A 72,089-nucleotide genomic window follows, 5' to 3' on the forward strand; every position below is an offset into this window, starting at 1 on the left:
AAATACCTTGTGGACTGATGAGACAAAAGTTGAACTTTTGGAAGGCAAATGTCCCGTTACATCTGGCGTAAAAGGAACACAGCATTTCAGAAAAGAACATCATACCAACAGTAAAATATGGTGGTGGTAGTGTGATGGTCTGGGGTTGTTTTGCTACTTCAGGACCTGGAAGGCTTGCTGTGATAGATGCAACCATGAATTCTACTGTCTACCAAAAAATCCTGAAGGAGAATGTCCGGCCATCTGTTCGTCAACTCAAGCTGAAGCGATCTTGGGTGCTGCAACAGGACAATGACCCAAAACACACCAGCAAATCCACCTCTGAATGGCTGAAGAAAAACAAAATGAAGACTTTGGAGTGGCCTAGTCAAAGTCCTGACCTGAATCCAATTGAGATGCTATGGCATGACCTTAAAAAGGCGGTTCATGTTAGAAAACCCTCAAATAAAGCTGAATTACAACAATTCTGCAAAGATGAGTGGGCCAAAATTCCTCCAGAGCTGTAAAAGACTCATTGCAAGTTATCGCAAACGCTTGATTGCAGTTATTGCTGCTAAGGGTGGCCCAACCAGTTATTAGGTTCAGGGGGCAATTACTTTTCACACAGGGCCATGTAGGTTTAGATTTTTTTTTCTCCCTAAATAATAAAAACCATCATTTAAAAACTGCATTTTGTGTTTACCTGTGTTATATTTCACTAATGGTTAAATGTGTTTGATGATCAGAAACATTTTGTGTGACAAACATGCAAAAGAATAAGAAATCAGGAAGGGGCAAATAGTTTTTCACACCACTGTATATATATATATATATATATATATATAAAATCAAAGTAAACATCTGTTAACTGACAGAATACATTTTTTAACCAGCTCTGTAGGCTGCCAGAGAATATAAATTATTCAGTTCCTGTGCATTCATAATGGCTACATAACGGTAGGGGCTTTCAGTGATCTCAAATGCTCAGAAATGTTCAGTAAGGAAAGTGTTTCCCCAATATTAGTGAGACCACATTGCCAATAAGCTAAATACTTTAAACTTCGATATAACTTTGTTAATGCCTCTTTAGTCGCCAACAGTCAACGTCATTCTTCTGCTGTATAGGGTTCAATGCAGTGTTACATTTGTGACCACAGAAAAAGTGCTTTGGTTTGCATATTTGTTCTTAACAGCTGTCCTCAGCTATTTCACTTTCAGTTTTTCAACACGTAGGGGTGCCTTAAAAAGAATTTGTAAGTCCAAAGCGTACGCTAACATGAGCCGGTGTTTATTTCATAATGTTTTTGGTGATTTATTTAAGTTATGTGTGTCATGCACAGCCTTCCTGAAAAGTTGTGCTTGAAAATCAAGTACTGGACCAAAACAGTGAATCAGGCTTGGACAGTGCGAAAATTAATGGTGTTTGAGCTGTAAGCTTTAATTGCGAAAGACTGCAGTGACTAACTCGAAAGCTGCCTCCCCATTGACTTAATATCATTTTGCAGCACCGTACTGCTGTGGTGCTCTTTACATGGCTCACTATAACCAGAATGACCACTCACTGTTGGGGACTAATTAGGACTGATTTACAAATTTGCAGACTTGCCATTTTTATAGGCTGCCTTTCCACAGGCTCTAAAGCTGCCCACTTTCATGATAGAATGCAAGTGCACTCTGTTGGTGATTCATCCCCAGGCGTATGCAGCTTGTCGTTGCTGTTGCATAGCCCTCCCCTTGAAGTCAATGTCTCTAGTGACCAATTCCAACTCTTTGAAACAGCATTCAGACTCTTAGAAATGGCGGGGTGGTCTTCATTTCCTTTTCGGTCATGCAGCCGGTGACAAAAGCCCTTCAGCAGGGGTCTTAAGCACTGCATTGTCAAGAGGGTTGATGAGTGCTGTGCAGTCATGTGGTGCACAAGATGCTTTTAACACTGCACTTCTAAGCTGTAATCTGTTGATTGAAAAGTGAGCAGGGGAATCTCCTTGCGTGGAGCTACAGATGTACCTCTTGGCTATACTCCTTCACTGAAATTACACTACAAATGGAATTCTAGGTCCAGAACTCAACTTTGAGACTCTTTTCTCCATTGCTACTTCAAAAACCTCTATGATATGCCTCATCCTCTGCCTATACAGTATTACCATCTGTCCTGAAGTGACAGATTTTCAATTTTTTAATAATTTATTTTATATTTTTATTATGTTTTCCTCAGACAAACATCCATCCATCCATCCATTATCCAACCTGCTGTATCCTAACTACAGGGACACGGGGGGTCTGCTGGAGCCAATCCCAGCCAACACAGGGTGCAAGGCAGGAAACAAACCCCAAGCAGATTGCCAGCCCAACACAGTCAGACAAACAAGATTAATTAAATTTACACCGACATCAAAGCATCTTCTCTTCTTGAATTGTCCCAGTAATCTACCACCTTAAAATATCCCTTTTGACAGTTTGCCTCAGGCCAAGTTGAGAATTTTATAATTTCAGAACAGAGATTTGTTAAAAGATCAGTAACTCTAAACAAGTGTCATCCATCAGATGGACAGCCAGCTTATTACTTGGACATAGAACTTTGACATCCAGCCAGTCAAAGGTGTTAGAAAGGAATTTTAAAATAAATATGGCTTGTCTGATGGACCAAAAACAGTGTTGATAAAAAGGCAGGAGAGGGTGAAGCTGATGTCAGAAGAGGAGACTAAGACACGTATGACGTTTCATCTGAACATCAGTGAAATTATTTTATGAATAACACCGACCGCTGGGTCAAAAGCTGCCCCAGGACAACATCCCATCCTTGAAATTTTCTGTAAGCTTTTTATAAAGACTTTATCAAGAATCTTATTATCAATTTTATTTTCAATCATGTCTTGTTCTCTATGGTATTATTATTCATTAATAAATACCACTTTGCTTGCACATTTTTCGTACTTTGTCCTTGTATCTTGAGTGACTGAAATAACAAATTGAAAATTGAAACAACTGTTATGAGAAGTTTGCAGCATTACTTATTTAAAGTTATCAAGGCTAGAGGTCACTCTTCTAAAGAAGCTCAACTGCAGTAAAAACAGGGCATATTGTTTAGTTGGTGAGTGGCATAAGAAAAAGAGTTGTGCTTTTAATTGTGTCGCAATGACAAATGTATGTTTGTCAGCATTGTTCATACTAATTTCTTAAGTAGAGACTCCTATAGAATATTGTGTGATGCATTTAGGTGTCTAAATTAGGATATCTCTATATGAATATAAAGGGGTCCTAAGTAGAATATTGCCGGGTGACTGACAATTAAGCGTTCACCTGCGACTTTGTCTATAGGATCCCTATGTGTGTGTGTGTATGTAAGTTAATCTTAAGGTGTGAGAGTTGACCAACTAGTAACAGACTTGGCAAGTCCTACAGAACCTATGATATTACACTGTCTGCCCTGCTTTACACTGCTCACCTGGGGCCTCGTATAAATGATGCGTACACGCAAAAATGTTGCATAAGTCTGTTTCCACGTTCGAATCGTGATGTATAAAACCTAAACTTGGCGTAAAGCCACGCTTATTTTCACAGTAGCTCATACCCTGGCATACGCAAGTTCTGCACTCAGTTTTGCAGACTGGCGACACCCAGCGTCAAAGCAGTGCTGCTGTTCCAGTGTTTTTTCCCTTTCTTTTTTAGATCCACATCCCTGATGTGGCTTTATAAATACACTGAAATTAACCGCATTTTGTTTATTAATTTAATGCATCTGATTGTAATTAACCTGTAACAATATAATGGTCCACAGAATGGTCAAACTATTCCAAATACCATAGCTGCTTTAGCATTGTTCCTCTCACTGCAACTTCTTTTTCTTCTTTCAGCTGCTACCGTTAGGGTTTGCCACAGCGGATCATCTTTTTTCATATTACTCTCACTGCACCACTCAGAGCAGCTGATCACAGAGAGAATTATCGGTATACAGCATCAAGCACACGCTGCCTCAGCCATGCTGCCTATTGAACTGCTCTCACACGACAAATGCTTCAAAACCTTTCCTGTATGGACCTTGCGGTTCAGAAACAGTTTCATCCCAAGAACTGCCTGAAGAAGGGGCCTGAGCTGCCTCAAAAGCTTGCATATTGTAATCTTTTTAGTTAGCCAATAAAAGGTGCCATTTTGCTTGACTTTTCTCTACATTCATAATGGCTAACACGGTACAACATCCTAGCATCCCAAGAACTATAAATGCACTCTATCAGTCCATCATGTGCTCCTTGAATTACCTCACTGTAAACTTGCACTACAGTTATAATATTGCACAACCTCAGCCACTTTATAAAACGCGTATTTACATATGATGACGATATCATTTTTAAGATGAAATGCAGCAAAATATGTTTATTATATTATACAGATAAAACTTTAACTTCATTTAAACAATCTATATTGTTAATAATTAAAGGACATAGTGTTGCTGCGCTAGCAAGGATCTGGCGCTCCGTTCATGGATTGTTCCTGCTTCACACTGTATGCTTGCCGGGACTGGTGTGACACTGGAAGGATAGAATAATTAAACATGTACTAGGAAGATATTTCAAATGTTCCTTAAACATTTTGAAGAATCGGCGTTTTAAGCTTACAGATGGCTTAACGTCTATTACAGAGTTGATTGTACGGCGATTGGTATTTGGAGAAAGAAAGTAAGGACAGGAATTGGGGGTTAATATGTTTTCAAGAGACAGTACTGCTGCAATAAATTATTTCATCGAAAGCCGCGCTCAATCACTGCGCCACTGAGTTCCCATGTTTAATAACATGCTTTAACTCCTATCATCATGAAAATAATATCAAGTATACATCTCAGTATTTTAATTATTCAGAGAGCTGTAACATTATGAATGTAATGGATTCTGTGTCCTGTCGGAGGAAGAGAAAGCCTGGAAGCACGTAGTGATTCACACACAAATTACGCACATAGAAGATCAAATACTAATAAAGCTTTTAACGTGCTACTTTAGTTACGATAGGATTTGAGAAACTAGTAAATGAAACGATTTTAAGATGAAGTTTATGATGTTCTACTTTACTGACAAAATAAACTACGTGATTAAAGTGGAAATTTCGAGATTAAAGTTGACATTTCGTGCTTTTTCCCCACTGTGTGCCTGTTTTCTTTTTTTTCTCTGTACCCTAATAAGCTTTCATATGACACTCTGACGGTGGGCTACGATTCACCTTTTCACAGCGATTTTGATATCTGACAACTTCTTTTTTGGTTCGGGCGCTGTGCGACTTTGTCAATTTGAGCTTTTGAGTTTCTCCGACACTCTATGTTACTCGATCAACTTCATTTTGTTGTTTATACCACTGTTTAAACCAACAAATAGTACGTTTTTCCTTGCCTCCACTTGGTATTCACTGAAATTCTTCTATTCCCTCCGTACTTTTGCCATTGCCTTTTCACAGAATGCTAAGCTTAAGGGCTATTTATATTGATTTGCATATTCAAAGAGGCGTAATTCTGGGAGGAGACGGGGCAGGACAGCAGGCACGTGCACATGCGTTACTTTTCACGCTGACTGGGATCTATGGAGTGGAAAAACGTAGAAGTTGGTATTCGCATAGATTTATGCAACTGGATTTTTTTGTGCATAAGCACATTTCCGCATTTGTGCTTACATCATGTTTTAGTGTGAATTCTATGCACGGCGTTATACATGAGGCCCCTGGAGTTCATAGTAGCCCAATCTATCACACCTTTTCCATGCTCTATGAGCCCAAAACTCACTTGGCAGCTGCCTGCCTGGCCAATGGACCTTAGCAGTTGCAGCGGTAGCAGTCTCTTGTTTGTCTTCTTCTCTATCCTGATGCTTCAAAAGTCTTTCTAGACAAGTACTTTCAGTACAGGCTTACAGGAGGCTGGCATGTCCTTCTTAGGTCTCTATGGCACTAAGGGCTTTGCAGTGTGGCATAGTTACATTCTGGTAGTTTAAGAAAGTTTATGATACATTTCTGTATCTTTTAAATACACTGCTCAAAAAAATAAGGGAAAACTTAATCATCACAGTCTAACACCAAGTCAATCAATTTTAAGGGACATCAGTCTGTCCAGTTAGAGACTGTGAATCAACTTCACCTGCTTTGGCGTAAATGAAAGTGACAACGGGTGCACTGGAGAGGCCACAGTAAGACAAACCCCAGAAAGGAAATGGTTTTGCAGGTGGTGGCCACAGACAGTTGCTCTCTCCTTATCCTTCCTGACTGATTCTTCTCTAGTTGTGCATTTGGCTAGTGTCCTTTTCACTACTGGTAACATGAGGTGGTACCTTCAGCTGATTCAGGTTGCAAAGGAAGCCCAGCTCTTAAATGATGGCACATCCTTGCAGAAAGTGCCATCACAAGAAGGTTTGCTGTGTCTCCAAGCACAGTCTCAAAAGCATGGAGGAGATACCAGGATACGGGGTGTTACACAAGAAGAGCTGGACAGGGCCATAGAAGGGCATCAACACAGCAGCAGGACGGGTATCTATTGTGTGAGGATGAACAGGATGAGTACTGCCAGAGTTCTACAAAATGACCTCCAGCTGGCTATTGGTGTGGCTCCATGAGGATGGCATGACGACCCGACATCCTCTAGTAGGACCTGTGCTCACAGTCCAATAATGTGCAGCTCGATTGGCATTCTCCAGAGAATACCACAATTGGCAGCTTTGCCATTGGCACGCCCTTCTCTTCACAGATGAGAGCAGGCTCACACTGAGACATGAAAAAGTCTGGAGATGGTAAGGTGAACGTTATACAACCTGCAACATCATCCAGCAGGGCCAGTGAGTCAGTGATGGTCTGGCAAGATATATCCTTAGAGGGTTGCATAGACCTCCACGTGCTGGGTATAAGTACCTTGACTGCTGTTAGGTACCGGAATGAAATCCTCAAAGCCATTGTCAGACCGTAGTGAGCCCTGGGTCCCTTCTGCTGCAGGACAATGCCCAGCCGCATGTGGCCAGAGTGTGTAGGTAGTTCCTGGATAATGAAGGAATTGATGCTATTGACTGGCCACACATTCCCCAAATCTGAATCCGATTGAGAACTTCTGGGATGTTATGTATCAGTGCAACCGATACCACCCCAGACTGTCCAGGAGCTCACTGATGGCCTGATCCAGGTCTGGGAGGATATCCCCTAGGACACCATCTGCGGTCTCATCAGAAGCATGCCCAGATGTTGTCAGGTGTGCATACAGATACATGGTTGCCATACACATTACTGAGTCACATTATGAGTTGCCTGTGATTTCAATTTTTGATTTTGATTTTCATTGTGATGTTGAATCCAGCTGTGAATGGGTTGGTGATTTTGGTTTACATTGACCGTTGCTACATCATTTTGTTCTCAACAAATTTCACAGTATTACTCAGTAAAGGTTTTCACCTTGAATATTTCATTCAAGATCCAATGTGTGATTTAAGTGTTTCCTTAATTTTTTTCAGCAGTGTTTTTAGTAGACTTTCTAAAGACTCCATTATGTTTGTTGTACTGAAACATACAGCAACATTGCAATTTAAGGGCTGAACAAGACTGATTATATTTCCATCCATCCTCCATTATCCAACCCGCTATATCCTAACACAGGGCGCAAGGCAGGAACAAACCCCAGGCAGGGTGCCAGCCCACCGCAGGGCACACACACCCACACACCAAGCACACACTGGGGACAATTTAGGATCACCAATGCAGCAAACCTGCATGTCTGTGGACTGTGGGGGGAAACCGGAGCACCTGAAGGAAACCCACATAGACACGGGGAGAACATGTAAACTCCACGCAGGGTGGACCAAGGAAGCGGACCCGGAAAGCAAACCTAGGCCTCCTTATTGCGCCACTGCGCCAGTGTGCCACCCTCCAATTATATTTCATTTTTCATATTTTTATGTGTGACACGATATGTCTCCCAAACTCAGAAGAAGTGGGAACAAGAACTTGAACACCTTTACTGTCATGGTATCAGACTTTGCTGAAAAAAAGGCTTTGTCGCTCTTGGTCAGATTTAACGGATTCACTCCCATCAATGCTGTGGAATATGGCCCGTCAAACATATATCCCTGCCCATTCGGCTGTCACTCAAAACCTAGCCACGCCCAATCCAGACTGACGCACTAGCAAAGTAAACTGGTAAAGTGCTTTCTGCGCTCTATTAGAATATTTATAACATCACACGTCGCAACTCACCTGTTTCTTACCTAGAAATGAACAAAATATGCATATATGTTTTCAGAAATGATTTATATGTACAGTATATGTAAAATTTATGGCTTTGTGGAGGTTACGAGTGCGTCCCCTAGCAGATGTATTTGTATTCTTCTACTCTTTCTGTTCAAAATTTGTTAACACATACTGTAGTTCCCTTTTTTATGTATTCATTTCCCAGCGCTGGACCTAATTGTTCTCTGTCTGTAGACGCTGGCGGCATGGACTTCCTTTGGACGACCCACTTCCTCTTGTTTCTATTCTCTGACCCACTTGGTGTAGTAGGCTGCGGGCATCAACATCGGGGGCAAAGCGCAGGAACCAACACTGGACGGGACACGAGAACAAGGCGGCGGGTGTGCGGAGGGGTGTGGCTGCTTGGGCATACTCCAAAAGGAACAGCAATTAAACCCACCTATATTATTATCTTTATTATTACTTGGCTGAAGCTTTTATTGTATAGCAATTGTGGCAGGCAGACCTCAAAAGCGCCCTCCAACCCCCGTAAACGCGGTCGAGCCCACCTGCCACCCCCAAATGCCGCTCATATTGGCAAGTACTATTAAAGTGGAGAACTTAAATTGGGTTACTTGTCAGCAAGAGTGGGCGAGAACGCCTGTGTACCCTGTGATGTATTTGGATGGGTGGTGAAACGTTTCAACCATTAATCTGGGGTGATTTGAACCGGTGAAAGCAATCCCAGCTATGTCAGTGATCTTTTAAAATACATATATTTATAAATTAATGCCATTAAAAGGAAACACCCCTTCTTCGTTATAGCCTACATCGCAAGAACCTTACACAATGGGGTTTTCTTTGGCCTCTGGAGTGGCGAGATAGTTCCCAGAATTAGACCAAATTGAAAATCGGTAATATTTTTTTTTAAGTTACTTAACTTCCAATGACCGTTTACAAATATATGATGATGTCAGATGATCGTGACGGTCCTCTTGTACAATATATTAACAACAGCAAAGAGGAACAAGCACTTCGAGAATCAGCATCCGCCGAAGCTCTCCAAACGTGAAGGTAACGCTGCTTGAATTCTTCAATGCGATCTTCAGAGAACTTCAAATGTTACAGTGAAGACTGAGGTATTTGTGTAAAAGGTGCTATATAAAGGTGGTGCACTAAGTACAATGGCAGCCTCCCAGTTCATAACACCTGGGTTTATTTCCAGTTTGATCGCAGTGTTTGTCTTTGCTTGTATTTCCTGTCGGTTCTGCGGTTTACGCGTATAGTGCAGCCATCCAGGTGTGAGCAAACTGTGGGATGTCCGCACCCAGAATAATGCAAGTCTGGGAGAGTGAACCAGTACATAAAGACAGATTGATTCTTTGATTGATAATGTAAAAAAAAATGATAATCTAAAAAGAAATAACGTCCAACCATACCGAAATATTTTAATTTTAATATTCCAACAGAAGCTGTTTTTAATACTTTTGAAATACTATATAATTTAATCAATAGACGTTAATTTCCCTGTATATGAAGGCATGCTATACAATTGTAAGATGAAAGGCTGTGTAATTGCGTTTAGAAGAAAAAAGGATTATTATTATTATTATTATTATTATTATTATTATTATTATTATTATTATTGCGTAATTTGAATGTTGCATTACTTCGAATACAGAAAACAATAGGTCACATGTACATAGTAAATCAACTAAAAAGTCATGACTAACCCGAATTAAACGGATAAAGCGACGTATTCATCGTGCTATCGTGTGTTATTTCTTTATTTTGATTCACAGTCCATTCTGTAGCCCGCATGTCCAGCTCAGTGCTGCCTCTTTCATTTGTATCAGGTGCACTGCATTTCATCACACAGTTGGGGTGCCAATTAACATGAAGTTAACGTCCTTGGAATATAGGATTAAAATCGGAGATTTGGTCATTCATTTGGTCATCGACTTTTCACAGTCATTGTACTCTTAGCTTACATAATAGCCATCCATTTACGAACGGGCGTAATCCAGTAATCCATTCGCGGGTGCGGAGCAGCAGCATCGGGCGCAAGATGAGAACAAATCCTGGACGGGATGCAGGTCCGCTCCGGCCTCCCTCTGTTTGGTCCAGTTTAAAATCGCCACTTCAACGTGCCGTACCCTGCATTTAGTGAGGTAAATTAACTTTAGTGTGTCAATTGAGTAGGACAATATCAAAGAATTGATTACGTTTAATATATTGTCTTAGCCGTCAAGCACTGAACGAGTTTCCTGAAAACACAAGTTGAGTTTTTCAAATTTGAAATGACGAAATAACAGGGGTGTGACGTTGATGAGTTTCGTAATTCCCAGTATTAATGTATTGACTTCTAATTTTGTTTATTGTGGTATTTAAGCTAAATAGATAAATTGTCCCCGTGACCCTGTGTTCGGATTCAGCGGGTTAGAAACTGGATGGATGGATGGATAGATAAATTGTATAACTATCAGATACAAGTCACGGATGGCATACAGTGAATCTCAGTATCCGGTTACTGACCGCTGTAACTTCAACAATTTTATTCTTGTATTGAAATAACAAAGCTTAGAATGTCGTTAGCTTCACAAAGTTCATTGTGTAATCAACTTCCTCCATTTATCCCATTTTTTTTTTTTACTGTGTTTCACTCTTGAGTGGAAGCAGAACAACTGGTCTTTACTTTTGATATGTCACTCTGTAGGCTGTAATCTTTCTGATAACAATATTTACATTGAATGTACAATGCAGCTCATAAATCGAAATAATGTCTCAGTGGCTCATTTACTGTTTGGTTTTAAACTGTTTCCTAGTCACCAGTAACGTGTAGATGGCCGTTTATAGCACTACTGACCAAAGGGAATTGATTTTGTAGTGCTATGATATATACATTAGACTGTATGTGTGCATACTGCATATACACTAGCATTCAAAAGACTGGAATCACCAGACTAGAAATCTTTTATGTTTTTGATACTGCTCTTCTTTTTATTACAATGCCATTAAATTGATTTAAAAATACAGGCAAGACATTCCTAATGTTGCAAATGAGTATTACTGTTTGAAATGACTGATGGTTAGAACTGCTATTTCTTTCACTTATATAGCACTTTACCCTTGCCTATATTAAATTCTATATTGTTTTCTCCACTTTTCACAAACGTAATCAACTTCATTAACATGCCTTATGGAACTACCAGTCCAAACAGAGTCACTGGATCAGGGTAAGTGCATTCAAAGTCAGGAAGCAGTTCTCTACATAAAGAGTTATGGTAATCGGGAACAAACTACTGAGACATACTTGACAGCACTTCAGATGTGTTGGGATGAGACTGGGACAGTTCAGCAATTAGCTAAATAAACAGGCTTGATGGACTGAATGGTTCCATCTCATTAGACACATTTCTTATGCTCTTATAAATCACAATCAGTAAAACCTTTGCCCCCTAGTCTGGCCCTACATGTCCTTTACAGGGTCACAAGGAGCAAGAGACCATCCTAGCAGGAACCACCCAAGAAAACAAGGCATACCCACTTTTGATAAAATCATCTAAATGTAATGGTTAAACTAACCTGCATGTGCTTGACACAAGAAAGGAAGCTGAAGTACCCACATGAACGCAGAATGACCATGCAGACAGTGACCATGGTGGGAGATGACCCCAGGCCTGACTGCACAGTGCTTCTTAACTAACACCAAAGTAATGAAAAGAAGCCCTTCAGCCTCTCCATGCTTGCGTATTCCCACAGGTATCCAGATTTTGTCTCTGCCTTCCAGAACCGTCTGTTTTAGGCACCCATCCTCCTCCTCCTCCTCTCTCCTATCATCTTCACTCTTCCTCTTCTAGTTGCTGGGTTATACTCCATATTATTTAGGACATGTTGTCTCTATAGGACGGCACGGTGGTGCAGTGGTTCCTGAGTTCGCTTCCCGGGTCCTCACTGCGTGGAGTTTGCAAGTTCTCCCTGTGTCTGCGTGGCTTTCCTCCCACAGTCCAAAGACATGCAGGTTAGGTGCATTGGCAATCCTAAATTGTCCCTAGTGTGTGTGTGTGTGTGTGTGGGTGGGTGTGTGTGTCTGTGTATTGAGGTGGGCTGTCACCCTTCCCAGGATTTGTTCCTGCCTTGCGCCCTGTGTTGGCTGGGATTGGCTCCAGCAGACCCCCGTGACCCTCTGTTAGGATATAGCGGGTTGCATAATGACTGACTGACTGACTGTTGTCTCTATAGTAGCATGCAAACGTATTCAATCCTCTTGAAAGTCATCATCATTTTCTGCATGACAAAAGATGTGTACACATTTATTCATTCAGTATTTTTAATGTGAACTCAAAATAAACCATTCTCTATAGATATTTAACTATCTATTTAAGGTAAAGGTACTTCAGCTTCCTTCCTTGTGTTAAACACATGCAGGTTAGTTTAACTGTTACACGCAGATGATTTTATCAAAAGTGAGTACGCCTTCTGAATGGGTAAATGTAGCAACCAATTATGATGACTGCCAAGAGGATGGCATACTTTTATATGCCACTGTAAATGTCAACAAATTTCCCACTGGGATAATACTGTCTACCTAATCCTAAAACACTCGACTTTCTGAAGACTTTAGCTCAGTGGTGTAGCCAGGGGAGGGCGGAGGGAGTGGTCTGCCCCGGGCAGTACATTTTTGGGGGCGGCATTATTGGATAAAGGGGTCAGAACAATTCACGTGTAAGCAGCAGGGTTTGGAAAAATATCAGTCATGAATGAAAAAAGTAAAAATCTCTGATTTTTATCAACAAATCTTTCACAAATAATTTTCAGACTGTCCTTCTATGGTGGCATCAGACACAGCAGTTGAAATTTATGAGGCAATAACAAAATTAAACATAAACATAAACATTACACTGATAATAATTTCTAAAAAGATAAACAACTCATTTAAAATTTATAACTTGTGTTTCATTATCAATCTGAATGCTTTCTTGCTCTGCGCAGAAAACATCCCCACCTATCACTTGTACACTACGCTGGTTCTGGTTTTCGCAGTGTAATTATATTAAACTAATAATTAGAACACGCCTTATCAGTGCATCTATACTATATTCTTATCTAGTTGATGCTTATAAATTATATATGAAAAATGATTGCTGTTTCTCTATATATGAATAAATCTATGCAAAATTGATCTTAATTTTTCTCTACGAAACTCTCCTAGCAGAAGCCTGGTGTGTTCATTTTAATTTTCTATTTAAATAGGTTCACATATTCAGATATGTTGGAGGGCGGCAAATTAAGCCCCACCCCGAGTGGCACAAACTCCAGCTATGGCACTGCTTTAGTTCTCATTCATTCTTATCTTTCCCACAAAAGCATCACATGGTACCCACAAGCCACATCATAAGGAACTGATGACACTGAATAGTGCGCCTTCATTTAGTGCAGCCCAAGTTAAAGTATGTACTGTACATCCTCTTTTAATTATTTTACATATCCGGATATAGCTAACAATCTTGTAGCTCTTACCAAGTGCTCAAGCTATATTAACTTCTCATCAGGTGACAAGCGACACCAAAAAGGTTTTACTTTCTCATTACTTATTCAACAAAAAGTAAACTAGCAACTAATCGGATAAGTGAAAGAGATTAAATCAAAATAATCAGGGCAACAGGTCAAGACCTGAGTCCCTGCTACACCCAGAAGGTTGGGAATAAACACTAAGGGTAGGGCATCACAGGGACATTTGTATCCATACAGTATATCTCCATTATGGGGCTGCTGTAACTGTCTGATTAGTAAGACTGTGTTTGGATCTTGTAGAGGGCCATGATTTGAACACACCAGGCCTCTGCTTGAGAGTTTCTTCGAGAAATTGTTTATGGATAAGCCCAAAGTGGGGGCACCATTACCTAAAGGGGTTTAATGGGTTGGATTTATGTCTGTTTCCCAGATGTCCATAGGTGACATTCTTTTTTGTAAATATGTTTCTTTCAGACGTTCAAATGCCACCTATTAATGAAATCCCAGCTGGGGACCCATGTGAGCCAAGCTCCCAGAGTCAGGTAAAGTTCGACCTTTCCCTGCTTTGATAAGTTACAAAAAAAGAATGAAGTTTTTCAAAAAATAACTTCCCTTCGCTTGGTCTTCATGATCTGACTCAGTATTAAGTGACACCCTTCCAGGCAATGCTGAGTCCTAGTATAGGAGGAGTTATGCTGGCTGAGGATGACACTTTGACCTGAACTTTGTTTTACATGACTCATTTCATGAATCTCTTCTCTTTTTCATCTAGTAGTTATGTCCCATACCTCAGCTCCTCAGTTACAATTATTTTTACATTATATTCTTTTAAGGACTCCATTAAAATTAATACATTGCAACTTAATGAGTCCTAAATACTATTATGGATGTTTGCACTTTGTTAAATGTTTCTTGGGTTTAATACTTTTTTCTTTGTGGACTTTCATTTATATTTTTGAGACATTTATACCATTTAAAATTTAGTTTTACTTTTGTTTTGTTTTGAGACTTATTTTATCACTATATTTTGAATTTACTTTGACACCATTTTTTTTTTTTAGTGTGTGCTGCTATTTTAAGCATCTGTTACAAAGATGCGATGGTTTTTGTCAGGAGGTATGGCCCTGTAAGTGTGACATCATAGGTGCAATGATATGCCAATATTGTGGATATTCTAAAAACAAATTGTTAGTAAGTGACTCTTTGGTTTTATGATTTCCACCTGCTCATTAAATTCATAAAAAAGAAAGGTCTCAAAAATATAAGTTAGACATGCATTTCCACACAGTTCTGAGGCAAAAGTGTAGGCCTCACCAATCCACAGTAGCCTTACCCTAACAAAAGCTGAAGACTTATGGCCTGTACAGACCCAATGATGGGGACAAGGTTTTCAAATAAAGAAAAATTCAAAAAGGGAGGAACTGTGGAAACCTCTGACCTTCAACCCCCAAACAAAAGAAGATTTATTTAATTTTAAAAGATTTATTAAGAATTTGTTAAAAATTACAAAAGAAAGGCAGTAATAAAGAACAAACAGGATGTCAGTCCATTCAACATATTGTAAGTTCTTCGTTTCATTGATAATGAAATGCTGAGGCAGTGTCGTGTCACTGTGTGTCTTCTTCTTTTTCTTCTTTCGGCTGCTCCCGTTAGGGGTCGCCACAGCAGATCATCTTCTTCCATATCTTTCTGTCCTCTGCATCTTGTTCTGTTGCACTCATCACCTGCATGTCCTCTCTCACCACATCCATAAACCTTCTCTTAGGCCTTCCTCTTTTCCTCTTCCCTGGCAGCTCTATCCTTAGCATTCTTCTCCCAATATACTCAGCATCTCTCCTCTGAACATGTCCAAACCAATGCAATCTCGCCTCTCTGACTTTGTCTCCCAACCGACAAGCTTGAGCTGACCCTCTAATGTCCTCATTCCAAATCCTATCCATCCTCGTCACACCCAATGCAAATTTAGCATCTTTAACTCTGCCACCTCCAGCTCTGTCTCCTGCTCTCTGGTCAGTGCCATTGTCTCCAACCCATATAACATAGCCGTCCTGTAGACCTCCCCTTTCACTCTTGCTTATACCCATCTGTCACAGATTACTCCTGACACTCTTCTCCACCCATTCCACTCTGTCTGCACTCTCTTTTTCACCTCTCTTCCACAATCCCCATTACTCTGTACTGCTGATCGCAAGTATTTAAACTCAACCACCTTCGCCAACTCTACTTCTTCATCATCACCAGTCCACTGACCTCCCTCTAATTTATACACATGTATTCTGTCTTGTTCCAACTGACCTTCATTCCTCTCCTCTCTAGAGCATATCTCCACCTCCCCAGGGTCTCCTCAACCTGCTTCCTACTATCGCTACAGATCACAGTACCATCAACAAACATCATAGCCCACGGGGACTCCTGTCTAATCTCATTTGTCAACCTGTCCATCACCATTGCAAATAAGAATGGGCTCAGAGCTGATCCCTGATGTAATCCCACCTCCACGTTGAATGCATCTGTCTCTCCTACCGCAGGCCTCACCACTGTCACACTTCCCTCATATAATATCACAACTCCCCTCGAGGCACGCTGTGATATGCTTTCTCCAGGTCCATAAAGATGCAATGCAAGTCCTGCTGGCTTTCTATAAACTTCTTCATCAACACTCTCAGAGCAAACATTGCATCTGTGGTGCTCTTTCTTGGCATTAAAACATACAGCAGCTCACTAATCATCACCTCACGTCTTAACCTAGCTTTCACTACTCTTTCCCATAACTTCATGCTGTGGCTCATCAATTTCATCCCCCTGTCGTTACTACAGTCCTGCACATCCCCCTTATTCTTAAATATCGGCACCAGTACACTTCTTCTCCACTCCTCAGGCATTCTCTCACTTTCCAAGATTCCATTAAACAATCTGGTTAAAAACTCCACTGCAATCTCTCCTAGACACCTCCATGCTTCCACAGGTATGTCATCTGGACCAACGGCTTTTCCATTTTTCATCCTCTTCATAGCTGTCCTTGCTTCTTCCTTGCTAATCCGTTGCACTTCCTGATTCACTATCTCCACATCATCCAACCTCTTCTCTCTCTCATTCTCTTCATTCATCAGCCTCTCAAAGTACTCTTTCCATCTGCTCAACACACCCTCCTCGCTTGTAAGTACGTTTCCATCTTTATCCTTTAGTACTCTGACCTTCTTGCTGTCACCCTTACTACATCTGCTGTAGTTTCCTAGCTGTCTGGTAATTGTTCACTACCATGCAGTGTCAGTCTTACCTTCTCCCTAAACTCAACCTTGCAGTCTTCCTTTTTCATCTTTTACCATTTGATCCTTGGCTCTGCCCTCACTGTCTTCCTCTTCTTGATCTCCAATGTCATCCTACAGACCACCATCCTATGCTGCTCAACTACACTTTCCCCTGCCACCACTTTGTAGTCTTCAACCTCCTTCAGATTGACTCTTCTGCATAGGATGTAATCTACTTTTGTGCATCTTCTTCCGCTCTTGTACATCACCCTATGTTCCTCCCTCTTCTTAAAATACATATTCACCACAGCCATGTCCATCCTTTTGGCAAAATCCACTATCCTCTGACCTTCTTCATTCCTCTCCTTCACACCATACCTACCCATCACCTCCTCGTCTCCTCTGTTTCCTTCACCAACATGTCCATTTAAATCCGCTCCAATTACCACTTTCTGTCTCTGGGTACACTGTTCATCACTTCATCCAACTCCCTTCAAAAATCTTCTTTCTCATCCTACACTCAGTTCCACTCTCTTTACCTTCCATGTTTCCCCCCTCCTTCTTCTCCTTTTTCTTCTTCTTCTTCGGCCAAATGTGTCACTGGGATTTAATCACCAAAAAGGAAGTGAAATTTGATCTTGCAATTTTCTGAGTAAGACACCCCCCATTCACCATGAGTACGTGACACATTGTACGTGACCAATGTGCAACTACAGTTTTTCTCTGGTATTTTATCACAGTGGAGGAAACAGTAACCACAGTCTCTTGATAATTAAAAAAAAAAACTGCGAAATAATAAAGTATTTTACAAAACTCTTTGCAGTTGTGAGTGTTGCAATGAAAACCATCAAAACAAGAAGTACATGATGCAAAACAGTATAGACCACTCAAACAGTAACACAAAGCAATACAACAGTAACACATTCAAGCATTCGCTGGACATTCACAAGCAAACCTCTAACAACACCACTCACTGAGGCAGAGCAGAATCCATGGTAAGTTTCATAGTGCAATTCTTGTTTCATACATTTATTGTAATCCACCAAAAACATCACTGACTAAATCCATGTGTAGACACAGAAGGTCCAACATGTCGAATGAATAAAGAGAAGACACATTCACTGAAATGAAATTTTACTGTACAGGGCATTTATTACTTGTTAGAATTTCTTTTTTTTTCTAAACACATTTAGGTACCATCTGAATGCCCCCTGCCACATGTAAGCTTTAAAAGAGGAATAGGAAAAGGCCATGTTGTGGGAAGAAGTGTTTCAGCTTTAGTTTTTGACAATTGGTTATACACGTTTCCCAATACAGGATTCACCTTTTTCAACTTATCACATGCTTTTCTTGCCCTCATGCTGCTTAGCAAATCAGTTAATTTTGCCACTATAATGCACTAAAATCATTAAAATATTTCACATATGCCTCAAACATTAGCAAAGCTGGTCATGTAACTAAATCACTTTGTCACTCATAACAAAATGAGTGAAAAATCAGTGACCACAAATAGCATTCCAAAAAGTAGCATGATGTGCTTGTAGTATCTTTCTTATACTTTAATCAAAGTCAATGCCAAACCTAGGTCAATGTCAAAGATTCTAATCAGTAATGTTGTACTATAATTATTGTAAAAAATATATACTAGCTCATATAAAAAATAGAAAAAGGAAACCAAAAAATAAACCAGAGACATATTTAAAAGCAGTGAAATCCTACTGAAATAATGTAACCTGTCGTCTGATCTGTATTTCCATCCACATCACATCTTATTTCCCCTCTTGCCATACACCTGGGAAGAACCTTTTTGCATGCCAGGCCAATCCATCCTCACAGTCTTCTACAGATATTGCCAAGCACCCAGCATTCATTGCATTCAAGAGGGACATATCATCATGTGAATGGTGATCATAGACCTTCCGTCTCCAAGAGCCAAAGAACTCCTCTATGGGACTATGGGACGGTGAGTAAGGTGGCAGAAATAGTAGCTTCATCTTAGCATTGGCTATAAACCAATCCATGATGGCAATGGAACGGTGCAATGCCATATTGTCCCATATGATGACAAAGCTGATGATTCTACCTCTCCTGCCCTATTTGATTAGCTATGGCAAGCCTAGCATACAGTCCATCCAGGAAAAATGTTGAATAGCACCATAACTAGTTTGTGTAGATACTGCTATACAAATTCTGATATTGGCTCTCATCTGACCAGGAACATTCATGGTAGTTCTTCTTCTAGTCACATTCCTCCCTCAGCAGTGTGTTTTGGTCAAGTTGAAGCCAGCATCACCAACAAAGACACATATGTAGGGGATGGTTGCCAGGTTTCAAGCTCCATAACTCTCTAAAATACAGAAAAAAAAAACCAAAACATAACACACAAAACAATTACCTACAAGTCACATTATTCCTTAGTTGTTCAGAATCAGTATTGTTATGTTATGGACATCTTACCTGAACATCTTGACATCTTCGTTCTTTTACATATTCAGAAATTCTTTCAATGGGGACATTGTACAAGTGATTTATCATAGTTTGGTGCTTTTTCAAGACTTTTGAGCTGTTATGTGTACATTTTGTAGTGTTCTCTACCAATAGTCGGTTATGAATTTCTCATAGTATTATGGCATTGTTGCCAATCACTATAGCAACACGGGCACATTCTCTTCAGCAATGAAAATGTTTCCTCTTCCTTTAGTGGGTGGTAGTTATTGGGTCCTACAGTAAAGCAGAAACACAAAAACTTACTTTGCTAGGCATCGTAATTGATGTTCAGTAATATGCTCCTGTAGGAAACACAGCTAAGCTGTTTGTATGCTGGAAATTCTTACTATGGATGCAACAGTGGAGCATGATAGATTTGACTGTACTTGCAGACCAACCTCTCTCATGGATTGACCATGATTTAAAATACAATCAATCACTGTTGCCGTAATCTCATCTGAGAGTATGGTTTTTGACCTTTTCTCTGCCTTTCACCATGCTTGTGTACACCTCTCTCTCTGCCCTTGGCATTCTTCTACCACTGTCACCCACTTGTCTGTCTCTGACAGGTCCATTTTTGTGAAGCATGGCTACAGTAGGTGTGACCAAGAAAGGTCAAGGGCTGAAATTCTTATTAGCTGGAGTTGATCTCCCTGTATCTGCATGGGTTTCCTCCGGGTACTCCGGTTTCCAGTTTGCATTGGCGATTCCAAAAAATTGTCCCTAGTGTGTGCTTGGTGTGTGTGTGTATGTGTGCGCCCTAAGGTGGGCTGGCGCCCTGCCTGGGGTTTATTTCCTGCCTTGCACCCTGTGTTGGCTGGGATTGGCTCTAGCAGACCCCCGTGACCCTGTAGTTAGGATATAGCAGGTTGGTTAATGGATGGATGGATGACCTACTTTTATATTTGTTTTACCATATGTGTTTTGAAATTTCAAAATTTACTATGGTGGTTTGGTTGTGGAGTATTTTTGTATTTTGCAAAATCATGTAGAACTCAGTGTCCTATGTTTTGAAATTAAATTGATAAGATTTGAAAACGGGCGGCACGGTGGTGCAGTGGTAGTGCTGCTGCCTCGCAGTAAGGAGAACCTGGGTTTGCTTCCCGGGTCCTCCCTGCGTGAAGTTTGCATGTTCTCCCCGTGTCTGCGTGGGTTTCCTCCTATGGTCCAAAGACATGCAGGTTAGGTGCATTGGCAATCCTAAATTGTCCCTGGTGTGAGTGTGTGTCGTGTGGTGGGCTGGCTCCCTGCCCAGGGATTTGTTCCTGCCTTGCTGGATTGGCTCCAGCAGACCCCCGTGACCCTGTGTTAGGATATAGCAGGTTGGATGATGACTGGCTGAGTTTTGAAAACAGGGGGTTGGCGTTTGCAAATGCTTTGTGGATATTCAGTGTTTTTTGTGGAGGGGTTTGAAGGAGAAAAGTATTCATGCATTTTAGAATTTGTGATCATCAACAACATTTTGTAGAGTAGGAATGAATAGTGATCTATGACTTTCTGCACATATACTGGATGTTCTGTTTACTGGGTGAGGAGGTTTGAAAAGGTGGACCCTGTATTGAGCAAGGTGTGTGCCAGTTGTCAGAAAATATAATGTGTTGGGTGTCAGCCACTGTAGACTCAGAGGTTGCTCAAGTGTGAATTATTGCATTTAATGATTTCATAATGACACAGCATATCATTTCTCATACCTGCTTAATCTAATTCAAGTTCTTGGCTGGAGGGACAGGAGCCTATCCTGGTAACAGAACTGGACAGAGTGTCAGTCCATCATAGGGCCCACTGGCATTCAACCAGTTTGGCATTACCATCACCCTATCAGCATCTCTGAGGATGTAGGAGGCAAACACACCACAGACACAAGGGAAACATGCAGACTTCACACAGACAGCACAATGACATGGAATTCAGACAAAGAGCACAGGACCCGTGAGGAGGTAACACCACTCGCTGCACCTCCATGACAATCTGACTTCTGAATGGATATGTCAATAAAATGAATGCAAATATGTTAGAGTTCAGGAGGCTAATGAATTTCACACTTTTGTTTTCAAGTTTCACTGAAATGTTTAATTCTCAGCTTCACTAGATACAGTGGATTCAGAGAGTTTTCAGACCCCTTCACTTTTTTCACTTTTTATTACTTTGCAGCCTTGTGCAAAAATTGTTCAAATTCATATTTCTGTACATCAAGCAGCACTCAATACCCCAGAATGACAAAGTAAAAACAGGATTTTAGATATTTTTGAAAATGTATTAGAAAATACAAAAATAAAAAAGGAAACATTGCCCTGACACAAGTACTCAGACACTTTGCTATGACATTTGATATTCAGTTCAGTTTGATCACATTTCATTGCTCGTCGTTGACCTTGTTTGAAATCCACTTGTGGTTGATTCAATTGACTGGACATGACTGAGAATGGCACATACTTATCTATATAAGGTTTCACAGTTGAGCAAAAACCAAGCCATGTGATCAAAAGAACTGATGCAGAGCATAGAGATGGGATAATGTCAAGGCACAGATCTAAGGAAGGCTACAGCAAATTCCTGCAGCATTGAAGGTTCCCAAGCGGACAGAATCCATAACACTTAAATGGAAGAAGTCTAGACTCTTCCTAGAGCTGACTGTCCTTGCAAGATGAGCTATCGGGGTAGAGGGGCCAGGGTAAGAGAGGTGATCAAGAACCAGAGGGTCACTCTGGCTGAACTCCAGAGAACCTATGTAGAGATGTGAGAAACTTCTAAAAGGACAACCATCACCACAACACTCCACCAGCCTGGGATGTATGACAGTGACTTGACAAATGTATCTTCTCAATAAATGACACATGAGAACTTTTTTAATACCTGGCAGGATCTAATTAATAATATTTTAGAATAAGCATTTAACTTGAGGAAGCGGATTCTCTTCCCCTTTTTATTCTAATTATTTACATACTTATCTTTTCTACTATTAAGTGTCACTATGTTGACCTAGCTCACTTTCTTATGGATGGGGGTTGACTTGATTTGAACCTAGTTTTGTAAAATTTGACTTGCTTGTATGGATTGTTGTTTGATTTGAATAAATTCAATAAAATCTTAAAAAGACACACGGGAGCCCACTCACCTAAAGGACTCTTGGACTGTGAGAAACAAGATTCTCTGGTCTGATGAAATCAAGATTAGCATCATGTCTGGAGGAGACAGGCATGTCTCATGACCTGTACAATACCATTCCAACAGTAATGCGTGATGGTTATAGTATCAAGCTGAGGGGTTTTTTCAGAGGAAGAACTAAAAGACTAGTCAGGTTTGAGGGAACATTAGAACACTCTAGATGAGAACAGACCATTCAGCCCAACAAACCTCACCAGTCCAATCCACTTATTTCTTCGTGTTTTGAAAATCCCTAAAGACTTACTGTCTACCACACTACTTGGTCACTTAGACCAAGTGTCTATTGTTCTTTGCGTAAAGAAAAACTTCCTAATGTTTGTGTGAAATTTACCCTTAACAAGTTTCCAACTGTGTCCTCGTGTTCTTGATGAACTCATTTTAAAATAACAGTCTAGATCCATTGTACGAATTCCCTTCATAATTTTAAACACTTCAATCATGTCACCTCTTAATCTTTTGCTTAAACTGTATAGGCTCATTAGAACAAAAGCTAAATGGAGCAAAATACAGAGGTGTCCTAAATGAAAACCTGGACTTCAGAGAGGTAAATTATTCAACAAATGGTGGTGCAGTGGTTAGCCATGTGGCCTCACAGCCCCTGGAGACTGGGCTTGAATCAGGCCTGTTCACTGTGTTTTTCTTTTGAATACTTCATTATGTAAGGCGTCACTTTCTAAACTACCCATTTCACTTGTGTCCTGCTTGTTTCTTCATTTTACATTTTTTAAACTTATTCTCAAGGTCATTATTTTCTTTTTACGAGGGCTTTTGCTCGTTGTTGTTGTTGTGTTGTTTATCTCATCATTCCAGGGGGGTATTCCAGAAAGCAGGTTATGTGACATACCCGGCTAAGTTTAAGGGTAAGTTAGTGGATAACCTCAACTTTCGGTTCCAAAAACGGAGGTAACTTTCTGGGTATGTATGTAACCATAGCAGCTTACTCTCTGAAGATAACCTGCCACCGAGCAGGTTATGTTCCAGGGTAAGCTTGTTTCAGAAGGTTACTGAGCATGACGTGCCCTTTTGATGACGATCCTGTGGACGTGGAAGCACAAATTATCCGAGGTTTTTTCCGCCGGGAGAGAGTAATAAGACCGCGTATTGATGTCTTTTCATTTCCAAATGATTTTTTAAAAGAGCGTTATCGGTTTTCAAAAGAATCGTTAATTTACTTGACCCATCTCTTGGCACCGCATATTGCACATGTCACAAACCGCGGGTCTGCGCTTAGCACAAAAAACATTCTGTGCATAGCACTTCGGTTTTTTGCCTCAGGGCATTTTTTGTATAATGTGGGCGATGCAGAGCATGTGGGAAAGGCAACTGTGTGTAGAGCCGTTCGCACAGTATGTCTGGCACTGAAACACTTCTTACACACGTTTGTACAGTTCCCTGGCCATAAACCTCTGCGTGTGATTAAAGAGGAATTCCACAGAGTGGGAGGTTTGTCCTTTGTAGTAAAATTCATGACGCATATTTAATATGTAGTCATACTATTTATATCTATAGATGTATTCATCCTGCACACACACTTGATACTTCCCTATATGACTTTCTATTTCAGGGTTTCCAAATGTAATTGGGCGCATTGACGGCACCCACATTCCTATTAAAGCTCCTTCAATGAATGAGGGAGACTATGTTAATAGGAAATCTATTCATAGTATCAATGTGCAGGTAAGAACTGGATTTTGTGTTCAATAAAGTTCAATAAAGTCAGCCTGCATAAAAACATTAAGCATGTTGAAGAAGCCTTTAAGTGACAGAGATAGTAATTTATTAAGTCATATAATGAAAACAAATCATAGTGGTAAACTTACATTTCACCATGCGCTACTTGTGGTGCATGGTGTGTGTGACGAAGTGCCCCCTGGAATGCCAGCAACCACTGGTCGCCCTTTATTAAGGGACAGAGCCAGCTCCTCAGATGGGGTGAGGGAGGTGGTGGTGGGCCCCGCCAGTTAGACGGGCTTCAGCTTGCTTTCTATTAGCTACATGACAGACAGAATATACTAAATCGTGTTTAATCAATAGTTCAGTGATCGTGTAATCAACTATTACCTTTTGCAGTATGTTTTTATGTTTCATTTTGACTTGGCTCAAAGTTCTTCTGCATCCAGACGGATTACACCTTATTAAATAAGAAACCATATATTCCTAGTCAATACACATTGTTATTTTAACCTAAAGAAATGAATGGCAGGAAAAGTGAATGCATTCAAAGTGATTTAACAGTGAAAAGGGTGCGGAAGGGGTGTTTCATTATTTTACAGTATAATAAAAGAGAGGCGATGTCAATTTTGCAATTTAATACACTCACGCATTTACTCTGTCCGTTATTTTTTGCCAAGCCAACTCTCTTTCTTTAGCCGATGCAGCCGTATTACTTTTTTCATTATGATAGGCTTGAATTCTTCAAACGCCTGCATTAACACCTCCAACTCCACCTCTGTGAAATATGCCGCTCGCTTTTTTTCTCCTTGATCTTCCGTTTTGACTCGTGAAATCGGCGATCCATTGAAAACGTCTTTATGTATGCACGGTGCACGCGCATTAACTCTGGGTAACCAGTAGGAGGTTGATTGAACTTACTCTTCTCAGGTGTTTTGGAACCGACATACTCATGGTATGCGGGTTTGGGGTAAATCAACCCAGAGGTTATGATTTACCAAATGGTAAGTTAACCAAGCTTTCTGGAATACCCCCCAGAAGTTTTAATGTTTTATTTGCAAATCTGTTTCCAAATCCTGCTTTATAAGTCATCTGCCATCCCAGCCTGGGGATAGTGGAATGGTCTGTAGTCCTGACTGCACAATTTCCAGGGGCATCTTTTAGAAAACAAAAAGACTGCCCAAGCAAATATTTTGTTGCTCTTTATTTTCCCAGTAGACAAATTTGCCTGCTAAGATTTAGTTTCATGGATGGATACATGGAGGAACAAGTGGATGGACTGCTCATTTTCAACAGTAACACTAAACAAATATAAAAGTATTTTGAGATCTCCTTTTCTTCAAACTCAATGTTACATGATTAAAACTACAGTATATGCAACATTCAACATTTATTTCTGTAGCACATTTTCATACAAATAATGTACAGTAGTTCAAAATACTTTAGAAAACGTCAAAGAAAAAGTTACAAGAAAAGAAATACAAATTATAAATAAGAAGAAGTAGGATTAAAGTATGTGAGGGTGGTGCAGGATATTTACGAGGACAGTGTGACTGCAGTGAGGGTGCAATAGGAATGACAGCCTAGTTCAAGGTGAGGGTGGGATTACAGACATCAAGATCAGCTTGGAGCCTCTTCCTCTTTGCAGTGGTGACGGGCATGTTGACAGATGATGTCAAACCAGATTCCCCGTGGACTATGATGTTCACAGATGACATTGTGATCTGTAGTGAGAGTGGATAGCAGGTTGAGGTATATCTGGAGAGGTGGACTAGAGAGAAGGAGAATGAGAATCAATAAGATTAAGATGGATCCCATGTACATAAATGAGATGGAAGATGGTGGAAGGGTGGGACTGCAGGGAGAAGAGGTAGTGAAGGAAGACAAATTTAAATACTTGGGTTCAATAGTCCAAAGCAACGGAAAGTGCAGCAGAGAGGTGAAGAAGAGAGTGCAGGCAGGGTGGAAAGGGTGAGAAAAAGTGGAACGAGTGATTTGTGAAAAAAGAATATCTGCAAGAGTGAAAGGGAAGGTCTATAAAATGGTAGTGAGACCAGCTATGCTGTATGGTTTGGTGGCAGTGATGAAAAGGAAGGAGGCAGGGGTGGAAGAGACAGAGTTAAAAATACTATGATTTTCTCTCAGAGTAACAAGGGTAGACAGGATTAGGAATGAGTTTATTAGAAGGACAACACAGGTACAACAGTTTGGCGACCAAGTGAGAGAGGCTAGATTGAGATGGTTTGGGCACGTGCAGAGGAGAAATGAGGGGTACATCGGGAAAAGAATGTTAAGGATGGAACCGCCAGGCAAGAGGAAAAGAGGAAGGCCAAAGAAGAGGTTTATGAATGTGATGAGGGAGGATATGAAGGCAGTCCGTGTGGCAGAAAAAGATGTACAAGGAAGGGATAGATGAAGACGGAGTATCCGCTGTGGTGACCCTTAAACTGGAGCAGCCAAAAGAAAATGAAGAATTATGAATAAAGTAACACACCCAAAATAGTAAATGGGAACAAATGAATACACACTTACATAACACTAATATACAAGTAACAGATAAAGTACAGTCCGTATTTATAAATGTGTTTTTAAGTCTGTCATGATTATAATGATAAATCCAGTGCTCTGGTCAGATTGCTGGAGAGAACAGAAAAAATAAAAATAACTCCTGCTGGCACGATGCTGGAGAAAGATACAAAGAATGCCCAGCCCCCTCGTGGCATTCTACCTAACATAAATGTTCTTACGTAGTGTCCTATTACTACTTAAATGGGCCTTGCCAGTCAGAGACGACTGCACAGTATTTTGATCAGGTGGTGTTGGAACAAAACGCCATTACAGAAAAAATGAAAAAAATAGGAGAAAATTAGAGATTAATAATAATTGTAAATCCATGAAGTACACGATGTTTCATTATATATTTAATCTATTAGAAGTAGAACTGTTATACAGCTATGAAAAAGCTAATTTAAAAAATGGGTTTTTAGGAGTTTTTTTTTTAAATGTATTACAGTATTTACCTGTTGTTTCTCTGTGTCACATGTCTGGCAACAAATAAATAATATTACTGAGGCCATGGAACGAAAACACAAAATTCTGCAACCACATCAAAGCCAATAAACAAGATGGCAGTACAAAAATGAAAACAAAAATGATAAACAACCAGAAAAACAAGTGCAATAAGTTTAGAAATGTTATGAACTGGTATAAGGATAGATTCATCACATGGGGTGCATGGCCTAGCACGTGTAGAAATGACTGACCCTCTAACAACAAAACGAGTGAAACTATGCCACAGCACATTATTCGAAATATGGGAAACGGAGGCCATGTTGTCCATTTTGGGACAATGAGTCCAGGGCTCTTCTCCTGGCTCCTTAGGGGGTGTTACACACAGTTTCTAACAGGGGAGTAAGGTCTACACTAGGTTCATGGATGCCTTGGGTCTCTAATTACAGCTCTAGAATTGTGTCGCAGATGCCAAAAGGGCCAGCCCTGACCTCAAAAGTGGTTCAATTTAATTTTTGAACATATTGTTCACTTTCCTGTACATAATTACACTTGTGAACACTTTTGATCTCTTTTTGTATGCATTCTTGTTTGTTTTTTTCCATTCTCCAGAAGGTCAAAGAATGCTTGAATCCTTTCAAGTTGTCCACACAAGATCTAAACTTGGTCTCAGAGCGGCTCTTAAAAGAAATGGAAAAAGGGCTCAAGAAGAAAACACATGATAGTGCAACAGTGAAGATGCTGCCCACCTATGTGAGACACACACCAGATGGCACAGGTATGAAAGTATTCATGAAATTGGAGCTTTGTTGTTGGATAAGAAACAACATAGGCTGTAAAGTCCAAGTCACTCATATGGCCTAGGACCAAACCAAATAAAAACATATCAGGTGCCTCTGTGCAAGTGAGTGATATTCAGAAGACACAAAAGTCAACTACGTTACCTTTCTGTGCTGTTCTCATTTCTTTTGATGACAGTTTCTGTTTTGAATTGTTTCATTGAAGGAACTAATGTGTCTGATTCACATTGTAATATGATGTACAGTTTCTACAGGTCTTTCCCAATGTTTCATAATTTTAAGGTTAGAATAATTCAGAATAAATTTCTACCCATTTTCAAAAGCTGCAACCATGTTGTTTACTGGTTTGCAATGCCAGTTGTTACAATGGCCATGCAACAATGTGTATCATCTTACACTCCCTATTAAAGATGGAGGCACATATTAAACAAGTGCTCTATTACATTTTCAATGCAAGTAGTTTACAAATGGTTCTTTTACATCAGATCTAGATCATGTTCAGAGACTATAATATCTGTTTTGTATTCTGGTTTTGACACACAGATTATACAATATTTTGGCTCTGACCTCTGCAGGATTATTGACTGTGACTAGAACACAATTAGAGCAACATTAGAACAATTGTGTAGAGAATTTAAAACAGTTTATCTCCCCCTAGGATTTAGTTCCATCTCCTATTTAGTATTTAGTTCTTAATAAAATAATACAAACACAGCTGTTTAACACAGCTTATATTTAACTTGTGAAAATAAATTTGAACTGATACTTGAATTGTCTTCAGGTATGTCTGCATTTTTACTAAATGTTTGGTTAATAGTATTCTCTCCATCCACTTTTTTGAATAAACTATTTCACTTCTTGCTCCATAATCTGATATTTTAATGAAAGGATAAATCCATAGATTTTCTGCACCTGTCAGCAACAAGGAGATAAGTAAAAAAAAGATATCTGATCCTGCTATACCCTCTCACTCACCTAAAAAATATGGGTCTTAAGAATGAATTCACAAGGTTGTTTCATTCACCTTTATGTGAATATATGTGAGTGCTGGTCAACTACTGACTAGCTCCTAAAGAGAAAACAAAAAAAAAGTACAATGGGATTAAAAAAGGCACAACAATATTCAAACAAGACGGCAAAAATGTAAAACATGATGGAAATACAAGGAAATTAATGAGCAAAATGCATTGGCATTGTTGGGAAACGTTCTTTAAAATAAGTATGTTAAAGAGGTATCAAAAGACATAAACTGTCATTTACAAAAAGATCAGCAGAGCTGACAATCTTATCATTTTGGAAAAAAATTCATCACCATGAATTCTTAACTCTTCGGTAGTTAGTATACTGCAAGAATACCAAGGAAATAATATAGAATTAAAAATAAAAGATGCACAAAATAAAATACAAAATCAAATTTGACCAACTGACACACCAGACAGTTCTTACATTGACTGAATATTCATCCATTAGACAAATGCTATCCAACAAAAATGATGCTGATGATAACAATCACGTTTTGTGTTTTGTTATGAAGAAGATCTTGTCAGACTTACTCATCTGAATGTTTAAAGCATTTGGATTGTTGATTTACATGTCTGTCTGCATCCATATCCTCACCTATGGTCACAAGCTCTGGGTAGTGGCTTGTAGAATGAGATTGTAAGTACAATACTGAAGTGAGGTTCCTAGATTGCTTGCTGGGCTCACTTTCTGTTAATGGGAGGTGCTTGGAAATGTTGTGCTTTGCAGTAAAGCATAAAGGATTTTAAAAGGTAACTAACCAAGAGAAAAGTGGCCAAAAGACAGAAACAGGTGAAATACCAGGAGGTGGAGTTACAGTCACCAAAAAACAGAATCCAATACAAGAATCAGAGTTGAAAAAACAAGAGCAAACGTATTAAGCCAGATATCATTAATCAAGGTAATAGCAAAGAAAGATTCATAACTTCAGAGAACATATCCTTAACAATAGAGGCTCAAAATGGTAGTGAAAATGCTCCAAAAAATTCATAAAACAAAACCATCACATGAAAAATCAATGTTACTAACAAAATACATGGAAAAAAATCCCCAAATTGAGTGCAAATTCATACCAAAAGATGAACTAAGTCAAAATACCCAAGAGGAAACGTGGGAGGACCTCAGAGTAGAGCAACTGCTTCTTTGAATTGAGGAGTCAGTTGAGGTGGTTTAGGGATTAGTTAGGATGCCCACTGAGTGTTTTCTATGGTCCAAGACATGCCACAAAGATTAAATTTCTTGATTGTCCTAGGAATTTCAGAGTATTACCCAAGAAGGTCTGGAGAAAATGGTTTGAGAAGGAGAAGCATGGCTGAGCCCAGCAAAGCAATTGGCTACTATGACCCTTAGCAGGGAAAGTAGAAAGAAAATAATAATAATGATATCTGACTCTCCACTGGCAATGGAGGAAATAAAAATGATAGAAAATTGGAATTTATCATAACTAATATTACCCATTTATCCCTATGATGTGCTGACATGGAGTAACCTTAGCCACCTGCTCATTTCAAAATAGTGTGGTAAAATATGCTATTGGTACTTTTTCAGCCTGCAGTCATCAGTCTGTGTAGTGTCTCTTCTCATTGTGTCTATTTTTACCACAACCTGTTACAGCAAATACACGGGTACAGGGGCAATATTTCTTTAGTATCATAATGATAATGATGTACCTTATTAACTCCCAAACGGAAATTGTCTTTTTGCATGACCTTTGGGGGTCAGAGAGCAGAGTCAGCCATTGTACAGTGCCCCGGAGCAATTTTCAGGTTAAGGGCCTTGCTCAAGGGCCTAACGGAGTAGGATCCATATTGTGTGCATAGTTCTAGATTTGCCACTTGTGTGATAGTCTGCACTTTTTTACTGTTCTGCATTATGTTCTAATGTTCTGTGTTATTCCTGGAACAACTGGTTTTCTTTCAGGGATTAAAGTTCTATCTATCTATCTATCTATCTATCTATCTATCTATCTATCTATCTATCTATCTATCTATGGTACCAGTTTGCTTAAGAAATTAGCTCTGTGCTAAAAGCACCAGAATGTCAGTTCTCCTAATTCTCAGTTCCGAGTTCTGTATGCAGTAATATTCATATATTTCTCTTGTGTGTACTCACAGAGACAGGAGATTTTCTGGCACTAGATCTGGGTGGGACAAACTTCCGAGTTCTTCTTGTTAAAGTGAATGCAGATGGTAAAAGAACCGTGAAGCTGGAAAGTGAAATCTGTGCAATTCCTCAGGAAATCATGGAGGGCACAGGCAAGGAGGTACGTGTTTCCTTTGTTGTTTATCCCATTCTCAGTGAGTCATCTTTGATGAAGTAAGGAGCTGCTTTTCAGAATCAGAATCAGAAAAGAAATGACATATTTTCCAGTACTTAATGTACAGGAATTTAATGTGGTAGCTTTGGAGCTACTTATAATACAACATAATACATACAGTATACTGCAGATGCCGAATGTCACTTTAACACAACAAGTCCTGCAAATACTAACGTGATTGAAACAAACCATGAAACTCAAACTGATTATGACAGCAGCAATCCAAGCTGTGAGAAAACAGTAAAAAGGAGGCATGTCAGACGTCATGGTACATTTTCTGATGCAGCCAGACGAAAACAACTTTGTGACACTGCCGCCAAATACTTGCAGAAAAATCCACCAGTTATTAGACATGCTGTCACACACACACCCACACACACGTACACTCACACATGCCAACACCTTCATATATGAAAGAATATGCAAATAAGCAAGGAAGACAGGCTAAATAATCGGTTTGCAAGGGTTATGGCTTTGGTAAAAAACAGTTTAGGCATCCATTAGTTTTAGTTTTAATTGACATAATTGTCTAGACAATGTTATTTTAGAAGAATTAAGTGGATAGGACTGGCAAGCTTTGTTGGGCTGAAGGGTTTGTTCTCATCTATATTGTTGTGATGTTGTAATGTTCTGTAAAAGCGTTTACCAGAGGGACCTACAACATTTATATTTTGGATCAAGTGATGACCTAGGTGACATGAGTCAGTGGTGATCCTTTTGACAATTATTTACTCTGTGGACGTCACAAAATATAATCGCTTATTTTCTGATCAGGCTGGAGCTGAACCATCCCAGAAACTTTCAATGTTCAAGGAAGATTTTGAACCTGTGCAACCATCCTGCACATTATATATACACTAGTGAAACTCCACTATGATATTTGATCATTTTCCTTTATTTGTTTGCAAGTAGTAAGCCTCATTCAGAAGGTAACTACACTACGTATTAGTGCATGGCACCTGACGCTGAATTGAATTAAGAGGGTTTAAAAGTGGTTTGGTGACTGTATTAAGGGTTGTCTTATATGCCAGTAGTGTGACATAGCATAGTGTGACTAGGTGAACCTCCTGTACATGCCGTGAGTGCAATATGTCTGGTGACTTGTGAAATGGCGATGAAGTTCCCTTGCATTCAGGTAAGATCACATCCAGAAGGTTTAAGGAACTTGCAACCTGGGATTCTCCACCTTTGGCTGCTGTCTGTTTCAGTTCTCCAGTCAGAGGAAACATTTAGCTTTATATGGAAAAATTAACCTCATAACATTAAAGTTTTCATATCATAGTTGAAGTGTTACACATTTTCTTAAGCATGTCGTTCAGACTGGTCCCATATATTTAATAAAATGTAATCACTGCAGACTCAATCTGATTCGTGTATTGGTTTATGTATTTGGATGAAATGATCACGAGCGCTCAATAAACACACAAAGCCGTAGCGTGTAGTGGTCAAGCTCCCAAAATTGTCCAGTTTGAGTTTGTTTTCACATGAAGTAAATCTTGGACTGTATTATTTTGGACTAATTTGTCACTTTCTTTTCGCAGCTCTTCAACCACATTGCAGACTGCTTGGCTCGATTTCTAGACTCAAGAAATATCAAGGACAAGAAGCTACCTTTGGGTTTCACTTTCTCCTTCCCTTGTAAGCAAATCGACTTGGACAAGGTTAGCATCTATCATCCTGGCTGAGCCTATGTGCCCAGTGTTTTCAAAATCACAAAGTATTATTTCAAGTGAAAGGATTGGAGTCAGGGATGCATTACTTTGAATTGGAGCTGAAGGTACTGACAGAACACTCATCCTCTTAACAGTGCGCTAAATCCATGACTTAGTGTCTGTCCATGCTGGAGCGCGATGGAAACAGCTCAACAGTCTGACAGTTGCAATGCTTATTAAAGTATAACAGTTTTTGTCCAGTTGAAGAATGTCTGTTGAATTAAATATAAACTGGGGTTAGAGATTTGGTGATATTTGCGGACACTAAATTGTATTCTAGAAGGACAAACTTAGAACTGTCAGAGGTGTTCCTCATCCCTAAAATGTTACCCTGGAGGTCTAAAACCAAACCTGCTGAGCTTGAACTCAGAGAATGAGCCGCTGACTGGGACGTAGTGTGTCCAGAGGTGTAGGTGAAGAAGAATAACTGAGTGGTGACTTATGAGTGGAAGACATTAGCCACAGTACTGCGATTTTGAATGTTGGGCAAGCCATGGCACCTGACAGACTTAAATCTGCATAACTCAGGAGCAATAATAGTTTGTTTTGTCCTTTGTTTATTTCATACTTTCATTTGCTTCCTTTTATTGTCCCCTTCTGTGTATTATTTATAATAAAATTATTATTTTTGTTAAACTTTTGGAGCTTTTGTATCCAGTGTTCTAGATTATGTTGGCACTCAAGGTTGCTCCTTTCACTGCACCCATGCATTTTTTACTTTAAGGCCCATATATGATAAATGCTGTGAATTTGATCTCTTTCAGAGTGTGCTGATACGCTGGACAAAGGGGTTCCAGTGTAGTGGAGTGGTTGGCAAAGATGTGGTGCAGTTGTTAAGAGAAGCCATTCAAAGAAGAGGGGTGAGTTTTCACTTTTTTTTAAATAGTAAATAAGTTGTATAATATTTGTCTAAGAAGACAGGAAAACAATTCCCAAACAAAAACATGCAGGAAAAAAAATGGAAGAAATTTTGGGAACGGCAATTCAGAGAGAGAACAAATGTGACATGTACCTCTCTGATGATATGGTTTTGTTACTTCCTAACATAATTCCAACATATTAGTGAAACATGACCTTTCCTGCCTGAACGCATGTAAACTATTTGTTAACACTCATCTTCTAGACATATGCTTTTCAGTCTTTTCCATAATAATTCCTTCCTTTAATTTATCTGTGATACACTTTAGACTTAATGGCCTATCATTACTTGTTATGTGGTCAATCTCCACCACTTGCTCTTTGAGAACTTTGGTAAGTCCATTAAACTGCCTAGGCTTACATTCTATAGGGGGCACTTCTCTAGGGGTGACAGGGCTTTCAGCTATTTAGCACCCAGACTTTGAAATTACCTCCCGAAATCAATTAGATCAGCTGACTCCATTCATTCTTTTAAAAATCAACTTAAAACCCATCTGTTCAGGAGGGCTTTTAACTTAACCTAACATTCTGATGCTTCCTTCAGTTTACTTCTCTGTCCAGGTGATCAGGATCATTTCTTTGTGTGTGTTATATCACAAATTATTTTATTTTTTCAGGCATTTCTTTTAGTATTGAATTTACTATTTTACTCTGGTTTATTTATTTTTTATTCTATTTAAAGCTTTGTATATCCTGTATTTATCTGGCTAGGGTTCTATCCAGAAAATATTTGTATCCAAATATTACATACACTCTGCTGTTTAAATAAGCACCTTGAGCATGGGAAAAAGCACTATATCAAAACTGTAGTAGTAGTATTGTATTACTACTATTATTGTTAATAATAATAATAAGTAAACTGCTGCATAAATACTTTAGGATAGTTCTCAACATTTAATGGCAATATATGTGGAGTGGTGGCTCTGAGGCTAGGGATCTGCACTGGCAATTGGAAGGTTGCCGATTCAAATCCTGCAAATGCCAAAAGGGACTCTGCTCTGTTGGGCACTTGAGCAAGGCCCTTAACCTGCAATTGCTCCGTCCTGGGTATGACGTTAATCTGCATCCATCCAAACCTCCAATCTGCAGGGAAAAACTTGGGGGTTGGTGGCAGAATTGGCACTCCAGCCACCATAAAAAACCTCACACTGGTTCAACTCCACCTGAACTAGTGTGGTGCTGAGGTGTCACCCATTGCATGGCTGCACTCGGGTCCTAATCTGGATCCTGAGTTGGTTTGCTGTGTGGTGGGTGTGGCAATGCGCTGTATCAGTAATAATAATAAGGATGTTTTTTATACCAAACAATACAGATTACCTTGGTAGTGATTTAATTAGCATGGGGCATCATGTTTGGATAATTCATTGTCACAAGCCAAATAGAAATGACATGTTGAAGTAGATGGATATTGAGCATATTGAGCAGCTGCCTCAAAACTTCTGAAAAATACAATCCCAGCCTAGCCATTATTTACAAGGATTTGGCAGATGTACAGTTAGGTCCATAAATATTTGGACAGAGACAACTTTTTTCTAATTTTGGTTCTGTACATTACCACAATGAATTTTAAATGAAACAACTCAGATGCAGTTGAAGTGCAGACTTTCAGCTTTAATTCAGTGGGTTGAACAAAAAGATTGCATTAAAAATGTGAGGCAACTAAAGCATCTTTGTAACACAATCCCTTCATTTCAGGGGCTCAAAAGTAATTGGACAAATTAAACAACTGGAAATAAAATGATAATTTCTAATACTTGGTTGAAAACCCTTTGCTGGCAATGACAGCCTGAAGTCTTGAACTCATGGACATCACCAGATGCTGGCTTTCCTCCTTTTTAATGCTCTGCCAGGCCTTTACTGCAGCGGCTTTCAGTTGCTGTTTGTTTGTGGGCCTTTCTGTCTGAAGTTTGGTCTTCAACAAGTGAAATGCACGCTCAATTGGGTTAAGATCAGGTGACTGACTTGGCCATTCAAGAATTTTCCACTTCTTTGCTTTAATAAACTCCTGGGTTGCTTTGGCTGTATGTTTTGGGTCATTGTCCATCTGTATCATGAAACGCCGCCCAATCAATTTGACTGCATTTAGCTGGATTTGAGCAGACAGTATGTCTCTGAACACCTCAGAATTCATTCGGCTGCTTCTGTCCTGTGTCACATCATCAATAAACACTAGTGTCCCAGTGCCACTGGCAGCCATGCACACCAAGCCATCACACTGCCTCCACCGTGTTTTCAGGTGATGTGGTATACTTTGGATAATGAGCTCTTCCACGCCTTCTCCATACTTTTTTCTTGCCATCATTCTGGTAGAGGTTGATCTTGGTTTCATCTGTCCAAAGAATGTTTTTCCAGAACTGTGCTGGCTTTTTTAGATGTTCTTTAGCAAAGTCCAATCTAGCCTTTCTATTCTTGAGGCTTATGAGTGACTTGCATCTTGCAGTGCACCCTCTGTATTTACTTTCATGCAGTCTTCTCTTTATGGTAGACTTGAATATCAATACGCCTACCCCTGGAGAGTGCTGTTCACTTGGTTGGCTGTTGTGAAGGGGTTTCTCTTCACAATGGAAATGATTCTGTGATCATCCACCACTGTTGTCTTCCGTGGATGTCCAGGTGTTTTTGCGTTGCTGAGTTCACCAGTGCTTGCTTTCTTTCTCAGGATGTATCAAACTGTAGATTTTGCCACTCGTAATATTGTAGCAATTTCTCGGATGGGTTTTTTCTGTTTTCACAGCTTAAGGATGGCTTCTTTCACCTGCATGGAGAGCTCCTTTGACCGCATGTTGTCTGTTCACAGCAAAATCTTCCTCATGCAAGCACCACACCTCAAACTCACTCCAGGCCTTTTATCTGCTTAATTGATAATGTCATATATCAAAAGCATGCAGGCTGTTTTAAAGGATAAATTTAGTATTTTTCAAGTCATAGCTATTTCTTTACAATTATAGCATATTGTATAATATGGATATTGTTGTGGAAGAGAGGTGAAAAAGAGAGTACAGGAAGGGTGGAGTGGGTGGAGAAGAGTGTCAGGAGTAATTTGAGACAGATGGATATTAGCAAGAGTGAAAGGGGAGGTCTACAGGACGGTAGAGAGACCAGCTATGTTATATGGATTGGAGACGGTGGCACTGACCAGAAAGACGGAGACAGAGCTGGAGGTGGCAGAGTTAAAGATGCTAAATTTGCATTGGGTGTGATGAGGATGGACAGGATTAGAAATGAGTACATTAGAGGGTCAGCTCAAGTTGGATGGTTGGGAGACAAAATCAGAGGGGCGAGATTGCGTTGGTTTGGACTTGTGCAGAGGCGAGATGCTGAGAATATTGGGAGAAGGATGCTAAGGATAGAGCTGCCAGGCAAGAGAAAAAGAGGAAGGCCTAAGTGAAGGTTTATGGATGTGATGAGAGAGGACATGCAGGTGGTGGGTGTAGCAGAACAAGATGCAGAGAACAGGACAACATGAAAAAGGATGATCCACTGTTGCAACCCCTAACGGGAGCAGCCAGAAGAAGAACAAGTATAATATGGATATTGCGGGCTGTGTGCCAGGGTTGTAATTTGTAAAATGTTGCTGAGATTGGCTGTGGCCCAGTGTAACTCCATATTTGGATTAAGAGGATTCTGATGATGGATAAATGGATGGATATTTCTTTGTCATTTTAGTTCATTCAACATTATACTGTGTTTACAAATAATTTAGTTGATTTGAACTTACAACTTAATGTTCTTGACATGTTTATTTCACTGCAGTGTTTCAGAGCCCATGCCATCATCATAGGGTACCAGCTATACCCCACAGAGATAATTTTGACTCACAAATTAACAAAGCATTCATGTATTTAGTATATGAGATTATTCCATAAAATACACCCAACAGTATTTAGGAAGTAAAATATTTGTCATTGAGTATTGGGCCAGTTTAGACCCTACCTTGAACCAAGACTGCTTGACTTTAAAATGTACATGTAAATCTAGTACTCTTGGGAGAAAACACAAACACAGATGCAGGAACATCATGCAGTCTACACACAGCCTACTTAACTCTACGCTCACTTCAGGTTGGATGTGTCCGGCTGACATATTTCCTCATTGTTGTTTCTGTTTGTCTTTGCCTTAGGATTTTGATATTGGTTCAGTCGCTGTAGTGAATGACACAGTCGGGACAATGATGAGCTGTGGATACAAAGATCCTGAGTGTCAGATTGGTTTGATCATTGGTGAGTATGTACACTGGGGGGGTTGAACTGTTGGGTTTCCATTTTGAAATCATATCATTTTGCCAGCCTACAGGATAGCAGTTGCTTGGAAAGGAAATGGTAGTTTGTTAGAAACAGAACATAAACACAGCACAAGTGGTTAGTGTGGACTTCATTTACAGCCTGCCAGTTCTGTACTTATGAAGTAGAAGACATTAACATGCGCAAGGGGTAGTTCAAAGACAGGGATATTCTCCACCACAAAGTAGTATAGTAGTTAATTTGAGAATTTAAAAATCAACATGAAGATATTGAAAAATTTTAAATGAGTAAGGACTGATGAGCTATGCTAGGCTAAATGACTGTTTCTTGTTAGAACTTTTATGTTCTTAATCACTCATGATCAATTTAACCCAAATTGCTTTCAAATATTTTATCTCTATTTTTTGGCATTCCTCCTTCGTCCCCCTAATCAAAATCTGACCAGAGAACTTTTAAAAAACATTGTTGCTTAAACCCTGGCATTAACTTTGTGAGATGGCTGCTGCCACCTGTTGGTGGGCTTCAATTCTTTTTTCCCTAACCTATTTTACACATATTGGAAGCTATGGGAGCTTTCATTTTTCTCTCATACAGATATTGCATATTTGTTGATATTTGTTAAATAAACAATTGTAAAATACTTTTCGTTCGTCTTTATAAGATGAGTTGCTTCCATCCATCCATTATCCATCTCGCTATATCCTAACACTGGGGTCTGCTGGAGCCAATCCCAGCCAACACAGGGCACAAGGCAGGAAACAAACCCTGGGCAGAGCGCCAGCCCACCGCAGAGATGAGTTGATTTAATCTATTAATTGTACTTTTATCTATTAATCGAAATGTAGAGCAAATAAGTAAAGTGAGGGGAGACTTTCTATATCCAATTTTACATGCAAATCTAATTTTAATTGCATGGTATATAACAAAATAATGTACATTTTTAAAATCCACTTAACCCAATTCATGGCCGTCAGGTTTGAGCAGTGCTGGGTACCAGGAAGGAACCAGTTCAGAAAAAGGCACCAGTCTATTACAGGATCCCCTCACACAGTTAATTTGGAATGCCTGTTCTCCTAGTACTCATATCTTTGGAAGAAAAGCCACATGAACAAGATGAGAACATGCAGACTCTATGTAGTTTGGCTCAGGACTTGAAGTCAGAATGCTGGCTCAGTGAGGCTGCAGCAGCCCTGCTCTCTCCACCACCCTACACCTCATAAGAGTTTAACTGATCTGCCAAGAGATGGAAACAGTAGGCATAGAATAAGATTCATGTTGAATGGGAGAGCAGTTTGGATTTTAAAAGTAAGTAGGAGAAAAGACGTGGTCAAAAATAAGAGATTATCATGATGACAAAACTCAAAGTGGAAATAAACGAAAGCAAAAAATCTAAACAAGAAAGATTGTTAGGAACAAAATAGTTAATAAAGGCAAAGGTTCTGAACTGAATCTGTGAACTCATATGAGGAAATGAGATATTAAGGTAAACTTTTATACTGTCACATCATGACCGCCAACGATCCAAGGACTGCCCTGACAAGGGAAGTTCAAAATGATACCAGTAACAAATAATTAAAATAGCAGCTGAAATGACCCAAATAAAATAACAAAGCAAAACTAAGCTTTAAGGTGAGAAGCTAATGTTAAAACTAGAATTCTTGAGGTGGAAAACCTCTAATTCCAGAGCAAATCCACAGAAATAGAGCAAGGAAAAGGTATATGAATACAAGTCCCTAAATTAAGGATCCAGGAGATAAAGCACAAAACTAAACGGACAGATAAGGTCAAAATGAGAAAGACTAAGATCAATCATCACAACAAAACTCAAAGTCAGAAGATAAACCAAAAGAAAGTATTAACTCTAAATCAATCAGAAGAACTGTTTTTGAAAAATATTCACAATCTTGGAGAGCACAACGGTGGTTTAAATATCATTGCAATAGAGACGTCATGCATTACATTCTCCAGCTTGCTACCAATCCTATGGAGGAATATTTCGGACAAAATGAAATAAATAAATAAATGCGTAAATAAATAAAAGTACTGTGAAATGTGAGCATAAATAAATAAATGTGTCATGAAATGAGAGCCTTAATAAATAAATATGTCATGAAATGAGAGCATAAATAAATAAATGTGTCACGAAATATGTTTTCGTTGCTTATTTATTTATTTCATTTTGTCCGTAACATTCCTGCAAACCGTCATGAAATACGGCTTGAAATAAAACTGTCACTTTCACTCGTCAAAGTTGAGAGGGTGGGCTCTAACATGCCCTCTAGTTACTGATTGGTGAATCGATAGCACAAGAATTAATTAGAAAAATGCTTACTACTGCCGATGAAATGGATTCTGCCGAAGATATTACGTATTTCAGAGAGAGAATTGAAGATTTATCGGAAGAAATTACAATGTTGGCGGCCCTTTTAGAACTGAGTATTTGACCCTTGTTTTACGTATAAAGTCAGTTGCATATTCGCAGCTACTTTTTCAAACAACTGTACAGCTCTGATCAGTGGTAAAGTTGTTCAGTTCAAAATATTAGTTGGAGCTGCTTTGGGCATTCCATGTCAAAGTACCTAAACTAATACAGCCGTTGCAGCTTACCGTATATCAAAGTGGCTCATTCGCCTTGTGATCGTCTTCTCCGACACACCATATAGATCTGCAATCTGTTGTACTTTTAAACCGCATAACAGAAGGTGTTCTATTGACTCAGCTGGAATGTCAAAGATTGGACGTCCAGAGCAGGGAACTTTGTCACCTGAACTGGAGTGTAGTAGAGTCCGTTCCACCTGTTCTTCGATAATTTCAAAAACAGTTTCATCTATATCGGAGTCTAAAAGGGCCGCCAACATTGTAATTTCTTCCGATAAATCTTCAATTCTCTCTCTGAAATACGAAATATCTTCGGCAGAATCCATTTAATCGGCAGTAGTAAACATTTTTCTAATTAATCCGTGTGCTATCGATTCACCAATCAGTAACTAGAGGGCGTGTTAGAGCCCACCCTCTCAACTTTGACGAGTGAAAGTGACAGTTTTATTTCAAGCCGTATTTCATGACGGTTTGCAGAAATGTCACGGACAAAATGAAATAAATAAATAAGCAACAAAAAACATATTTCGGGACACATTTATTTATTTATGCTCTCATTTCATGACATATTTACTTATTAAGGTTCTCATTTCATGACACATTTATTTATTTATGCTCACATTTCACAGTACTTTTATTTATTTATGCATTTATTTATTTATTTCATTTTGTCCGAAATATTCCTCAATACCAACCAACTTACGGAATGGCAGCACCCAAAAAAACCTGATTAAGTTGTCTAGAACTTAAAAGAGACATGACATGAACACAGGATTAGATTCAGGAGGTACTGCCAAGAAGTTGCAAGTGGTGCCCACAAGGGTAGAGAAACATGGACTGTAAGATTTCTGGAAAACCAGAAACTCAATCCAATCTTTACTCTAAACCAAAACGTAACCCAAAATCAAAGTTAGAAACACAGTCATTAAATTGCTTGGAGTAAAATCTAAACCAAAAACACACACAAGACTTTTTAGAGAACGTATCCACAATCTTGGACAATGGTAACTGTGTGCTGTCAATTATATTTTGCTGCATCGAACACATCACTCAGTACGACTTCCAGGCAACATCACCCAATAACTGGACAGTGATTCTTAAATCAGGATGAGGACCTCCTCAGCTTCTCTCTGTTGACAAGCCAATCAAATTTCACATATCGGTTGTTTGGCTGTCTTTCCATTACAAGACATGATGCATGACACACTCAGCCATTTGCATCTTTTAAAACACCCCCATTTCAAGGCATATCTGTCATAATCTGATTTTATTTTTTGTAGTAATTTCTTGGCCTCAAACAATCGCTAAGCTGTCGTTTAGGGAGTTCCTGAGGTCAAGGATTCTGGTGGTTCCATTTATTTTTTGTTCTGATGCGTTTTCATCAATGTTTCTTTTTAAATTCTTTTTCTTACAATGCCATTTTGTTTTTTGCATAAACACCACCGTTATTATTACAATCAGAGGTGCACGTCACTTAACGTCATTTTCACGACAGGATAAAGGTCGGGATCACGCATTTCCAAATTGTCTCAGTATTCAGATTACTTCAAAGAACTTGGTTTGAAACATACTTAATTAATTTGATCTCTTGGTTTTGATTTATTTTGGAGTCCTGACTTTGATTCTTGCCTTTCATATTGGTTATTAAATAATACACAACCTCCTGGATCCCAGTCCTCTTGCTATGTCCTTTTTGACCCAGATTACTGATTCACGTTTTTGGGCTCTGTTTGAATTATGTAGAAAGAAGAGACTTGAGGCATGGCAAGGTTTGGGGCAGCCACCCGTTTAATCCGGTTTCCTGGCTGCAAACGTAATTGATTCATTCAGAGTCAAGTTTACTCAACAGAGTCCAAAACAGAACTACCTGCCAGAGCAAAGGCAGGAGGCTTTATAGGACGGAGGGCGGAAGTGATTTCGTCCTTTGTGCCGGAACCGGAAGTGAGGTCGTCCTCGGGGCCGGGGCCGGAAGTGATGTGTCCCGCTTCGAGGTATCGGCTCCTGGTGGGATTTCCCGGGAAAGACCTGTAGAGAACTCAGAAAGAGCGTTAGCGTAACAGGCAGATGTATCATCAGTCCTCTCTAAGCCCTTCAGCTGCCTCCCATGCACACGTGTGTGACAATTACCAATTTTCTTACTCACTGGCATCAACCTTAGCTTGCTTTTCTGACTTCATGTCCTGAATCTTAATTTAAAACCATCAATGTTTCTTTCTGCACAGTAACTACAGTACTTTGCACATCAGTCTCTTAAAGCATCCTTAGAAGGGTTATTTTACTCATGAGGCGTGTCTTGTAGTAGGAGTTTTGAGTGGTGCTGGAGGCCGCAAGCAGACTCTTCTTGGGTTTTTTGCTGTATAAATCACATGACACAAACATGCACTCCGATTGGCTGGTCAGCAGTGTTCCTGAATTGCAAAGCTCCAGAGGTCTGCAGCGAGACACTTTTCCTTAAACCACAGGGGCTCAACAAAGCAGCAGTCAACATGAAAACAAAAAGAGTGCTGCCCGGAATTTCAATACATATCAAAAGTCAATTCTATAATGCCAAAATTAAAAACAATAAGCACATATACAAAATCTTAATGTTTTAGGGCCTAAGCGATACAGAAGTTAAGACAAAAAAATTCATAACCTTAGAAGAAAAAAATTAAAACCATGGAAAAATCATAACACAGGATACTGCTACATAACTCAGAAATTCCATAAAGTTCAGAAAAAATGACAAAAATCCAAAACATATAAAATTAGATGTCCACATTATGCAGTTTTGGTGTTTTCAGTGTTTTTACAATTGGGATGAAATTGTGCATTACATGCAACTCACTTCTATATGCTTTGTATCGCTTATTGCTTATACCTCCTGCCGTATGCCAGATGTTGTTAGAATTGGATAAAGCAGGTTTGAAAATGGATTGTTGAATGGGTGAACAGTCTCAATCAGGATGTTATGTTTATGTTTTACTTTTGTAATTTCTACAGTTACCATACCTGACTCACTTTCTGCAACTTTTTTGAAAAGGTACTGGGACAAATGCCTGCTACATGGAAGAGCTGCAAAACGTAGAACTAGTGGATGGAACTGAGGGGCTCATGTGTATCAACATGGAGTGGGGTGCTTTTGGGGATGATGGGGAGCTTGATGAATACCGGACCAAGTTTGACAAAGAGGTAGATGCTCAGTCAGTCAATCAAGGGAAGCAGATGTAAGTGCTGGTTCTTGACTTCTGAATGTTGTGCATTTTACTGGCAAGCACTCACTCTTTCAGTGCTGTCTATGACAATGTCAGTCTTCTTAAGAGTTCTGTGCTTTCTCGCTATCGTTACTAGATTTGAGAAGATGATCAGTGGGATGTACATGGGAGAGATAGTTCGCCTCATCCTGATAGACCTGGCTAAAGAGAATGTCCTGTTCAAGGGAATGGTACCTGCTGCCTTGCAGATGAAAAACAGTTTTGAAACCCGACATATCTCCGAAATTGAAGCGTAAGTGCTGAAGGGTCTGTTGGCTTCTTGATTTGCATTTAAAATGCTATTTGTCCATCTCTGACAGGTAAAGGCAGTTAGGAAATCATAGAAGGTCAGTAACTAAAAGTTAAAGAATAAAGCACATTCTTAAACATAACATGAAAGAGAAAAATTATAAGAATAAATGATCAAGCTCTACTACACTGGGGCGTAGCCAGGAATAGATTTTAGAGTGGGCCTGTGTAAAAATGGGTGTTCTAGTTTAAATAGGATATGCTGGGCACTTTTTCTATTCATACTATTGTACATTCACATAACTGAATTATTAGGACCATGCAGCAGTTGAGCAAAAATTATCAAGGCAATCAAACATTGTTGTGCCCCAGCAGATACACACACAAAATCAGTTCCTATCTGTCATGTCAGACATCAGGGCTTTAGATTGAACTGGTCGATGATTTTGTCAAAATCTACATTTTCAGCACGATCACGTTTAAATGATAAGATAGTCAAATTGCTGAGACAAAGTGATGATACTGATGATTTCAAACGCATCTTGATCCAATTTACATATGAAAAACTCAGCACTGCAAGTTGTATTTGGAAGTATGACTATCACTCGTGACAAAACATTAACGTTCCGCAGGGAAGTTGTCAAGCACCTCCAAAAGAGATGCCAATTTTGCTGTCTTGTTTCTACTTTTCTGTTACTTTTTCTGCATCCTGGAGTTTTATTCCATATAACTGACATGGTGATTTCAGTAACTCTTTTTTGCTAAAAGAGTTGGATACTGCATGAAAGGCAGCTGCAGCACACATAAGCTAATCAAAGACTTTGTTAAATGGTGCGACTCAAACCACTTACACCTGAACACCAGCAAGACCAAGGAACTGGTGGTGGATTTTAGGAAGCCCAGGCCCCTCATGGACCCCGTGATCATCAGAGGTGAATGTGTGCTGAGGGTACAGACCTATAAATACCTGGGAGTGCAGCTGGATGACAAATTAGACTGGACTGCCAATACTGATGCTCTATGTAAGAAAGGTCAGAGCCGACTATACTTCCTTAGAAGGTTGGCATCCTTCAACATCTGCAATAAGTTGCTGCAGATGTTCTACCAGACGGTGACAGTGCCCTCTTCTATGCGGTGGTGTGCTGGGGAGGCAGCATAAAGATGAAGGACGCCTCACACCTGGACAAACTTGTTAGGAAGGCAGGCTCTATTGTAGGAATGAAGCTGGACAGTTTGACATCCGTGGCAGAGCGACGGGCGCTGAGCAAACTCCTGTCAATCATGAAGAATCCACTGCATCCACTGAACAGGATCATCTCCAGACAGAGGAGCAGCTTCAGCGACAGACTTTTGTCACCGTCCTGCTCCACTGACAGACTGAGGAGACCCCACACTATGCGACTCTTCAGTTCCACCCGGGCGGGTAAACGCTAACATTATTGAAAGTTATTGTCTGTTTTTACATGCATTTTTATTACTCTTTAATTTAATATTTTTTTTTGTATCAGTATACTGCTGCTGGATTATGTGAATTTCCCTTGGGATTAATAAAGTATCTATCTATCTATCATATAGTGCCTTATCTATCTATCTATCTATCTATCTATCTATCTATCTATCTATCTATCTATCTATCTATCTAATGGCAGATGTGCCATCTTTACACTTGCTCTGCAGTTCCATAATCTGTCTATCTAGAGCAGTGCTTCCCAAACTCAATCCTGGCATCCCACTGTGGCTGCAGGTTTTTCGTTGGACTCTTAGCCTAATTAAGTGAGTCATTATTTCCCAGTTGCTGTGTTTTGGAGTCAATGTAGAAATTACAAACTAAGTTTGGTAGATTTTTATTAAAATGTAGTAAGTAGTTATTTGGGGAATATATTGGGTTTTTTTTAAGTCGTTAACAGCATTTTCAACCTAATTTTCATTCTGCTTTTCCAGGTGTTTTGGTTATTTAATTGATTATTTATTAATTAACGGGTCTGACACTGAAGTCGTTGCTGCTTTCATCATCTCAGGTGTCTGCTGTGCTGGTTGTTAATTGTCACTGTTAGGGTTAAATGAAGGGAGCAAACTACAATAGGAAAATAATAAAAGAGAGTTAAGTATTTATATCCATCCATCCTTTATCCAACCCGCTATATCCTAACTACAGGGTCACGGGGGTCTGCTGGAGCCAATCCCAGCCAACACAGGGCACAAGGCAGGAAACAAACCCTGGGCAGGGCGCACACACACACACACACACACCAAGCACACACTAGGGACAATTTAGAATTGCCAATGCACCTAACCTGTATGTCTTTGGACAGTGGAAGGAAACCGGAGTACCCGGAGGAAACCCACTCAGACACGGGGAGAACATGCAAACTCCACGCAGGGAGGACCCAGGAAGTGAACCCGGGTCTCCTAACTGCGAGGCAGCAGCGCTACCCACTGCCCCACTGTACCACCCAGTATTTATATCTTTACAAGAAAAATAGAAATATTTCTATATGTCTTATAAATGTAAAACCCATACTGTTGTGTAGACCAGCTAATTTAAAAAGATCAGTTGTTATCAATTATTTCAATGGTTGAAACAAAACCTGCAGCCACAGTGGGTCCCCAGAATCGCGTTTGGTAACCACTGATCTAAAGCATCATTCCAAATGTGTCTGAGATCTGTAATGCTTTGAACACAAGATGATTTACTCAGTGTTGAAGTTAACAAAGTGTCCGCCAACTTTGCAGGCAGCTTTGTCTTCCATGAGAGAGTGACATCCCACTGAGTAATCTTGTGTGTTTGTCCATTAACTCCTCTGTTAACTGTAGCAGACACCGGTTTTATTAAATCAACACGCAGAGAGTCCCAGACTGGGGCTTTACTTACTTCTCAAACTTTATCTGTTTATTAATGTTGTTATACCATCACGAGCACTGTGAAAACTAGAAATGAAAATATAAACATACATTTTTAACATTTTACAAAGAAGCAGAATAAATGAAACAATATGTAATTAACTTGCATACCTCGCTCTGCTTACCAACAATTTTAAAGATTGGAGAGATCAGTGTTTTCCTTCCATTATCTCCTCATTTTCAGACAATACAGCAAAGAAACCAAAATGACAAGTAAATTATTTTGTACTTCAAACTGAAAATAGCACAGTTGAAGAAAAATACACACTTTATAATTCAAGAACTTAATTAAACATAAACGTAACAATAGGGTTCAAGGAAAAAAAATTCGCTACCAATTCTTCCAAATTTGTGCCATTTTGTGTCATTACGTCTTCTACATGCAGAAAGATTTTGCACTCTTTTACATTAATTGTATCACTTTATCAAATCCGCCACCAGAATTTTCTTTGAATTTGGCAAAACTCGCCTTCACGGTCTTAATTAGATGGATAAAATCGAACACTGACAAGGCTGAACTCTGCAAACTCTTAGTTGCAAAATCACTAGTCTTGAAAAGTTTACCAACTGTTACCAGAAGAAACACAAATGTCTTTGTCTAGATCTATAATAAAGAATCTCCCTCTAATTTGGTTTGGAATGTTCAGGAAGTGTTTCCAATATTACGTCTAGCAATACCAGCACTTTATTTGCAGCTCATTCTGTATCTCTGGGCTCATGCGAGTAGCATTTTTAGGAAGCCGTCTAAGCCTCTGGTTTCTGGATGTTGCCATCTCTGTTTTACATTAAGGGTGGGTTAACTGGTTTATATAAATAATTTAATACAAATGTAATGGTGGATGAAAAACAACACGTACACAAAAAAAACAAAAAAACTTTATTTACATTTCCGTTATTAACACGTATATTACGTCACCATGAGAGCACAAAGCCCCATTCTATACTACCACAGAAAAAACTTTAACCAATACCTCAACACCCTCACTGGCTCTCATGTTTCATATACTGCACAATGTTTCTTTACATTTTTAACATATTCATACATTATGACTTTACATTCCAAAACATAAAACACAACATAACGTTCATTGCAGGTTTAGTCATAACATCTGCTACCATTTTATCTGTTGGATGATACTCAAGAACTATTTTACCTTCATTGACTACATACTGTATCTAATGAAGTCATATTTGATATCAACATGTGAACATCTCTGACCTCAAACTGGATTCGTGGAGAGAGCTATTGCCCCTTGATTGTCCCCAGAGATTTTTACTTTTTCAAGTTGACATTCATTGCCCATCGCTTTCTGTAACTGTACAAGGCACATACTCTCTTGTGCAGTCGCTGCCAGTGCCACGTTTTCAGCTTCACATGAAGACAAAGCTACTGTGGACTGTTTCTTTGACTTCCATGAAATCAATGGACCATTTTTAGTTAGACTAAAGCAGTACCCTGTTGTACTCCCACCAGTCACATCAGAGGCCCAATCAGCATCACCATTCAGTTTAAGTTCCAGGTTTTCACCACATTTCTTGTAGCACAACTCATAATCAGTAGTGCCCTTCAAGTACCTCATAACATGCTTAGCTGTGGTTAAATGTTGTTCATTTGTCTCTGATTAAAAACTCTGACAGTTTACTGATCACTGGCTTAAATCTGGTCTTGTACAAGTCATCACATAAATCAAGCTACCTCCTACCTCTCGATACTACTTAGCATCTATAGTTTCATTGTGATTATTATATTCCAGTTTCTGTTCACATGGCATTGACCTCAGTTTACAATCTGTCATACCAAACTTCTCTATGATCTTTGATATGTGCCATCACTTTGTTCAAAATTACTACCCAAGAAATGCTTAATTCTCCCAGGATCTTAAATTTTGCCTTTCCCTTCACATCATTGAGTAGTGTTTCATCGCTGGTACCAATAATGAGATCATCGACCCATATTATCAATATCACTTTGTCACTCCCAGATTGTCTGACATACACACATTTGTTGGCTGGGTTTTATTCAAACTCATTCTCATTCAGATGATCATGCAGCACCTTACTCCAGTTTCTACCCAAATGTTTCAGACCTTGTTCAACTTGAAAACTAGCTTCTTGTTTGTTTTGGATTTGACTTTAAAACCCTCCGGTTGCTTTATGTACACCTCACAATCAATTGGAGCATGTAAGTAGGCTGTTTTCACGTCCATCTCATGAAGAATTAGATTGTACTGCGATGCCACTTGCATCAAATCTTGTGCTGATGTAATGTTTGCAGTTATAGAAAAAATTTCCTTGTCATCAGTCCCCTTCACCTGAGTGTAAACTTTAGCAACATACCTGGCTTTGTACATTTCTGACCTACAGTGAAACCTTGGATTGTGAGTAACTTGGTTTGCGAGTGTTTTGCAAGACGAGCTAAAAATTTTAATAAATTTTAACTTGATAAACGAGCAAGGTCTTGCAATATGAGTAGTACATATATGCTTTGTCCGCCGAGCGTCACATGGGGATTGTGGGTAATCGTCTTCCATGCTCGTTCTCAGTCAGCGTGCCTCACTTATATAGTCAACATTTGTACGAACGTATACTGTTCATAATAGCATGGTGACCACGTGTGTGTGTTGTAACGTCCAAGTCCCTGTCATGCACCAAAAGCACGAAGCGGAGTCTCAGTACTTTAGCGACACCAGCTTTATTCAGCTTGAAACAGGAACAGCACGGCTATTTATTTGGAAAGGGGTCTCTCTTTGAACTGCCTTTCACCAGGTTTCTTCCATTTTTTCCCTACAAGGTTTTTTTTTTTTGAGTTTTTCCTTGTCTTCTTAGAGAGTCAATGCTGGGGGGCTGTCAAGAGGCAAGGGTCTGTTAAAGCCCATTGTGGCACTTCTTGTGTCATTTTGGACTATACAAAAATAAATAAATAAATAAAGTTACGGCTAAAATCGAAATATATTCAACAGTAGAATATTATCATAATGAATTGTTTTGATTGATTGCTCAACTGCTAGTTTCTTGGGCTTTGCGATTGTTGCATTCAGGACAAGTGAAGCGCTGCCCCCATCCCTCAGCAGAAGGCACTGTTGTACAAAACTTAAATAAATAAATGCACCTACGAAAATTTACGTATTGTTAAGTTACGTATTTATTGCACATTCTACTTATTTGTCATAATCAAAAATTTCCAATTTTCCATGACTTGCTTAATTTAATTTCTCATTTAGAAAAATATTTGTTTTTTCTTTGTGCCAATCCCTGCTAGGAAGTTTCTGGTTAAGAATTTTGAAGACCGACATTAGGTCTCCATGCTGTCTCCTTTGTTCGATACTACACAGGTTTAATTCTCGGAGTCTGTCACTATAGGACATGTCCTCAGGTCCTGAGAAGCACCTGGTTGTTCTCTCCGCTGCACACCTTCCATCAACAATCAATCAACATTTTTTTTATATAGCACATATTCATACAAAAAAATGTAGCTCAAAGTTCTTTACAAAATGAATAGAAAAATAGAAGACACAATAAAAAATAAACATGTGCTGCTATGTCTATTTTGTTGCATGGTGACTAGAACTGCACACAATACCTCTGTCTCACTAGCACATTATATAATTCTGATTTATATTCAATAGTTTTTATGATATAACCTATCATTTTATTTACCCTTTTAATAACTTCTGTGTATTGCTTATATGATGAAAATGTTGTGTCAAGATAAACTTGCAAATCCTTTTCAGAGGTTGCCCCCTGTAGGACAGTGCCTCCCATCTTGTATTTATAATTGAAGTTCCTTTTGCCTATGTGTAGCACTTTGCACTTTTCTATTTTAAACTGAAGTGTTCAACCAGTTCTGAAGCTTGTCCAGGTCTTTCTTAAGTGTTTTTCATAATTGTATCTGCCATTACTCCAATATTAGTGTCATCTGTGAATCTCACAACTTTACTAACTATAAAGGAACCCCGAGGGCCTCTACTGATGACCTCACCCCACAGAGGATTCTTGTCTTATCTGCACTGTTTGTCTCCTGATGGTTAACTAACTTGAGATAAAGTTTTGTAGGTTACCTCTGATGCCTACAGCTTCTACTGTTTCACCTTCTAGTGAATGTTGGATGTTGCTGTTGAGATTTTTTAATACTCTCATTTGATGGATGAACTGTATGATAATCTGTTAATAGGATTTATTTTGTGATATTTTCTTTTATGGTATTACTAGCAGGAGTACCCGGCATTGCCCGGGAATGTATAATGAATTTCCCAAATGAAAGAAACACAACATAGAAATAGAACAAACATTTTTCTGATTCACATTTTATTGTAATAGGTAACACAAGTGGTTATTCACCAAAAGAAGTCATTTGAAAACAGGAATTGTACTTCCTGATGTAGTTCAAGAAATTCTTTAAAAAAGGTGTTGATCCTGACATCAAAGGGTGTAGAGATTCAGGTGCATGAAGTACAGATGGCAGTTTCACCTTCCCATTTGAGCAACACAATCCCGGTGACTCTCCTTTCCATTGTAGAGCTCTACAATGAACACAGATATGATCCATTTGGCCAATAACAGCGACAGGATGTTCATGATATGCAACCTGATGGTTATATGCGAAAGCCATATTTTTTAAATTGTGCTGCATTTGTCCACATGTTGCATAAGCAGCCCTTTACCTGTTGGCAGACAGTCTGGTTTCCCTTTTTTGAGATGTTTCACCCGCTCTTGCATCAGACATTTTTCCCAACCAAACATACCCCATGACCTCCTCCTCGTCACAAAGGAGCCCCATGCCCAGTTTGGTGGCGATCAGACGCCTGGTGCAGATTTGTATGGCGGACAAACAAACATACATTGACTACAGCCTCCCTTCCCTTTCTTCAGATATTTCATCCGGCCTTGCATCAGTAGCTCTTCACCTGTTGGTTTCCCTTTCTTGAAATGATTCATCCGGTCTTGCATCAGCAGCCCTTCTCCTGCTGGCAGTACGAGGAGGTGTGCGGAACTGTCGGTGAAAAGGTACCCTGCGCTTCACCCCGAACATTTTTCCCAACCAAACATACCCCATGACCTCCTCCTGGTCACAAAGGAGCCCCATGCCCAGTTTGGTGGTGATTGGACACCCGGTGCAGATTTGTATGGCGGACAAACAAACATACATTGACTCTGCTTTATATATTAGATATGGCTGACATTTTATAATCACTGGTGCTGATAGCTTAATACATTGCAAAGCACAGTGTTTCTCCCTTGCTGCTTCACATGGGTTTTGCTTTATTTTCCAGCTGATTGTCCTGTCACAATCCAAATATATGTTTTACGTCAGTTGGTGAATGTAAATTGCAATGATATAGGCGCGCATGTGTCCTAAAATAGACTGGTGACTCATCAAGGGTAGACTTCTTTTTTGCAACCCATTGATGTCCCAGCTCTACATTACCCCAACTAGGGAAATTCTAGCTTGAAAAGACGTAAATGGTTGGAGGACAAACTGCAGCTCAGAGAGAGATATCATACAGCTTGATGGCGTTAGGTAAGGTTTGCAACAACATGTCTCTGCAAACAAAAATAAAAAAAACAAGTAAACCATACCCTTGATGAAGACCATACAGTTAAAATGTCGTGTCTCTTACCTTCTTAACATGTGTTACTTGTAGAGATAATTACATACAGTACATCTTTTATATTGTCTCTCAATTGATTGCTATCTCCTGCATGCTCTTCTCTGTTTATAGGGACACCAGTAGCCTGGCTGAAGCTCACAAGATTCTTACTAGTCTGGGTCTGGAACCTAGTGACGATGACTGTGAATTGGTTAGGAGTGTTTGCAGTGCCGTGTCCACCCGCTCTGCAGACCTTTGTGCAGCTGCCCTTGCAGCAGTCTCTGATCGCATCCGTCAAAACCGTGGTGTGGACCGCCTTAAAATCACAGTGGGTGTGGATGGCACTGTGTACAGGAAGCATCCCAAGTAAGCAGTTCTTTCACTTAGAATAAATAAAGAGGTAAACTATTCTGAGATTTTCATCTCAATGGCTGTCTGCCCACCCATTCATGTTCTGAAACCACATTTTCCATTGCATATTTGGAAGAGTAACTGGAAGCCAGTCTGTAAAATGTCTTTGTATAGGATTCAGGAGTTTTTAAAGGGGACATTTAGCAGCATACATCATAAACAGGACAATGCATATATGTTTTCCTGTTTATGATGTTCACTGCTTTTCCTGAAAGTAAATATTAATAATATTTTAGCAAAAACTGCAGGTGTTTTGTATGTTTTAAGCACACACCTGGATAACGGACATGTGGATTATGCAATGTGAATAAGGTGAGATTTTTTATGTTTCATCCACAGAAGTTTTTTTACATTATTTGCAGTTGTACAGCATGGATTGCCATTAGGTTCTATTATGTAATATTATTTGTTTATAGAAAACTGAATTAAAATTTTACTTTTTTAATTGTACTTATTGGTAATTGGTGAGAGAAATGTTGAAACAGTGGTTAGCTCTGCTACCTCATAGCACCCTTCTTGTGATTCCACACCAGGGTGGTTTTCCTGTTATATCCCTTAGACAAGCAGGTTAGGTTCATTTGTGACTCTGTAACTGGCCCCATGTTGGACAGTGTGATAGAGTGAGTGTGTGCTGCGATGTTCTTGTACATAGTGCTGCTGGGACAGGCTCTGGTTCCCTACAACTTTGGGCTGGATAACCACATTTGAATAGGGATGAACAGGCGGTAAAGAAAACACATTTGACCAAAGGTTCTGGATACTAAATTTGTAAAAAGTCTGCTCCCACAACTGTGGTGGAATCACATGAAAGTGTGATAATAGACTCTGTCACCATCTTGCATTTATCTAATGTCATTCTCTAGTTAGTGAGGTCTAAAGCAACTGTGTAAATCAGTTAAGTTGGCCTTGCTTCAATTGTGAAAATAAAAGAAAAAATTCAGCATGGAATGGCCCATACTGTATTCCTGTGTAAGTTACACTTTAGAGATACTGTAAGAAATTATTCAATGGAAGATTTGAATCAATTGTACCATGCAATAATATAGAATCAAATAATGTGCCTTAACTTATATAATATTTATGTACACAAATAAATTTAGAATAAAATTAACAGAAAATTGAATCAAGTGAACACATTTTGTAATATTTTATTTGAAACTAAATACATTGGGTCAAATGAAGTAAGCAAGTGACACAGATTTACAGGCTGGTGCAGGAGTGGCTTAACGCCTCTGTGCACCTTGACCTTTACACATCTGTTGTGTTTGTGTGTTCATTTCTTTCTCTTCATCATCCAGCCTGTGTTCACTTTAGGCAGGCAAGCTGTCAGCTACCTTCACTTATAAAATTCTTCAAGTGTGTGTGTATGTGCGTGCCTGCATGAGCCTTATTGTGTGAATACTTTTATTTTTAATTAAATTATGCATCTCAAAAACTATCTATCCATGCAGAATTTTAACAAATTAATTGTTCTGGTCCCATGATTAAATGGAGCAGACAGCAAAAATCTCGGTTAAATGAAAATATTTCTATGTCAGTTATCATTGGACATAGGATTATTACTGGGCCAAAATGGGCAAAAACAATAGGCTTGGAGCCTGTAACAAGACAAACACAGTACTGTACAACTTGTTTGAAGAAGATAAGTTAGTTTTTGGTAGTTACTGCTGTACATAGATTTAAGGCGAATAGCTCAGAAAGTGCTTTAATTTCTTGTTTTCTTATCTTTGCTAGGATGTACTCATGCAGGAACTCTATACAAGACAAAAACTGCAGAATTCTACAACAAAAACTGCAATATTAAAACGTGAAACTCAGTCTCTGTTTTCCACAGGGACACACATACAGACACTATGCTAAAATCAACATTTTTCAATGAATATTGTAGAATCAGAATCTGAACTTAATTCAATAGAGAATTCTTGACCTCATCACCACACTCCTAATAACATGGAAGTAAAAAAGTAAATAGTTGCAAGTTTCCTAAGGTAAAGGTGTCTGTTAAATAATAAGTACAGACAATGGCAGAGCTGGGAAGCAAACCCAGGAAAGCTGAGGTTGTAAGGCAGCAGTGGCTCAGCTGTTCATTTATTTATGATTTCTGATGTTTCTGTCTGCAGGTTTGGCTCACATCTGCAATGCAGAATCAAGTCACTGGCCCCACAGTGTGACGTCACCTTCATGCTTTCAGAGGATGGCAGTGGCAAGGGAGCTGCCCTGGTTGCGGCAGTGGTGCAAAACAAAAACATGTGCAGCTAGAAGATGGAGTACCTCTAGCAGATATAATTAAAAAAGTTACTGGAAGCAAAAAATTACAGCTATTTATTATTTATTGCGCTGGTAATATGCAGTATTTGGAGTAGTTCCAGTTTCAGCTGAAACATCTGCTCCTCTCAAATTGCATTTTCTTCTTTAAGTGGAATTATGTTGAAGCATATTTAATGTGCAATTAACAGTATTAATTAAAGTAAATAAAAGTTGTTGTTTGATCATTTTTTTTATTCTTACTGAAAGCTGGGAACAATGGAGAAGTAATAGGAATGTCACTTGCCCCAGAAGGCTTTACAGTCCTTGACAGGCAGATATGAAAGACTGAGTAGTATCTACTGTAGAGTCCTGCTGGTATCACCCAAGTGAATAAAGTTTATACAGGCTGGTCATATATGTACCACCCCGCCATGCTCATAAACGTGGATGTGTGCACTGAGCAACAAATTGATGTCAAGATAGCTGAAAAAAAAAAGATGCAGGACTGCAGGGTGGTGTGCCTCCCCATTATACTGACTCGGGAAAGGGAGACAGTATTTTTGAGAAGGAGAAGGAAAAAGAGATGAAGTTAAAAAACACACACAGTTTGTAACCAAAAAAATCAAATTGCACTTTCTCCAAGCCCAAAACAAAAACCAACATTTTAGTGAAGTCCCATAGTAGATCTGAAAACTAAACAGAATAGAAACATAAATTGCACAGAAGTCTTTTAGGATATTATCCACAAAATCGGATGAGAGATGGACACCAGTGAAAACCTTGTAAAAATTTATATCAACAGTGATGGCCTTTCAGTTACCCCATGGAGTTACAATGGTTGCCAAAGAGTTGTTCTTGTGCAGGACATTTCACGTGAATGGCACAAAGGCCAGAGTATATCTTCCCCTGTAATTTATGACAAAAATACTCCCAAGGACATATGCTAATGAGCCAAAAAAGCAGTATTTTACTTCTATTAGCCAAGTTATAAGTTGAATAAATCAGATCTCTCAGTAACAGACTGGCCCTATTGCTTTATATACTAAAAGGAATGCATTGCATTTCATGTCTTGGCCTACATATTCTATTTAAAAGAGACTTCTGATAGAGACAAACAAACAAGACTTTCATAAGACAAACATTTTTTAACAGATAAGGGTGTTAAGGCTAACTTGGGTGTCACTCTCTTTACAGGTAGGTTAACTAGCAGAAAAGCTGAACGTGAATAAAAATAAATATAAATATGAAGCTCTAAATGAAGTAGAAGGCTGACCTTCTTTGTCGCAACTCGAGTTAATCTTGGCAGTTTCGCACTAGCTTTTTGCTGTTTACATGAACTCACAGTCCTCTTGTAAAACTCACCAAAAATTATTTCAAGTCTACCCATAATTAACAACATGGCAGGAATGAATACCTGCAGCCACTGAGGCCGTCCAGGGTATGTGTTTGTCACCCCAAGGTATGAAAGGTACATGACCATTTAAAAGAAACATAAATAGCTATACAAGCCTGAAGGGTTAGCAGTTACCTTTTGGGTGACTTGTAGCCTGACTTCAAAGTGACTCTATGGCTTGATTATATTAAATCTTGGGTTCCTGGGTGAGGACGACATTATGAAGCCAGTACTACGAACGAGTTTATAGTTGAGAAGAAAGCAGGAGCAACAGATAGGTTGGCTTGGCAGCACATCTGTCACCTGAGAGGTGAGGAGCTGGCAGGATGTGAGCGGGAGATGGAATATGAAGGTGGAAGCGAGAAGAAGGATGATGTTTGGCAGACAATTAGTGGACACAGAAGAAAGAAGTCATTGAGTGATCAGTTGTACATCTCATGATAAGTGCCAAAAATCTTTTTGAAGGCTGCTGAACAATAATTTGGTGGCATGGTGGCGCAGTGGTAGCACTACTGCCTCGCAGTAAGGAGACCTGGGTTCACTTCCCAGGTCCTCCCTGCGTGTAGTTTGCATGTTCTCTCCGTGTCTGCGTGGGTTTACTCCTGGTGCTCTGGTTTCCTCCCACAGTCCAAAGACATGCAGGTTAGGTGCACTGGTGGTCCTAAATTGTCCCTAGTGTGTGTGCTTGATATGTGTGTGTGTGTGTGTGTGTGTGTGTCCTGTGGTGGGCTGGCACCCTGCCCAGGATTTGTTTCTGCCTTGCACCCTGTGCTGGCTGGAATTGACTCCAGCAGACCCCCGTGACCCTGTGTTAGGATATAGCGGGTTGGGAAATGACTGACTGACTGAACAATAACTTGGCATTGGAGAATTGTCTTTAGAGATAATAAGGCTGACAATTACTTCTATAAAGGTGGTTAATATTTTACAGTGGAATGCTAGGAGTTGGAAATCAAGTGGTCAAGAATTCCGAAAATTTGTGAAGAACATGTCTTCACTCCTAGTTGTCATTTGTATTCAAGAAACTTGGTTACAACCTGGATTTTACTTTACAGGTATATACCATAGCGTGAATACAGGTGCTGGGGTTGGTGCAGCTGCTTCAACCAAAAATGGAATAAAGTACAAGAACAGGTTAGCAAATTATATGAATTTGTGGTGTTAGAAAATATACTGTATGTCATTCATTTTTATAATCTATTTAATAAATTAACCACTGAAGTTATAAGAGATGGTTGTGAAGCATAAGACTCATGGACTAATATGGTGTGGTGATTTCAAAGCACACAATACACTGTGGCTAACAGTTGAACGGATACCGACAGATGAGCGGAGGAGGACTTTTTGGACAATCAGACCAGTTGTTGTGTCTTAATGACAGTAGTGGCACTGTACTTGACTTACAGCAAAACAAAGTATCTGCTGTGAATCTCACGTTGGTATTTGAAACTGCTGCTGGCATCACAGAGTTATGATATTTATGAGGAGAATTTGTTAGAAAGTGACCATTTCTTGGTCAAAGATAGGATTGGAACTGCACAGCAATGTTAGTTCTTCTGTTTCTTGATTTACCTTTACACACGCAGAATGGCATTAATTTGAGATGGTGCGGAGAAAAGGTGCAATGTAATCTTTGAGAGGAATATTGATTATAAATTTGAACTTCTTAGTTAAATGTTATATCAAACCGCTGCAGATGTAATTCAGTAAACTTGCTGGCTGTAGTAATACAAAGGTTGTGCCCTGGTGAACAGATGCCTGAACTCAGCAAAAAAAATGCTAGAAATAAGTCTTTTAGGAAACTTGAAAAGTTTTTTTTTATTCTGTACAAAATGGTGGAAGTGTGGAAAGAAATACTGTCAAAAGCACAAAATGACAGCTCTGGATAAAATATTGCGGTAATATTTGTAGAGTAGCATATACAGTCCCATTGTGTTCAATATTTTGAAAACATATTTTTTCTAAAGTTGGAATAGTTTAATATTCATGTAGGCTGGTGATGGGGCTGCATGGAAAATGGGCGAGAATTTAAATTTTACAATTAAAAAAGATACTGGCTGATGTACAGGAGGTGGAGACATGAGGTGGGGCAGAGTGATCTTGCTAATCCTCTGGCCTTTTCTCATACGGGAGTAGCGCTAGTCAATGGCCATAAAGTAGCTTCTTTATTTGACTCTGGCAGTAACATTTCCATTGTTGCTCACAGTTTAGTGTTGCTGCGACAATGGTTAAAAGTAAAGACCCGTCTAACCTGTATTCACGGGAACATCTGATCGTACAAGTCTGCCCGCTGTTACATCTGTCACGATAATCCTCCATTTCCCATGATACTGGGTAGAGATTGGTCAGATAAAAACTGCGGCATAACACTCGCTATCCCTACAAAAACACTAGGTCTTGTTATGGATGCCAACACGGCGTCCTCAGCTACCTCCACGCCATGTAAACAGCCGATAGAGGAACACAACATGGCCTCAGAGAATGACGTGGAAACAGCCGGGCTGTCGCAGTGCAATACGTCATGCAATACACCAAGCGCTGCTCTGTTTTTGGACTGAAACTATGGCCCTTGAGGTCGAGTCTGATCCCCTCAGTTGTCTGCAATGAACGGGGCAGCGGGGGGTAACATTGTAGTGTGCCTTAGATGGCTGCGTGTTGAATGGGGCCGACGGTGCAGCGGACACTTCAGGCAGCATACTGTAGTGGAGGTGACTGTGAGGTGAGCTGGTGATGAACCGCCCCTCGCTGCCCCCATTCATTCTGAATAGCAAGTCTGCTTGTACTGTTACGCACATAGAAGGGAGTTGTCTCTTGTCAGTACAGGGTGGTCCAGATCTAATTATGCAGATCCAGATCGTCTGGATGACTTTGATTTATGCGGGGATGATTCCAGTTTGGCGCAAAGACGATTCTTCATGTCGTCAGTTCACACAATTCTCGATGGTCTGGGATTTTTCGGGTGATTTTCTATGTAATAAACTGAATAAGTTATAGGGTAAAGAAAATTGCATAATTAGATCTGGACCACCCTATATATCAGACATGTTGACGTCTGGTGCCTTCCTGCTCTGATAATGTGTACAGTGCTGTGCAGAAGAGCTCATCTTAACCTTTTGTCTTCACCCTTAAAGAATGTCTCTGAAACACAAATCTGATGCAAGTGCTGGTGATACAGTAAAGAAGAGAAAGACCAACACCATTAGAAATAAAGCAGAAATAATAAACAGGTCAGAAAGAGGTGAAACTCCATCATTCATTGGGAGAGCACTTGGTTACAGTTGGTCAACAATAGCATTTATTAAAATAATGTACCTGTTCCGACTTACATGCAAATTTAACTTAAGTACAAACCTACAGTCCCTATCTCGTACGTAACTCAGGGACTGCCTGTGTGTGTATATACAGTGGAACCTTGGTTTACAAACGTCTCGGAACACGTACAAATCGGTTTACGAACAAAAAGTTTGCCAAACTTTTGCATCTGTTCACGACCACACACTCGGTATACGAACAAGCCAGTTTCCCTTTAGGTTTGTGCGCGCCGATGATTTCCGCACGAGTTCATTCTCTCCCTGTGCATTCCCGGTGCAGGGAGCGAGAGAGACAGAGAGAAACACAGACAGGCTTGTGCGCAAGAGAGACACACACACACACGTGAGAGAAACACACACACACACAGGCACATGCGAGAGAGAGATACACACACAGGCGCACGAGAGAGAGACACACACAGTTGCGCGAGAGAGACACACACACACAGGTGTACTTTTCTTGGTGGTTTATTAAATTATGGATTTTTCAAATGTTCATTTTTTTCCCTGTGCTTAAAACACATTAAAAAAAGTGTTTTTAGTGAGCGGTTCATAGCGCTATAGTGTGAACTCTTGCAGTGTTAGTTTTCTCTGTTGTTCAATGTTTTTACATTTAGTTTACTATTACGCTGTGCATTCTATGGTATAATGAACTATATTTGTTCTTAAAAACTTAAAAAAATGTATATTTACATACAGTTCGTACGGTCTGGAATTGATTAACTGTATTTACATACAATCCTATGGAGGAAATTACTTCGGTTCAAATCGGGTAACGACCAGAGTTTTGGAACGAATTATGGTCGTGAACCGAGGTTCCAATGTACTGTATATATATATATATGTATGTATATATATGTATGTGTATACTGTATATATATGTATGTATATTACATATATCTATACTAATAAAAGGCAAAGCCCTCACTCACTCACTCACTCACTCACTCACTCACTCACTCACTCACTCACTCACTCACTCACTGACTCATCACTAATTCTCCAACTTCCCATGTGGGTGGAAGGCTGAAATTTGGCAGGTTGATTCCTTACAACTTCCTTACAAAAGTTGGACAGGTTTTATATCGAAATTCTATGCGTAATGGTCATAACTGGAAGCAGTTTTTCTCCATTTACTGTAATGGAGATGAGCTTCAACGCCGTGGGGGCGGAGTTTCGTGTGACATCATCACGCCTCCCACGTAATCACGCACTTTTAGCCACCATATTGAACTTTCCAACGTCACTAATTCTCCAACTTCCCGTGTAGGTAGAAGGCTGAAATTTGGTAGTTATTTCGGTGGTATGATGCCACTGTCGGCCGCCATACTGAACTTTTCTACAGTCTTTGTTACTTATGGGCCCATCTTCAAGAAATTTGATCCGCGGGTTCCCAACGCTAATTGAATCCTACTTACGTACATATATACGTCCATAGCCTGCAGCTCGGTCACCGTGTGAGGCAGCGTTGGGTCCCCCATCCAAACACCTCCCAAGTTGTTGGCTGCCTGCCTATATAAGGTCGTCCGTTGCTCCACTCTCTACATTCCCTTCCTTGCTTCGCCACGGGATTCACATCTCCCTGCTGATAACTACAGCCTTTTTATTTAATCCACAGCTTCTCCGCTGTTTTATTGTTCATTTATTACGATTATAGTTATTGTGTAAGTATTTTAGATTTACTTTAAATTGTTCAGGTACCCATTTCCTTTATCATTCCAACCATACCTGCATTAACATGTCTATCGAGGTAATCACCATCGATCAAAGAACTGTCACTTACCGAGTGGTTTCCATGCCCGGAGATGGCACCTACCTTTTCCGTTCTCTTTGTTACATATTGCACGGCCATATCAGGCTCACTCTTAATATCCGGAGGAACTTTGTGTCTTATGTATTGAATGACTGGGACAGGTTCAAGGTGTGGACTGATGACGGTACAGGAGATAATTATACTACACAGGAGCAATAGAAGAGTGAAATGCTTAAGCCCTTCACCTATGGATCTTCATGTGAGTTGATGGCTGCCGTTGAATTGTTTGGTTGTCGCTTTCAAGTGTACTGAAATGGCCAAATATTTTACACCTTTGGACAACCGCCAATGCCTCTTCAACATCTTAGATTCACAGGTGACAATTTCAGTAGTGGACACTTTGATGTTTATGAATGTTTAAACTCTCAAAAGCTGGATGTGAAGTTATCGATGAAACTGGTTGTATACTTACAGCGCTTGACAGATGCCGAATGTCTCTTCAACACAAGTCCTACAGATACTGTCGTAATTGAAACAAACCATGAAACTCAAACCGATTATGACAGCAGCAATCCAAGTTGTGAGATTTGAAACAAGATTACTGTTCACATGGCCAATTGTACGTTGCATGCTTAAGAGTAAGCTCAGCGCACAGCTTGGTCATATTACAACCGGAGGGCCGAACTCACAATGTGGTATACAAAGAGATCCTTAACAAATAATTATTGGTATATTTTCCCTCAGTTTAAAAAGATTTAAATTTCTTCTTAATAAAATTATTAATGCAGTACTTTGCCGCTGCAAAGCGCGGGTATTTTGCTAGTATACTATAATAGACATCTGCTCGATGGCCATGGGAGGCGGAGTTACGCCTCCCACATAATTTAGTGCCTGCCCATATAAGGCCGTCCGTCAGCGGCAATCCAATTGAAACACTGCCGCTAAATATTCACGGGTGAAGGACTGTGCTTATGCAGACGAAGACGAGATGGTCAGGGTGATGTTTGGTACAAACTCAGCGAAACTGCGAGGGAAACTTTTAAGTGACAGGTCTTGGCTAACATTAAATACAGCCGTGGACATCGCACGAGATGGCACCAGCACAGCTGGGAACCTTCGATGCATGTACACGAAGGCTCACGGAACTGACGCAGTGCACAGACAAAAAGCAACAGTTCCAAAGAGTGCTGAACAAAAACCCAATTACACAATTGAGAAGGCAACAAAAAAAATATGAAGCGTCTGACACATACAAGCATATTCATAAATGCAACTACTGCGGAAACAAAGCACACGGTGGAAAATGTCAATGTCCCGCTAAAGGAAGACAGTGTAAAAAAAAACCCGTGCATGCAGTGTCTCACGTCTCAGATAAAGAGGAAGACAAGCTGTTTATTGATGCAGTAAGAAACGAATCGATGAATAAAACCTGTTATCTTTACAATGATTGACAAACATGGAATGTAACTTGAACACAACACATCCTACAAATACGAGCCTGATTGAAAGAAATAATGATAATCAAATCCTTGATGGCAGCAACACTCATAACACTCACAAAACAATTACTGTATATTGACAATCATGTTACGTTATTTTTAAAATGTTCCCTTTTCTTTTTCATAACTTCTTTAACACACTACTTCTCCGCTGCAAAGCGTGAGTATATATGTATATATATATACAGTAATCCCTCCTCGATCGCGGGGGGTCTGGAACCTAGGGTCTAGGTAAAAATCCACGAAGTAGAAACCATATGTTTGTATTTTTATTTTTATATATTTTAAGCCCTTATAAACTCTTCCACACTGTTTATAAATATTCCCTGCATGGTTATACAGCATAAACCCTTTGTATTTTCTTAGATATTAGGTAAGATTAATTGAAATGATGTATGTAAACACACTGTTTATATACAGTAAAACCTAAATATTATTTTAAAGATATCGAGTGTCTCCAATATCACATATGTTACAGCCATTACAATAGACAGGCCATCAGCAATAAATACGTACAATGCAAGAAAAATTGTATACAGTAAATGTGTGTACAGTGACACTAAACGTACGTACATGTACTAAGTACTGTAAGTAGAAGTTAATTATAGTTACTCACCAACAATGACACGACGAATTGTCCAATAACGATGAGTTTAATTTTACTGCACAACAAAGAAGAGCGTTAACTCTCTTCTAAAGGAGCCTCTTCAGGCAACTGGATATCACCGCCGTTGTTCTTCTTCCGGCAGACTTCAATCCAAATCACTAAAGCAGATTCCATCCAGACTACTGCCTTATTACATCCACTTACAACACATTTTGCACCCTGGTTAAAAGGACACTGCGGCCGTAGATCTTATATTCCTTTCCTACTTTTTAAATAAAAAGAATCATCACCTCATTGAAGCAGTAGCAGGAGCAGATCGTTTTGAAGCCATTATGAAGGGCTTGACTATGCACAAAGATAAACACAAAAGAGCACAAAAGTTAACTCTTTACACAGCGAAACACGTTGATGCTGAATGAGCGAGACGAGACTTCCTGGTTAACATCGCATTCAGCACACAGGAACTTAACTGCGTGCTCTGATTGGTTAGCTTCTCAGCCATCTGCCAATAGCGTCCCTTGTATGAAATCAACTGGGCAAACCAACTGAGGAAGCATGTACATGAATTAAAAAGATACATTGTCCGTGCAGAACCCTGCGAAGCAGCAAAAAATCTGTGTTATATATTTAGTTATGCTTACATATAAAATCCGCGAGAGTGAAGCCACGAAAATATAGTGAGGGATTACTGTATATATATATACCCCGATCTACATACTCTCAAATAGACAAACCACACGCCGTGGCGCAATGGAAGAGGCTTTGCCTCTAGCGCCAACGTCCGAGGTTTGATTCCCGAGAGGGCATGCACTGAGTATGTACACCTGATAACCCCAAAATTAGGGCAAAACACGTGTTGCATAGTCTTTGCATTATTTTACAGTAAAACTATTTCAATATATATATACATACATATATATACACACACATACATATATATCAGCGCTTCCTGGTTCATTTTACCCTCGCGTACCCTTGGTTTGAGACATGTGAAAAAATATGCGACTAACGCAGAAAGACATCACCAATTGAAGCTTTATGAATAATGGATACTTCATTCGCCATCAATGATTGTTTTGGTAAAGCCATACTCAGTGTAATCATTAGATGAACGGTAAAAAAGTAAGAGCGAAGGGAGGGTGACTTATTGAGGCACGCAGGCGAAACCAAAATAGTACGCGAGCTCGATGTAGTGCGCGTCAACTCGATCTGAATTGCGCTATCACATTCGAAAAAATATATCTTTTCAAGTTCTAATTAGTCGACACAAATATCTTTGGTTGGAATGTAAGCCGAATTTACTCTTTACATTTCTATGGTGAGGAAAAATTTATGCAATGATGCCTACAATTAACTTACATTCCTACCAAAGACATTTCTGTCGACTAAATAAAAATGCCTTCTATTTAAAATTTAAATAGAACTTGAAAAGAAACGATAGTTCATAATATCCATGCAGACTTGCACGTAAGAGCCGGAGTCATCCGTTTTAACAAACAGCGTATTGCACTGATACGAAATAGCCTGCCCATTTAATTATTTAGGAATGGATAAATAAATTAAGATTTTGTACAAATAATGTTTTCATTTTTCTTCCTTCATGGATTCTGGCACCCCAGCAACAGTTGCTTGCACCCAAAGACTATATATATATATATATATATATATATATATATATATATATATATATATATATATATATATATATATATATATATATATATATATATATATGTTTATATATGTGTGTATATGTAGATATATATATATGTATATATATGTTGATCTATGTGTATATATGTATGTATATATATATGTACAGTATGTATATATATGTATGGATGTGTATATATATGTTTATGTGTGTGTGTGTATATATATATATATATATATCACAGCAACACTCATCACTCACAACATTGACAAAACAATTACATTGACAATAATGTTACGTTATTTTCAAAATATTTCCTTTTCTTTTTCATTGCTTCTTTAACACACTACTTCTCCGCTCTTGGCGTTGGTATTTACTAGTATATATATATGTGTATATATGTAGATATATATGTATATGTATATAATATGTTTATATATGTGTGTGTATGTATATATATATGTATTTGTGTGTGTGTATATGTATGTGTGTATATGTGGATATGTATATATATGTGGATGTATGTGTATATATGTGTGGGTGTGTATATATATATGTATATACAGTGGTGTGAAAACTATTTGCCCCTTCCTGATTTCTTATTTGTTTGCATGTTTGTCACACAAAATGTTTCTGATCATCAAACACATTTAACCATTAGTCAAATATAACACAAGTAAACACAAAATGCAGTTTTAAATGATGGTTTTATTATTTAGGGAGAAATAAATTCCAAACCTACATGGCCCTGTGTGAAAAGTAATTGCCCCTGAACCTAATAACTGGTTGGGCCACCCTTAGCAGCAATAACTGCAATCAGGCGTTTGCTATAACTTGCAATGAGTCTTTTACAGCTCTGGAGGAATTTTGGCCCACTCATCTTTGCAGAATTGTTGTAATTCAGCTTTATTTGAGGGTTTTCTAGCATGAACCGCCTTTTAAGGTCATGCCATAGCATCTCAATTGGATTCAGGTCAGGACTTTGACTAGGCCACTCCAAAGTCTTCATTTTGTTTTTCTTCAGCCATTCAGAGGTGGATTTGCTGGTGTGTTTTGGGTCATTGTCCTGTTGCAGCACCCAAGATCGCTTCAGCTTGAGTTGACGAACAGATGGCGGACATTCTCCTTCAGGATTTTTGGTAGACAGTAGAATTCATGGTTCCATCTATCACAGCAAGCCTTCCAGGTCCTGAAGCAGCAAAACAACCCCAGACCATCACACTACCACCACCATACTTTACTGTTGGTATGATGTTCTTTTCTGAAATGCTGTGTTCCTTTTACGCCAGATGTAACGGGACATTTGCATACCAAAAGTTCAACTTTTGTCTCATCAGTCCACAAGGTATTTTCCCAAAAGTCTTGGCAATCATTGAGATGTTTCTTAGCAAAATTGAGACGAGCCCTAATGTTCTTTTGCTTAACAGTGGTTTGTGTCTTGGAAATCTGCCATGCAGGCCGTTTTTGCCCAGTCTCTTTCTTATGGTGGAGTGGAACACTGAGCTTAATTGAGGCAAGTGAGGCCTGCAGTTCTTTAGACATTGTCTTGGGGTCTTTTGTGACCTCTCGGATGAGTCGTCTCTGCGCTCTTGGGGTAATTTTGGTCGGCCGGCCACTCCTGGGAAGGTTCACCACTGTTCCATGTTTTGCCATTTGTGGATAATGGCTCTCACTGTGGTTCGCTGGAGTCCCAAAGCTTTAGAAATGGCTTTATAACCTTTACCAGACTGATAGATCTCAATTACTTCTGTTCTCATTTGTTCCTGAATTTCTTTGGATCTTGGCATGATGTCTAGCTTTGAGGTGCTTTTGGTCTACTTCTCTGTGCCAGGCAGCTCCTATTTAAGTGATTTCTTGATTGAAACAGGTGTGGCAGTAATCAGGCCTGGGGTGGCTACGGAAATTGAACTCAGGTGTGATACACCACAGTTAGGTGATTTTTAACAAAGGGGCAATTACTTTTCACATAGGGCCATGTAGGTTTCTCCCTAAATAATAAAAACCATCATTTAAAAACTGCATTTTGTGTTGACTTGTGTTATATTTGACTAATGGTTAAATGTGTTTGATGATCAGAAACATTTTGTGTGACAAACATGCAAAAGAATAAGAAATCAGGAAGGGGCAAATAGTTTTCACACCACTGTATATATGTAAGGATATATATATATATGTTTATATGTGTGTGTGTGTGTATATATATATATGTATATGCCAGCAGCACTCATGACAATGACAAAACAATTACATTGTCAATCATGTTACGTTATTATTAAAATGTTTCCTTTTCTTTTTTATTACTTCTTTAACACACTACTTCTCCGCTGCGAAGCGCGGGTATTTTGCTAGTAGAACATTAAAATCAATTCTACGTGAGACAAGCAGCCAGTGTAATGAGACTACGACAGTTTTCAGACATTGGGGAGAAAAAATAAACAGGCTGACATCTCTTCATCACTTGGCAAAAGCACAACAGATCCAGACCAGAGATTTAGTTGGAGGATTCTAGAAGTACCGGTCAGGAGGGCCAGCCGCGACTTTAAGATGGCATACATTTGTCCTTCCTTATTCTTTGACTGCTTTTGGTACACTGGCATCTGTTCAGCCACATGGAAGGCTGTTTACCACTAAGTATCCTGTAGGGTCAAGCGCAAATACACAATTAAGAGACATTGCTTCTCTAAATGTAACAATAAGAACTACTAATGAGCAACCCCTCTCCATTATATTTCAGTTAACTGAATGTGTTTGTACTTCTAAACCAACTTAAACTATAAGCTAAAGCCATGTGACAACAGCAGGTGCCTAACCTGTCATTGTGCCACATCAGACACACAGCATACCTTACTGATGGCTTTGGATATAAATTTTAAAATTGCCTGGTCTGTGCCATAGAAGTTCTTTCTACCACACAAGGTTAAAGAAATCCACTTCAAAATTATGAATAAATAGTACCTAAATAATAAATTAATTCATAGTATGACTTTCTCGTATATCCCCAAAATGTGGTTTTTGTACAAATAAAGATGAGTCTCCTCTCGCATTTCTTTTACTTCTGGTCCTATTCTAAAATGTTTTTAGAAAGATTTCTTTCTGTTACTGTCTAGAGTGACAAAAAACTTTCACTACCTATTTAATTATTATTCTTTTTCTCTATGCAATTTTCAGTACAAAATGTTAGAAAATGTAGTGACTCTGGTTTCCTTAATTGGTAAATATATACATAAGTGTAAAATTCAAAATGTTAGATCCTCTATTTCATCTTTCTGTTTGGAAATTAATATGCTAGAAGTAGCTTTTAAAAATAGACAAAACACTAAAGCAATTAAAACATGAAAGATTCTGGGCAGCTTCATTAACAAGTTGTAATGCTATTATTTGTATCCCGCTTTCTTGAAGTAACTTAGCTGTTGCTACTCTTTTATGTAATTTCACCTTCATTATATATTTGTTAACTTCTAGCCACTCGTGGGCGTGGTAGAAACAAGCATGTGTTGATAAAATGGCTTGGCTGGGACAAGAAATTTAACAGTTGGGTCAAGGCTTCATAAGTGAAAGTCATAAGGAGTTGAGAAAGCAAGAAAAAAAATGTCTACAAGTAGAAATGGATTTTATGTGAAACTGCCGAGTAATTCATCGCCCAGGACTTTTCCCAACAACACGATAGCATCATTCACTATTCAGCTAGCCAAGACAATAGAACTGTCCAGAGACTGGGAAGCGGCATTGGTGGAACTGACTTATCCAAAAACGTTCAATTCCATCACTCACCCAGCACCTCTTATACTAATGAATGAGGAAACAAGATCAACAGAATGGATATACACTTTAAACAAAGGCTATTTCAGGAATATAGAAGCATTGTTGTTGAAAATGAATCTTGTTATTGATACCAACCCGTCATCACCTAAGCCAATACTTAAATACAGTCCTGCCAGTAGAACTGTTCGTCTGAACTGGCTTACATTCTCGGTTTTGATCCAGAGACGCCATCTAACAAGTCACTTCACCCATCTGATATCACAGGTGGTTTTTCAACCATGTTTGTGTATACAGATATTATCGAACCACAACTTCTTGGAGATGTGCATGCAACATTACTGAGATGTGTAAACATAAAAGGTGAAGATGGTGCAACTGTCACCATATTTTTTGAAAAGCCACACTACATACCCTCCACATGCAAAGCTTCAATACTATAAAAGATAGATTGAAATTAAGACAGACCAGAATAAACCAGTTCCATTCCAGTATGGTAAAGTAATAGCCAAGTTGCATTTTCGTCCAACAAGATCTATAAGTTTTTAAAACATGCTTGTAACAAAAAACTATGGCGATCTACGCACATACGCAGCTTATAAGACACAAGCTGGCAGTGGTCTACCAGGGTTTCATGGTCTCCCGGTCCAGTACGGTGGCGGTATTGGTGGTATTTTTAAAGCTATCTTCAGAAAAGCAGTACCTCTGTTAAGTCGTGGGCTAGAAATTGCTAAACCTCATGTCAAGTCTGCAGCGAAATGCATTGCTAATGATGTCATGAGCCACGTGTCAGGTGCTGTAATGAATAAAGTTGCAAGACCCCAACAAGAAGGTTTGGGTATGATTGTTATAAAGAGAGGTGTTAAAAGAAAAAGACACACACCCCATCTAACACTTCTCAGGCCACCTGCATGACCCAGGAAGAGAACAAATAGGAAAAAAGCTCAACACTCTGCCAAAAGAAAAAGAAAGTCAACCAAGAGAAGATCTAGAACTAAGCAAAATTCTGGTGATATATTCTAAACATGGCCTTTGTACACTGTGCATCAGATGAATGTGCAAAATGGGAACTGGACATATTTCAGCTGTCACCAGCACAAACCAGCATTGAAAAAGTTACTATGTTGAAGTGCCACCTCTCACCGAATTGTCAGAAAGTGCGCCACTTGATTTTTCAATTCACACTCCTCTGCCTAAGCTGTAAAATAAATAAAAATGATGGAACAAATCTGGCCGCAGATGCACGTGTTGCCCTTGTTAACTACCCGGTTGCTTCTCTGTTCAGTCAGGTGGATATCACCGCCGGGGACAGATTGATCAGCCAGAGCAATAACTGTTACCCATATTGAGCGTTTATTCAAACTGTACTAAATTATGGAGATGAGACCCTGAAAACACAATTTTCAGTTGGACTGTTCTATAAAGACACACCTGGACAACACAAAGCCACTGCTCTGGATGGCCTAAATTTGGGATTCAGTTAAAGGGCTGCTTACTCATCCAGAAGCCGCAGGGTTGATTTATTGGGTCACATCCATGCAGATCTGTTCTTTCAAGAGAAATTATTAATTAATGGGGTTGATGAGTTTTGTCTGATGATCAATAGTGATCAATTTAAGATCACATATTATCAGCATCGTTGTTTGTCAAAAGAGTTCAAGTCAACCCTGTAGTCAGACAGGGTCATGCAGAGACCTTGATGACCAGCAACGCAAAATACCCAGTCAAACGGGTTCAAATGAAAGTGTCTGCAACCAGGAAAACCTGTTTCTGGGACAGCTGCCAAAATTGGTTGTTTTGGGATTTCTTGACAATGCAGCTCTCAGTGGCAACTTTACACACAACCCCTTTAATTTTAAACATAACGTCAACTTCATGGCTCTTTACCTGGATGGAGAGCAGATACCCAGCAAGCCTCTGCAGCCTGATTTTGAAAATGGTCACTGCGTCAGAGAATATTTTCAACTGGTAGAAACTGCAGACAAGTGGATGAAAGATAAGGCACTGTTAGTTGATCGTGAACAGTTTGCTAAATGCTATTCACTTTTTGCATTCAACCTAAGCCCTGATATGGAATCAACAGGACACTATTCACTCATCAAAACAGGCAACTGAAATAAGATTTGCTGAACCGCTGCAAGATACAGTGAATATGATTGCGTATGCGGTTTTTGATAACATCATTGAAATTAACATGCGTCGGCAAGTTATTTACGACTACAGTTAAGCCATAGACATGTTCAGATATGCAGTCACTGGACACTGAGCATCTCAGGACCACCTTTGCATCTGGGCCACTGATACGCATCCATTTTTTGGATGTATTACCTTCACATCAATTGCTCAAGGAGAAGTTGGTTGCCAGACCTCTGTTTATGATTGTAAATACAGACCCCCATGATAAACCCAGAAAGCACTGGATTGCCATTTACCTTGCGGATCATGGAAAAGCTGGTTATTACAGTGAATAATCCAATAATCAGACAGAGAAAAATTAAAGGGTCTGTATGTATATATTTTATTTATTTATTTTTTTTAATCTTCACATGGTAATAAACACATGTTGTAAAAGTATTTTCACAGAGTTATGACACAATCAAACGAAACGATCTAAATTAAAATAATAATAA

The 72,089-nt window shown here is 39.3% G+C and overlaps 1 protein-coding gene across 4 annotated transcripts; it reads left to right on the forward strand.

Moving 5' to 3' along the window:
* Window positions 1-9,182: 9,182 nt before the first annotated feature.
* LOC120542585 (hexokinase-2-like) lies at window positions 9,183-55,728 on the forward strand. Of its 4 annotated transcripts, none has more exons than XM_039775148.1 (11): window positions 9,183-9,228; window positions 14,143-14,210; window positions 27,861-28,026; window positions 31,183-31,331; window positions 32,927-33,046; window positions 33,862-33,957; window positions 38,136-38,235; window positions 43,877-44,060; window positions 44,185-44,340; window positions 52,958-53,191; window positions 55,357-55,728. In XM_039775148.1, the coding sequence occupies exons 2-11, from the start codon at window positions 14,151-14,153 to the stop codon at window positions 55,493-55,495; spliced, it is 1,404 nt and encodes a 467-aa protein (XP_039631082.1). In that variant the 5' UTR covers window positions 9,183-9,228; window positions 14,143-14,150; the 3' UTR covers window positions 55,496-55,728. The 4 variants fall into 4 exon arrangements, with proteins under 4 accessions (XP_039631082.1, XP_039631080.1, XP_039631084.1 ...); XM_039775146.1 differs by having other exon boundaries at window positions 9,188-9,293; XM_039775150.1 differs by lacking the exon at window positions 14,143-14,210 and having other exon boundaries at window positions 9,197-9,293.
* Window positions 55,729-72,089: the final 16,361 nt, after the last annotated feature.

The sequence above is a fragment of the Polypterus senegalus genome, chromosome 13 (assembly GCF_016835505.1).
Source record: "Polypterus senegalus isolate Bchr_013 chromosome 13, ASM1683550v1, whole genome shotgun sequence".
Classification (NCBI taxonomy): Eukaryota; Metazoa; Chordata; class Cladistia; order Polypteriformes; family Polypteridae; genus Polypterus; species Polypterus senegalus.

Bases quoted from the DNA above. Each gene is read 5' to 3' on its own strand.
- LOC120542585 (XM_039775148.1), top strand. From the start codon at position 14,151: ATGCCACCTATTAATGAAATCCCAGCTGGGGACCCATGTGAGCCAAGC. The intron at 14,211-27,860 runs GTAAAGTTCGAC...TCCATTCTCCAG, and splicing joins AGCCAAGCTCCCAGAGTCAG to AAGGTCAAAGAATGCTTGAA. The intron at 44,341-52,957 runs GTAAGTGCTGAA...CTCTGTTTATAG, and splicing joins CATATCTCCGAAATTGAAGC to GGACACCAGTAGCCTGGCTG.